At 46.3% G+C, this 71,450-nt stretch overlaps 3 protein-coding genes, 1 long non-coding RNA gene and 2 pseudogenes across 11 annotated transcripts; 3 read left to right on the top strand and 3 right to left on the bottom strand.

Moving 5' to 3' along the window:
* Positions 1-853, top strand: part of LOC136466333 (uncharacterized) — an 894-nt pseudogene extending 41 nt beyond the window's left edge.
* Positions 854-2,612: 1,759 nt separating this feature from the next.
* LOC136545663 (probable steroid-binding protein 3) lies at positions 2,613-12,952 on the top strand. Its single transcript, XM_066537662.1, has 2 exons — positions 2,613-3,036; positions 12,386-12,952. Exons 1-2 carry the CDS (start codon positions 2,702-2,704, stop codon positions 12,606-12,608), a joined length of 558 nt encoding a protein of 185 aa, XP_066393759.1. The 5' UTR covers positions 2,613-2,701; the 3' UTR covers positions 12,609-12,952.
* A 6,446-nt stretch (positions 12,953-19,398) lies between these two features.
* Positions 19,399-20,695, top strand: LOC136499881 (F-box protein At5g46170-like; annotated as a pseudogene).
* A 5,578-nt stretch (positions 20,696-26,273) lies between these two features.
* LOC136545653 (uncharacterized) lies at positions 26,274-33,597 on the bottom strand. The gene is made up of 13 exons (XM_066537654.1): positions 33,313-33,597; positions 32,406-32,479; positions 31,902-31,985; positions 31,703-31,783; positions 28,966-29,046; positions 28,695-28,787; positions 27,823-28,002; positions 27,650-27,717; positions 27,494-27,554; positions 27,313-27,366; positions 27,144-27,233; positions 26,785-26,851; positions 26,274-26,654 (listed from the first exon to the last, which is right to left on the bottom strand). Exons 1-13 carry the CDS (start codon positions 33,449-33,451, stop codon positions 26,563-26,565), a joined length of 1,164 nt encoding a protein of 387 aa, XP_066393751.1. The 5' UTR covers positions 33,452-33,597; the 3' UTR covers positions 26,274-26,562.
* Positions 33,598-36,064: 2,467 nt separating this feature from the next.
* Positions 36,065-56,337, bottom strand: LOC136545629 (uncharacterized). 8 transcript variants are annotated; one of them, XR_010781117.1, is made up of 7 exons: positions 55,810-56,336; positions 55,502-55,722; positions 55,247-55,372; positions 53,720-53,766; positions 51,593-53,070; positions 51,365-51,502; positions 36,065-36,266 (listed from the first exon to the last, which is right to left on the bottom strand). It is a non-coding gene; the product is annotated as an uncharacterized lncRNA (long non-coding RNA). The 8 variants fall into 8 exon arrangements; XR_010781116.1 differs by having other exon boundaries at positions 55,518-55,722; XR_010781109.1 differs by having other exon boundaries at positions 53,720-55,372; positions 55,810-56,337.
* A 2,135-nt stretch (positions 56,338-58,472) lies between these two features.
* Positions 58,473-65,888, bottom strand: LOC136545622 (protein ROLLING AND ERECT LEAF 2-like). The gene is made up of 6 exons (XM_066537628.1): positions 65,678-65,888; positions 62,976-64,423; positions 62,663-62,737; positions 61,921-62,135; positions 60,175-60,398; positions 58,473-59,387 (listed from the first exon to the last, which is right to left on the bottom strand). The coding sequence occupies exons 2-6, from the start codon at positions 64,285-64,287 to the stop codon at positions 58,718-58,720; spliced, it is 2,496 nt and encodes an 831-aa protein (XP_066393725.1). The 5' UTR covers positions 64,288-64,423; positions 65,678-65,888; the 3' UTR covers positions 58,473-58,717.
* Positions 65,889-71,450: the final 5,562 nt, after the last annotated feature.

Here is a 71,450-nt window from a genome sequence, read left to right as displayed (position 1 = left end):
GAGAATGTATCCTGCAGCTAGGACTTTCCAACCAAAATACCATGAATACTTGATGCAGAAGATGTATGAAGTAAATTAGAAGGTTGAGCCATGGTTGAAAGCCAATCACAAGTTGAAGTGGACGAGGAGCAAATTCTCAGAGGCAATAAAGTGTGATCATATCACAAATAATTTGGCAGAGGTTTAGGAACAATTGGGTGAAAGACATTAAGGACCTTCCCATAGCTGACCTTGCTAACACTCTGAGGTCCAAATTTATGGAACTAGTATGCAAGAAGGAGAAGAATAGGTGAGAAATTTGAAGGACATGTAATGTTACCAATTGTTGTCCGCCAACTATATGCAATGAATCGGTAGTTGGACCACTTGAACATAGCAGAAGGTGGAAGGGAGGAAGTAGAGGTGACAGAGGTCACTGCTTCACATAAGATCATAAGGCATGTGGTTAATATTAAAAACCATGTATGCACCTGCAGGGAGTGGCAAGTCTCAAGTAAACCATGTCCACATGCTTTGGCACTCATCACCACATGTAGAAATCCTAAGATGTAAGAGGACCTGGATCCTTATTATTCACTGTACCATTTTAGACTAGCATATGATGGTGTGATCAAACCACTTCCTAATAAGTCTCAATGGGTGAAAGTGGATCCTGGATTCAAAGTGCTACCACCACTCGGTAAGAGAGAGGTTGGAAGACAAAGGAAACTCAGAAAACCTAGCTGCATTGAGAACAAGGGAAGCAAGCCTAGGGGCAAAGGCGCGTGGCAAGGTGAAGTGTCCAAATTGCTTGGGTCTTGGCCATAGGTCTACATCCCCAAAGTGCCATCTCAATGGAACAAAGAAGAGGTAAATGCATATGTATTTTTTGAACTAACACATACTTCTTCATATTTTGTACTCATCTTAATTTTACATTTAAAAGAAAAGTTGTGCCAAGAAAGGGAAGGCAGGTAGGCCTGCTGGTTGTACCAAAGATGATGCAGCTCCTAGTCCATCCAAAAGGTAGAAGGTTCATGTGCCAGAAAATTCAGTGAATAATAGTCCCGATCCTATTATAAGAAGGTAACTGAACCTTAACTTGGAATTTCAAATACTAGTCTTTTTTTAGGCTAAATATTTGTCTCATTTTGTAGCCAATTGTAATTAACAATGGTAGGAACCTGGAGGGACAAATCAGCTCACTACAAGCCCGAGAGCAGTGACAAGAAGGTAAAAATGATTCACTGTGTACGTGCTTATCTTAGACCATGTACTGAACCATTCCATTTACCTATGATATTCAGTCAAACTGGAGAAGGACCAAGTAATACTATGACCACTCCAAGGAAGAATCCAAGAAAGAGGCTAGGTCTCAAGAAAAAAACTCACTTCAAGGAAGGAGAAGAACATAGGATGTTTGAATAATCTTACACCAATGTCATGAGACTTTTGTTTGTTTAGATTCCCGGTCATCTTTTGTGTATGTGAACTTGTAGTCTTAAATTGGCTGGATAATTCTACTCTCAGAATGTGATCTTACGTGAACTATGTGAACATGCACTCTTATCAAATTGGCTAGATGGTTGAACTGTCGACGTGCACGCAATATTTACTAAATTGTATAGCTGTTTTTATTGTTTATGCTCACATTTTATTATAATTTATCACATTTATTTTGACCAAAATATTAGAACTGTACAAAATTTTAGTCTTGGAAGCATGTGAACCGTTGGGAAGGAGAATGGAATGGCTGAGAACGATCTCGGAAAAAAAACGCGCGAACTAATGCAACCAAGGGGTTGGGTGTGTGTTTAGGCCACCTGAATAGAGAGGGGTATTATCGTCTTTTTCGGTGTCCTAATCAGTGCAAAAAGGGGGTTGGAATTAATAAAACAGAGAAATTCTTCGAAATCCTGAATTTTGAGGCCCTGTTCGGTTCCTGTGGTTTGAGCACCGAGAGATTCACTAATTTAAATAGTTTTGATAAACTGGAACTATTTCCGGCTTTAAACCAGGGTAACCGAACGCGCCCTAAAGGAATTCGCAGGCGTAGGGTTACATTTTAAAAGGCCTACGAATTTATTATCAAAGCGCGCGAATACAGGTTAAATATCAAAATTTCTCTCTGTTACGACAATAAAAAGTTAAATATGCCGCCGGCTCTCCGCGTGCGAAGTCACCCCGTCAACAGCAGCACCTACCCCTCCCAAAACCCAAGTGGGCTTTGCCCTCGCGGTCGCAGCCAGCGAACCCTACGGCCACATTCGTTTGAAGGGGACTACTCCAGGAATTATTCCCGATAAGGGCCCGTTCGGTTATGTTGTTCCCGGTCTTTGCTGAGTAGGAATAGTTCTCGTGCTATAGAAAAGATTGAAGAAACGAAAAGAGTAGGAATGGATCTGGCTAGGAATTATTGTAACCGAACGGAGCCTAAACGATCGCTGTATAAATCACCGAAGCAATCTTTGACCGGAATGATTTGAGAATTCCTTCTGGGTGAAACAGGCTTTCTAAACTTCAACCCCGTGACTTCGGGAGAAGGGGTGCTCTCCTATCTTTTGATTAAAGGTCCATGAAAGGAAAGAAGACCGTTTTCCCTTGCTTTTGTTTTTTTAGTTAGGAATTTCACAGGGGCCGAAGTGCAAAGCCCCGTAGCCTATCCGTGGTCGGGAAGGCAGGCGAAAAGCGCCACCAAACCCCAGGAACCGAACAGGCCCTAATGGAGATCGCGGAGGACCTGCAGGCCTACACGGGCCTCACGCCCGGGGCCGCCGCCACCATCCTCGCCCTCATGGTGGCCACCTACCTCCTCGTCTCCTCCCTCTTCGTCGCCCCCGCACCCGCGCCGCCCCCCAAGGACCCCCAGCAGCAGCGCGAGGGGGAGAAGGCACAGGAGGAGAAGGAGGAGGAGGAGCCGATGCCTTTCGTGTATCCGGACCCCGTGGAGGTGGGCGTGGTCACGCTCGAGCAGCTCAGTGCGTACGACGGCAAGGACCCCGCCAAGCAGATCCTCATCGCCATCCGCGGCCAGGTCTACGACGTCTCCCGCGGGAGGTGAGGATTGCACTCCGTTCTGCTCCCTCCGATTTGGTCGCCTGATACGCTGCCCATAGAACAGAATCTGCTACTGTAACATCATTTCTTTTCAAGCTGAAACTGTTTATAAGAATCCAATACGTAGTGCTAATTGCACAAACTAGTTAATAGTTATGAGGTGGCAATGGCTGATCTACGTTTGACGGTGAGATGGTCTGCATTAAGGTGAAGAGCTTGAGCTGCTGCGTGTAGTTAGTAGGTAGATTGTGATTTGCCAAACTAGTGATACGGATGGTCCATTTGATCCAGAAACTGTAAGGCATTAGTCTGATATAAAAAGAATCATGAGGCCTGAGCTTATTAATTCAAATGCGGACCAGGTGCAGACATATAACGATACTGGGTGCTACTTAGACCTGTGAGTTATGGTTTATTAGTACATCATGTGCCTGAGCACATGCTCAAATGGTTTGGTTTAACTAGAAAATGAGACGCAGATATTATGATATTATGTCAATGGTGAGTATTGTAGGCTGTAGCTCAATTTTTGTTATGGAATGACATACAAAGATGCACCAGTATCTAGGATTCTAGGTTAGATGTTTCATGTTTGATGATAAATATGCACCAGTATCTAGGTTAGAGCATCTCCACCAGACCTCTTATATTGCATCTCCTATAAATTGCTTCAAGAGAGTACCCTAAAATCAAATTAGGATATAGGAGATTATTGCTTCCGCAGATTACCTAAAATTTGTCTCGTATATTTCTTTTAGGGTTAGGGGAGAGGGGGTTGTCTCCTTTATTTAGGATAGAGGGTGCTTCTTTTAGGATATCTCTTAAAAATTATAGGGGTATAGGAGATGAAATAGGAGATTTGCTGGTGGAGATGCTCGATCTTTCATGTTTGATGTAAAATATTTTATCAGGTCCAGTATAGCTATATTCTAAAATTAGTCAAGTATTAAATCTAGTACATTAGTTTCCTTGATTGTAATACTCAGTGGATAGATATTTAGCATTCATCTTATGGAAGCTATCAGTTTAGAATTTAACCTATAATGCAATGTTATTTTTTTTTACGAGAAACTACGGAGGGGAGAGCTTCCCCGCCTGTATTGTATTAAGAACAATCGAAGGAGTTTTGGTTACAACACAAGGCGATGTCGATCGCCTGAGACAGAGATTACACAGGAGCGAAGCAAGAAGCGCCAACGGCGAAGACCAGATTTCATGAAGGCAGATCTAAACCTGCCTTCCTAAATGGATAAATCATCCCGAACACGATTAATTACATCACACGGTAGTTGCCTTTCATTCTGGAAGATAGCTCCGTTCCTTGCATCCCATAGCCGCCACAGAACGGTCAGCAAAACTGATGGCCAGGTCGCTGCATCCTGATCACAACTCGAAGGTAGCGCCCAAACATCACTGTCAGCAGTAGTGGAGAGGGAATGTAAACCCAACATGTTCCAGACTTCTTTACTCAGTTGGCAGTCGAAGAAGACGTGTTGCCGGTCTTCAGATTGATGAGCACACCGGCCACAGATAGCATCCTCCATCACGTGCTTGTCCAGTAAATTTGCTTTCGTGCTTAACCTGTTCTTGAAGTATAACCACGCAAAGATCTTCACTTTATTTGGCACTTTTGTGCCCCAAATCCATCGGCCATGGAAGTCCTGTGTTGAAGGTGGAGCCAAGATGATGTATGCGTCTCTGGACTTGAACAGCTTCCGGGTGGATGTCAGTCTCCTAACGTCCTGTCCTTCCTAAAGACGCACCCCCTGTAACACAGACATAAGAGAGGCGAGCTCGCTAGCAGCGGCTCTAGTTAGTCTAGGTCGCAAGCGCAAATCAAACCTGTCCTGGAAAACTTGCTGCACCGAAACGTTAGGCCTAAGGGAATGAGAAAACAAGGCAGGGTGAGAGAGGGCAAGGGGGATCATCCTCAATCCAGTGATCGTGCCAGAAGGAAGTGGAAGAACCATCCCGAACATCAACGAAGGTGATGTCACGGTAGGTGGAAAGCTCATCGCTAATAATTTTCCAAAGGTAGGAGGGGGAAGTGGATGGATTGTCAGAGAAAATGAGTTCATTGTGCATCATTGTGCAGAAGCCAGTCCTTCTAGGGAGCTTGGGCACCAGTAAACAGCTTGTCAACAAATTTCAGGAGCAGACATCTATTCTGGGTCTGCAGATCTTTCAGACCAAGCCCCCCGTCCTCCTTACTTGAACAAACATGCTCCCAGGCCACAAGGCATTTAGAGCTGTGGCAGGGATTCTTCCCCGGTCCAAAAGAAAGCACGCCTACGACGGTCAATAGCCTTGATCACAGTTTTGTGAAGTCCCATAGCAGCCATGTAATGGAGGGGGAGAGCACTGAGAACAGATGATGCAAGGGTAAGCCGGCCAGCTCTGTTGAGAAGAGAAGCACGCCAGCCCGCAAGGTAGCGGTCACAAGAAGTAATGATTGGCTGACAATCCAGCACAGATAACTTATTCGGAGAGAGGGGGAGGCCAAGGTAGGTTTGGGGAAAGGAGGAGACAGTGGCACCGAAGAGCAAGGCAAGGTCATTGGCATCACTAGAAGGAACACCAATAGGAAGAAAAGTTGTTTTGTGGAAATTAATCGAGAGTCCAGTGGCAAGCTCAAAGTCGTTTAAAGAATTCTTTACAGCAAGGATTCCATCAGAAGTAGCACGGAGGAAAATAAGAGTGTCGTCCGCATACTGTAAGATAGGGCAAGGAGCGTTGTTGAGAAGAGGGTGACAGACAGCCGGCAACAGAGAAGTTTGGTGGAGAAGACGCTTAAGAACATCAGCAACAATTATAAAGAGGTAGGGGGAGAGAGGGTCACCTTGCCGCAGGCCATTGCGGCAAGTGATCCACTTTCCAGGGATGCAATTAAGGAGGATGGAAGATTTTCCAGACTGCAGGAGGTCAAGGATCCAACCACACCAATTGGGGGAGAAGCCACGGCAACTCAAGATCTTGAGGAGGCTGTCCCAATTGACTGAGTCAAAAGCCTTATGAAAATCCAATTTAAGGACAATAGTGGGGGCATCTCTCCTGTAACAGCAGTTGAGCAGATCTGCTGCGTAAACAAAGTTGTCAGCAATGTTCCTCCCAAGAACAAACCAGTCTGGTCATTGCTTACTAGAGAAGGAATAAACGGTTGAAGACGCCTGGTAAGCACTTTAGAGAGGCCCTTAACAGGACAGTTTTGAAGACAAATTGGGCGGAAATCTGCCGGCATGCGGGCAGCTTCTTTCTTTGGGAGCAGAACGATATAGGATCTGTTGATGCGCTCAAGCTCAATGGAGTGGTTGTGGAAAGACTCAAAAATGGAGGAGATAGCAGGGGCGGTGATGCTCCAGGTCGACTTATAGAAGGCAGGCCCAAAGCCATCGGGGCCGGGGCTGGAAGACGCCTGCATGGAGAAAAATGCAGCCTTGATTTCGTCCTGAGAGAAAGGCCCATCGAGGGTGGAAAGGCCCAGGATAGGATTAGGATAGAGAGAATTTAAATTGAACCTCCAATTTGTTTGGCGGGAAGCTCCAAGAAGGGATTTGTAGAAATCGAAAAGAAGACGAGCTTTTTGCTCATGACCAAAAAGCTCCATACCATCATGATCCAGCACTTGGATTTTATTATGTCTAAGTTGTTGAGAAGCACAGGCGTGAAAATAGCGAGTGTTCTCATCGCCTTCAATAGTCGCTCTTATCTTGCTTCGTTGCTTCCAGAGCAATAATTTTTCCTTGACTGTCCGGCTAAGAAGGCGGACAATGATCTCGCGGAGTGCAAATTCGGGCGAGCGAGAGGTCTGCTCTCTTCAATGGTGTCTAAAATGGATATCACAATCTTGCAGTCCACTTCACATTGAGAGATGGAGCCCCGTTGCCTGCGCCAGTTCTTGGAAGCAGCCCTTGTCCTTTTAAGCCTGATAACCAGCGAGGCGGCAGGATCACGAGGGGAATGATGAAGGTTCCAAGCAGTGCCGACCATCTCATGGAAGCCAGGTTGGAGTGCCCAGGAGGATTCATATCTATATATAGCGGACTTTGGAACAGCAGAGGAAATTTGGATTTTTAGTGGAACATGATCAGAAGTGGTGCGGGTAAGAGAAGAAAGGATGGAGTTGGGGAGGACCGCGTCCCAAGCGAGGTTGATGAACGCCCGGTCAATATGTTCCAGGGTGGGATTGGCTCTCCGATTAGACCAGGTGAACTGACGATCAATAAGAGGTAGTTCAATAAGAGACAGGTTATTGATAGTATCATTGAAGGCATCAGCTTCCCTGGCCCTGAAGTTATCGTTATTTTTTTCATGAGCAAACCGGATCATATTAAAATCTCCACAGATAAGCCAGGGAACCCCATCCGCGGGGGCATTCTCATTGAGTTCCTCTAAAAAAGCAGGTCTGAGCTCCGGGGTGGAAGGGGCATAAACATTCGTTATGCAGACCGAAAGGTTAGAGGAGGTAGACAGAGAGAGTGGAAGGGGTGGAATTGTGGTGAGTGCAGGAGAAGAAGGAATTATTCCACGCAGTCAGGAGACCACCAGAAGAGCCAGTGGCAGGGAGAGAGCGATTGTCATTCAAGGTACGAGGCATGAACGAGGAGAGTTTAGAAGGAATAATATCGGACAGCTTAGTTTCCTGAAACAGCACCAAGTGAGGAGATGAAGAGAGTAATTCAGCAAGCACATCACTACATTTTTCAGGTTCTCCAAGACCACGTACATTCCAAAAACAAAGGGAAAATGTTCTACCCATGATCCATGTAGCACACCAAAAGGTTTGGGTAAAACAGCTTACAACGCTCCCAGTCGGGGCATCTCACAAACTTGCTACTAGAAAGGACCTGGTAACATCCAGACATCGGACGGACTGACACAAGAAACAAAAGGGAGATACTTGCACTAGCCCTGGTGCTACTAACAAAACTGAACCGAAGTTCAACACAAGCAGAAGGGCTAGCTAGGGGACTACGACACAAACACGCCCTATACTGCTCCATCCTCAGGGTGTCTGCCATCCTGCTGGAGGTGACAATCATTCAGCACCGGACAGCTCACCAAGCTCCTCCCGGAGAGCAGCAGTGTCCTCCTCAGAGGCACCACAGGCCACGGCCACATCAGCAAGAGCCTGTAATTCTGCAGTAGGAAGATAAGGTTCAGAGATGAGATGAGTTTTAGATAGAGCAGCGCGGAGCCTCCGAGACGCACCAGAGAAGTCGACCCGGCCCCGCTGGACACGGGATGCTTTGGAGCTGGGATCCTCATACGTCGGGCATTCCTTCTCTGCCAACCTTGTCCTCCTGCGCAGCTTCCTAGCGGAGTCCAGGGCGCGCTTGCGCCGGGCCCTCCTCTTGTGAGCGGTGCTCTCATGCTCCTCCTCAGTGCCAGCACTGAACGTGAACACCTGGGCCTCCATGGACTGGCTGTCCATCATGGTGAGCGCCCCGAGCTCCAAAGCGACATCAGCACCTTCTTCCTCCGGTGGTGGGGGGAGTGCGCCGATCACGTGCCCCACCTCAGCATGCCCTTCTTCTTGCTCTCCAAACACCGGCCCCACGTCTCCAGCATTGTCCAGCTGCTCGGGGACTGCAACAGCATCACCCTCACTTGACTCCTTCAAGGGAACTCCACCGACTCCATACCAAGGCAGAAGAATGACAGTGGGAAGGGTAGGAGCAGCAGCCTGTGGGTAGGGAGTAGCAGCACGGGTGCGCACAGGACGGAGGGGAGGTCGTGGAGAAGAAACCTCCCACTCAAGAATGGTGGTGACATAGTCAGCATTATTTGGAGGCTGGCTGAAGTCAGGCTGGGAGAAAGGAGGGTGGTATGGAGGAGGTGCTGGTATGGGGAACTGAGAGAAGCGGTAGTGAGCCCAATCAAGGATGGGCTCAGTTTCAGAGCAGACACGGATGGGTTTGACGTGAGCAATAGAGGCTGGTCCGCTGTGGTTGTGGACGAAGAGCTTTGTAGGGATCTCATGCCTATGGTTCAAACGAACCACAGCCCTCATGGCAGTGTAGTCCTCTCTGCGAACACACCTTGGATTAATACAGCACACATTGCCAGCCGCAGCCAACACAGGACGCGCCAGCGGCTCCTCCCAGTGCTCGAGCGGGAAGTCAGTGGAGGCGATCTTGGCGTAGACATAGTACTCAGCAATGGAGCGGTTTTCGCCTCCTCGTGACGCTCCACAGTGATGATGATGCCGTCGAAGTGGATGGGGGAGCGATGCACCACGCGCTCGCGATCATCCGGAGTGTCGAACTCCAAGACCCCCATACCACGGGAGTGGGCCTTGTGGCTGAACGGAGGAGCACCGCACACTTGCTCGATCGCACGCCTGATGAGCAGGAAAGGGCTGTGCACGGGCTCGTTCAGGTAGACAAAGGCGAAGACCTTGGAGCCCTCGTAGTCCCCGTTGGAGACATGCACCTCCACCATCTCGCGCCGAACAGCAGAGATGGTGGAAGTAGGCGAAGGTGGGGGCGCACGAGGGCTATGGTGGCGGGGGGAGGCAGGAGAGGGAACGTTGAACCGTGTCCTGTTGGCAGCCGCGGCCAGCATGGTGGAGGTGGTGGGGGACCTGAGACGGGATGGAGGCTGGTGTGGAGGGTGGAGGTGGAGTCAAACGAGGAGTTGATGGACATGATGGATGGTTGGCGAGAGTCCTTGCACTCGAAACCTTTGTGGCCGGAACGGTGACACCGTTTGCAAACTATGGGATCACGACAAGCTGCGGCTTTGTGGTCAGTAGCTAGGCACCGATAGCAAGCTTGTTTACCCTTGTGGTGGTTATTTATAGGGACGGTGGGATGCACAGCACGCTTCTTCTCAGTGTTGATCATGCTGTCCAGCTGCGCCCCTGCCATCTCATAGCCCCTATAGGCATGGTAACGTGGAGCTTCAAACTGAACCGGGGAGGTGAGGTGGAGGGCAGGGGGGCGATTCCAGTCATGAGCGGGTGGTGAGTCACCCTGGTCACCATCCGTCGTCAGGATTTTTACAGCAGTAGCAGCACCGACCGTAGTAGTAGAGAGCGGAGGAAGCGGGCAATGGGACGTCTCAGTGTTAATGCGAGGAAAATGAGGAATTGGGATATCCTCGATCAGAGAATGCATGGGGGAGGGCCCGTCAGGCTGGTGACACGAGTCAAACCTGCCGCTGACAGGGGCAGAGAAGATAGACTGGGCGAAGGCACCCAAGTTGCCGACTTCTTGACCGGGCTTTAAAGTAGCGTTGGGCTGTTCGGGCCCCAAAGTACTGTTGCCTAGACTGGGCTGAGGTGCCGGAATGGGCCTTGGCGACTGTCCGTTGTCAGAAAAGGCAACAGTGCTACTTTCAAATTTTGAAATGGGCACACCGTTGCCGAGCCGCCGGAGAAACGAGCGAGCGGCGGCGGCGGCCGGATGGAGGTGGAAGATGATGCCCTGAATGGCAAAGACACCAATTCTACAGAGGTGATTTTTGACAGATTCCGTAGCGACACTAGTGGAGAAGAGGAAAGCAGAGCAGGGTGTGACCCGAAAAGCTTCCAGAGGACCACAGAAGTGGTAGCTCAGGGCGTTGCTAACCAAGGCAGGGGGAACCGAAGAACCCCCATTGGATTGAAAAATCCACAGATCGACAGGAGGAACAAGGGGGAAGCAAAGAGGCCTAACAACCGGGCAGCGATAGTTTAACAGAACAAAGGTTTGAAAGCGCGTACCCAGACTGTCAAAGTCGTCGCTGCGAGCCTGCCTCGTCGTTGCCGTTGCGCGTTCCAGCTCCGCGGTGTCCTCAACAGCTGGCGCATTAGAGGACTCGCCGGGGTTGGAAGAGGCGCGGCCCGCGGCCATCAATTTTAGGTGTCTTCGTGGGCATTCCGCCGAACAGCTGCGGGGATGCACTTCCCGGATGACCCGTGACGACCACCGTCGCAGTCGCCGCACCAGGCGCCTTCGAGACGTCGTGGGGCAGCTTCCATGGCGGCGACGCAGCAGGTCGTTTTCTGCTCGGGGCAGATGGCAAGGAGGGGGGGGGGGGGGGGGGGGGGGGGGGGGGGGGGGGGGAGGTGGCTGTGTGGTTGCAGGAGAAGGGGAGACAGGGAGCCGAAGCAGAGAAGGTGGAGGGGGGGCGAGGGAGGCAGGGCGCGGGCTGGTAGTGCCGGAGCCGAGGTGGCTGGCGGCGGGGCGCCGGAGCCGGCGGTGGAGGAGGCGGGAGGGAGGGGGAGAGGGGAGGAGCGGACATCGCTCGTCGGTCAATCATACATCCATTTCATATCAAAATTTCTCAATCCTATAATGCAATGTTAGGGAGGACAACACCTTGTTTAGTTTCATTATAGAGAAATCGGAATTGTAAAACAAAAACAAGTTTTATGCTTACCTTGTCTGGCTGAACTACTTCTGGCAGCTCTGAAGCTAAACTCCCTTGTTTACTTAAGGGCTATCTGGTTTCTGTACCTTATAATATTTTGATGAAGTTTTCATTTGGACTCCAATTGATGCTTTCTTCTGAAATTACTGGGTCCAAACACCATCATATTTAGTTTACACTGCATTTTAGTTTTGTGTCCGTTACTATGGTATCCTGGTGTACCAAACTACCTTTACTGGTTTTCCCCTTATCTTCTGCAATACCGATATTTACATATCTGACTGCTTTATGCATCTTGTTTCTTCAGTTCCATTTGTTTGCTCGTTGCTGTCTGGGTGATATAGTTTATCATGTGCCATCTCACCCCTTTCAGCCCCACATTTTTCTAGAGTGTAGTACTGTATTAGTGTGTGGAATCATATACTACTGTAGTTTGGTGATTGGTCACTATTGTTTATCCTGTAGCCTGCAATCAGTAGTGTATATAGCTACTGTCGGGTACCCTTGATTCCTTGCTTTGTTTAACTAGGCTGCTGTTTCAACAGGCAACAAGCATATTTGTATTTGTTGAGACTGTCTAGATTCTAGAACTGATACTGTGGTTTTCTAGTGGGCTGTTCTTTTGGCCCATATACTGCCAAGGAATTAGGTATATAGGACTATGTCCTTCAAATAATTTTCCACAAAATGCTTCTGTTTGGATTCCAATTCTCAGGTTTGAGCTTGACACTTGTGCAATGTGTTCTGAACATGCTTCCTACTGGCAGATGACATTTGAACTAAGATTTGTTTATCACTTTATGCACAAGCAGAATGTATGCATCTTACCAGATTTTGCAATTTTCTCTGATAATTATCATACATAGTATATGCTGTGCCCTTGGGCTAGGCTCTGTTGCAATAAGATCATTCGTCATTACCAGATATATATAAAACGTGGTTTTCCCCCCTTGTTACAGAGTCATGATTGTGTTCCCTGATATTTTTCCCTCAGGCTCTTTTATGGCCCTCAGGGACCATATTCCTTGTTTGCTGGGAGGGATGCAACCCGGGCCCTGGCATTGATGTCATTTGACCCAAATGACCTCACCGGGGATTTGGACGGCCTAAGCCCCGATGAGCTGGAGGTGTTGCAAGATTGGGAGGAAAAATTCAAGGAGAGGTATCCGAGGGTGGGTCACCTTGCCTGTCAAGACGCAGCAGGCAGCGGTCAGTAACACTGCTGGGCTTCATCACGAGGAATGGGACGCCTAACTCTACTGGTTTGTCTCATCCTCTGTTTTTACTTGCTGCTGGATATCACCCTGTAGATCTGATGCGTTCACTTGTGGTTGACGCTGCTGTCGTCATCGTTTGCTGTATATGTATATGTCCCATTTCTTTTGGGTCTGTTCTGTAGCGGCTAAGGAAATTTTGAGTGTCAAAAAAACTGGAGACTTGAGGCAACAGCCCATGTTCAGCGCTTGGTTGTATATGCGTGATTTGTGTCATGATTCGTGGCTTTGTTGTTCATATATACAACAACGATCCAGCTGTCAGCTAAAGCACCATAATTTGTCGCCTATGCATAGCCTGATTACTTTTTTTTAGCGTTGTCGGAAAACCGCATCAGCATGGCGTCCATTCTTTTGCCAGATTCCCTCACTTTTCCACACATGATGCGTCTACGGTTGTAGCATGGCGTCCATTCTTCCGCCCCCAGCTAGCGGCATTGCACACCAAAATGTCAGGCCCGTTTCTTTTGTAGCTGGAGCCTTGGGGGTTCATTTCGTTCGTTCGTTTATTTCCATCTTGCTTGCAATCTTGAGCCCTGTAGGGTGTAAATGCAGTGTGATGATGACCAGCACGACGCAGTGTGATGACCGGCTAGCTACACCGTGTCCACGGTCTCCCGCCGTGGCTAATAATTGTCTCCTCCCTCCGGGCTCCGGCGGGTCCGGGGCGGAGCAGAGCGGAGGCAGGGGAGCGCACGTCTGCTCACATGGCGTGTCTCGGGCAGCACGGGCCCCGTCGCTCCCTTCTCTTGGCATCTACTTCTACGTGCCACAGGCGTTGTGCAGCAGGCAGGCAGGCAGCGCTATCCATCTATCCGTCGCCGAGTCGCGTCATGTGGCGGCAGGGCTCGGTCCAAAACAATCTGGAGCCCTCTCGCGCCATAATCCACGCTACGTTGCCGATGGATGGCACGGGCGCCAGCGCCACCACTCGCTCGGCCGGCTCAACCACCCCTCGTCCTCTTCTCCCCTCTGTTGTGCCCTCGCGCCATAATCCAAGCGGACGGAGACGAAGGCAGTCGCGAGCCAGCCAGAGAGGACTGATTACTGAACAGGAGGGCCAATCCGGAGATTTTCCACACCATCTGCCCGTGCCTTTCAGTGGCCGACGTACCAGACGTACGTTCTAGGCATCCCTCGCCCTCCGGACCCGCGAATTTTCTCGAAAACTTGAGGACCGCGCGTAGCGCGAGTGGCAGGAGCCTGTGGCTTGCTCCGTGCCGATCAGCGTTCGAGTCTCAGAATTGGCGCTCGTCTCTCTCCCCTCTTGAAGATTTATTCTCCCTTAATAATTTTAGTTGCTTTTCGCGTAGATGTGCCACAATGGTTAAGTGACGTGCCCATGACGTTCGGAGTCTGGTGATCTTCGAGTATCTCTCAGCTGCGTTCATTGTCTAGGTATAGTTGTAGGTTTGTTCGTATACCGTGTGTGTGGTGGTGTGTGTTTGTATCCGAACAGATACTACGCTTTACTTAGATGAGAGGGAAAAAAATTCTCGAAAACTTGTTTGCATTTGGTCCTCCCAGCGACCCAGCGCCAGCTTGGTACGGTAGGATCTCGCTCCTTTGGTAGATCGACCAGAACACGTTGAATTAGGAGGGTCCAGGTTGCCACTGTTGCTACAAAATATCGTGGCAGGCGTCGGATGGATGACATCAATGCCGCTGCCCTACCCTGCCCTGCGTCTACTTTCGCCTTTGGGGTATCAACAAGATCGGACGGTACGGCTCTGACTATTGACGTCTTATACTACATTGATATACGCAGGTGATTCCTCCGAATTTCTCCTAGCAAATCCTGTCGCTTTACACGAGGTGACGAGGCTCTGCTGGTCCATGCCGCTCCATGCATGTCGCCGCGGTGCATCGTACGATTCACGGACAAGAGCTCACTTTCACCGTATGATGATTCACGGAAGTAGTATCAGTGCTCTTATGTTGTTATTATTATATATATTCATTCAGATAGCAGAAAAGAAAAGAAAAACAATTGCGGCCTTCTGCTCGTCACTTATTATTAGGAGAGATCCTCAACGCCATTTCCTCATTTGGTATCCATAGATTTCAATTCAATGCTTGGCTGGCCATCTTGCACGGACAGGCTGATTGCCTGACTAGTAGTTTTCGACATAATGCATCAAAGTGCACTCTGGACAGCCCTCGAAACGCTATACCCATATCTGGTGCCACCGCCGCCAGCGGATGAAAGCAACGCAGGACCCCTCAACAATCCTAATTGAAAACACGTTCCACGTTCTCAAGAACTCGGGGGCAAAAAAAAAACACATTCCTAGGCAAGAACACAAAATACTCCAGCGCTCCAGCTCCGTCAATGAATGAGTGATCTATTGCAGGAGTACGCTACAGGAGAGGACGTCGTGATTGGCTTGGATTCCCGTCCGTCCGTCCATGATGGACTCGATCGACACGCGCCTTTTGGGTGGTCGGTCTTTAGGTGCGGGAGCCCATCACCCTCCGCGCTGCCTTCCTTCATTGATGCCGGCTTTGGCCTTTGGGAGACCAAAGTACCGGACACACATCGTTTACGCGATGCATAAGGGCCTCGCTCCTCCTCGTCGGCAACATGGCATCATCAGATCCATGCATGCGATTCTTTTTAAAAAAAAATATATGTATAAGCCAAGCACTGTTCAGATCAGTTGTTGCATTGGCTGGTATTAGCACGAGTACGGACAGTTCACGGCTAATCATACAGCCCATATCATGAATCATACATGCATATATGATATATATTGCAAGTGTTGTGTTGTAGTAGTATACATGCATGATGATATGCATCGTCTAGCTCCCAATCATACGGGAGTCAGTGGACCGTGCATATGATGGTCGATGTACATGTACAACTCGCCGAGCTACCGCATTATTGGCGGTTGGAGTTGTTCTGCGTGCAAAGCTGGCCACGGGAGGACGAGCACGGGCACGACGACCTGGCTCGTGCGCAGTTGCACGCACAACGCAACGCAATGCCAGGATATTATTTTCACGGGTCGGTAGGTTTTTCGTTTGTTTTATACCCCGTATATGTTGAAATGTATGCACGAAAGAGTGGGTTGGCCATGGCCTAGAAATTTTCTGGTTTGTAGCATTGTTTTCACTTCACCAAAGAATTGGATTGTGCAATCCCAATTCGCTTTTTTCTAAATTGAATGTACCTCTCAATTAAAGTGTGCTCTGTTAAACTGCATGCACGGCTGCACCGATCAATTTATCAAAAAAGAGAAACCTAATCTAACGAGAAAGATTTCTAGGTGGAGTTCTAGTCTTCTCTGTCTTCTGAGAGAGTGATAGTTTTCGGCTGTAGTTTTGTTTTGCTCGTTTGGTGGTTTATTCCTCCTCTGGACTGGACCGCGATCCGGCCGGCGGCCGCCCTTCCTTTCACACAGAGCGAATTGAAACGCAAAGGACGACGAAGCAGGAAGCGCTATGCAACCGCAAAGTGAACGTGTCCTGGCGACCTAGATTTCGCTGATGGTCTCGTCGGTTTGGTAGGTTGGTTGGGTTACTTTATTTGTACGGGCTGCTGCTGCTGCTGCTGCGGCGGTGGAGTCGTTGGGATTGAGACGCGCCTGCAGTCGTTCAGGGCAGGTCAGCCACCACAGTCCGTCCATGGCCATGCACGGTACCTGCTCAGCTCGACTCCAAGGCTCCAACGTACGGCGTTCGTATCTGCCGATGGAACCAACTGATTCGCGACACGGGTGGATGGGGAAAACGGTGCGCGCGATGGTTCGGTTCTCTGTACCTGCGGGTTGCGCGGCGTGCGTTGATGGTTTCCGTTCGGCCGGTGGTTTCTGCCGTTGACAATCGGCTGAAGCTGATTTGTTACAGAGAAAAATATTATATCATAACGGATTAGATCCATATACGCTAACTAAAAAGAATACTCGTCCGTGAGAAATTGTCCCTAATAATGTTCATTATTATGACAATTGTCTAGTTCGCTTCTCTTATAATCCATACTTGTTAACTTAAATCAGTCGGAACAATGTTTTAGCTTGTTTTTTTCAGCGAAGCGAACGAGACCCATGTGTTGAGCCGAATACCTCGGGAATATGTCGATGACAGCCGCACGGTTTTGCTGCACACTGCGTGACAATGATTTCCTAACAAAACACGGCAATTTATATATCGCAAAGGGCAAAGGCCAGCTGTTCTTAGGACGCCTTAATTTGCTTGCTAGCTAGGGATATTAAAGGGCCTCTTCCTTCCGTTCAAATAGAATATGGTTAAAGGACCTGTAGGCGTCCATCATCCTGTTCAGTGCAGCGTGAACAACAACTCGACTGGTTTTGGTTACTAGGCATGATTAGTAGTGGGAGGGCCGGCTTATCTCGGGAAAAAAAGGACTGTACATTCGATCTCATAGATCTCGTTGTCGCTCTACCCCGGCCCCTCTCTAGTTTGCAACTGAAAGCATCTCGTATTGTTGCGCTTTTTGGTTGCTCACTGCTCTGCTGCTCTAAATTAGAAACGCTTTGTCCGTAACGGCTGGGAGGCGTCGTGTACCCGAATGCTGATTCTCGTGCGCGTGTATAAATTTGATTAATTGCCGTTCAAATTTTGTAAAAATTGACTCTTTATTAGATTACAACTATGTCTTCCATCCGTCATTAACAATTACTTCTAAGTTAAGTCACAAGAATTGGCAATGGCGTTATTGTGGGGTAGTCGTTGTCTTTTTATTGTGGCAATGGCGGTGTTGTGGCGTGTCATGTGCTGTGTTGCCAGGATAGATGTGTCCTTGGTGACCGATGGAGCTAGTGGTGGTTTTCAAGCCAAAGCTAGGCCAAGCTTGTGGACCGGGCCAACAATGATGATGTTTTGGAGCACTGCATTCCCCTTGGAGCATTGTTGAGTCACCGTCATCTCTTGGCGGGATATGCTTGGTGACAAACATGTCTAAAGTCTCTTGGCGGCGGTGGTATCTTTTGGTGTCACATTTCCTCCATAGAACATCACTTTAGGGGTTCAAGTTTTCTATCTTTCCACTTTGGTGGTGGCGCATTCATAATGGCGGTTGTGCTCTCGGCTGTCACAGCGATTGCAAGTTCTGTACGAGGGACAAGTGGATCCTTCTCTCCGTCTCTCTCCATTCGCACTCCTAGCCCGTGCACGCTTCTGGTAGTCCATGCACTTAGTGATGTGAGATATGGCTTTGCCGTTTTTGTACATTGTGCTTGTGGCTCAATCTTGTCCAAGGGATGGCTGGTTTGGTGCTTTGTTGCCTGCCTCAACTAGGTGTGTGTTGTGTTGATGGCACACGATCGTTTAGTTCTTAACCTAATAGATCATGGAAGTATTGGTTAGAGCGAATTCAACGGAAGCTAATATAAATGTCATCATTTCCGAATGTGCAATGCAAGCAGTAATCCAATTTTAACCGACCGGTTAGGAAATATGGTTGTGCACCTAACCATTTAGTTTCAAATTCCTCTCTCAGCTTAAATTTAAATGCCTATTTTTTTAACAGATTTACTCATACGCAGTCGCCTGCTATCATGTTTATCTGTTAGTCGATGGGTCAGTCACCCGTGCCCACGCGTCCGACTACGCTCGCACTCGACCGGTGCCCACGCCCACGCCTAGGGTTCCGGCGAGACCTCGCGCGGCGTCAGGTAAGTTCATCGCCTTCTTTCTCTCTTTGACTCTCCTCTCTTCTTCCTCAACTCCAGTGGGAATAGAAGGGGGTTCAGGGGGAGGAAGGTCGGCCAGGCGGTGGGATGATGACAGGGCGGTTTATGGGCACTGGTGGCGGTGGAGGTAGCTGGGCCAGGTCGTGGTGGGGGTGTCACGACGAGCTTGTCGGTGCCCTGCCCTAGGGTTAGGTGGGCAGGGTCGAGGGGCGTGGACGGGACGTGGGTGGTGCGGCTAGGCAGTGGGAGCCGTCGGCCGCTAGTGGTGGGGGCGCGGGCAAGTGGGACGATGACAGGGTGGTTTATGGCACTGGACGGGCGGTGGAAGGTAGCTGGGCCAGGTCGTGGCAAGGGGCGTCCGCGACGAGCTTGTCGATGCCCTGCCCTAGGGTTAGGGTGGGCAGGATCGAGGGGCGGGGACGGGACGTGGGGGGCGCGGCTAGGCAGTGGGAGCCGTCGGCCGTAGTGGGGGGCGCGGGCGCGGGCAAGGCGAGGACAAGGACGACACCGATGACCTTGCTTGTCTTTAGGGGAGGGCGGGGTTGTTGGGCAGCGGCCGCCTGTGGTGGTGGAGGGGCGCGGGGAGGAAGACGGCTGAGGGGGCTAGCGGAGGTGGAGGCAAAAGATGACAGATGAATTTGCAAAATTTCAAAGGCCTGCCCTCGAGACGAGCCTTTTTTTTTTTGAATTAAACGTCGTTTTTTTTTCCTCTTATTATGTTGGTCATAGTCTTTTCGCGAACGAATGACAAGGTACTTACTGCTAATTAATGCCGGCGGCTGCTGACTACGGACCGAGAGTACCGTTGCACAGATTCTGCAGGCATAGGATCGGGCGAGACGAGGAGGAATGCAAGATTAAACTAATCTCCTACTAGGACCAGCAGGGCCAGAGAGGCAGGCAGGGAACGGTAGAAAATACGTAGCTGATCCGTGTATGTAACGGTATGATTAGGGGGCGTCCCGACCCCGACAGCGAGCCATGGATGGACTTAAACAAACGGTCGCTCTCCTCCCCCGCCTTTATAAGCGCCTCCGCCGCGCCTTCACTCGCCACCACCATCCTCTTCCGACCCTCACCTACTCCGCCTCCTCCTCATCCGCGGGCTGTCCAAGGAAGCCACAGGCGGACAGGATGCAGTCCAAGCACCGGATCTTCGCGGAGGACCTGCTCCTCGCGGCGGAGGGCGAGGACCACTTCGACCGGGTGCCCGACTCCCTGGTGCTCCTCATCTTCAACAAGCTCGCCGACGCGCGCTCCCTGGGGCGCTGCTCCGCAGTGTCGCGCCGCTTCAACGCGCTCGTCCCGCTCGTGGACGACGCCTGCCTGCGCATCGACCGCGTCATCCCCGCCGACGGCGGCGACGCGCTGGGCGGCCTCGCGGGCGGGCCGCGCCCGCGCGCCGTGCTGTCGCACCTCCTCAAGGCCATGCTGCAGGCCGTGCTCAAGCCCTTCGCGCACTGCGACGCCAAGTCCGCGCACAAGCACGGTCAGCAGCAGCACCACCACTCGCCGGCGCAGGTGCTCAAGAACTTCAGCAGCATTCGCAACCTCCGCATGGAGCTCCCCGTCTCCGACGTCGGCACCGACGACGGCGTCGTTCTCAAGTGGAAGGCCGTGTTCGGCAGCACGCTGCAGAGCTGCGTCATCCTCGGCGGCACCAAGGTGGACCGGGCTTCTGCTGCCGCGGGCGCGGGACCCCACGCCTCCTCCGCTCCCCCCGCCGACGCTGGCGACGCCGCGGGCGACGACAGCGGCAGCATCCCGGAGTCCTTCTACACCAACGGCGGGGCTCAAGCTGCGCGTGGTGTGGACCATCAGCTCCCTCATCGCCGCGGCCACCAGGCATTACCTCCTCCGCGAGATCGTCAAGGAGCACCCCACCCTGGAGCAGGTCGCGCTGACGGACGCCAACGGGCAGGGCACGCTCAGCATGGGGCGCGACCAGCTCAGGGAGTTCAGGGACAAGCCGCTCGCCGCGGCCGCCGCCGCCAACGCACGCAGGTGCCCGCCTGCAACATGAAGCTCCGCTACGCGCCGCTGCTCGAGCTCTCGGACGGCACCAGGATCCACGGCGCCACGCTCGTGGTCATCAAGCCCGTCGGCGACGGCCGCGGGCGGCGGCGGCAGGAAGGAGCTCGACGAGTTCGTCGCCGGCGCCTTCGACGGGCCCTTCAGGGAGGCCGTCGCCGCGCTCAGCAAGCGCCGCACCTACCTGCTCGAGATGAACGGCTTCTAGTCTGCGCCACCCTCCTGCGCACGCGCGTCGTCTGCAACAACAAGACCTGTCCCCACCACCTCCATGGCATGGTGGCAATGGCCAATGGGCAACTAGATTGCTCCGCTCGCTTCAGCTCAGCTCGGTCCTGAATCCTGATCGGGGAATACTGAGGTGTTCCTTCCTCCTCGCATCGCATGTCGCAACAACCAACGCTAGCTGTAGCTGATGCCTCCTCGTCCTCGGATTTCGTTACTCTGCCTTGGTATCCTTGTGAAAATAGTATAATACTGTAGAATGGGGTGGGCAGTCGCCAGCAGCCAGCTTCATTACATTTTGGTGCTATCATCATGAACGGAACGAAGCAGTCAGTCACATTTTCAATCACATGTTGTCTGTAAAGGTTCTGAGATGAAATCATAGTTTCAATCAATGAAATTAATGGGATGAAGCAATCACATTTTCAATCAGGTGTTGTCTTGAGAGTGCTGTGAAAAATCTTGAACGGAATTGCAGCCTGGCAATTCGAAACATGCCTTTTTGCCAAATTGAAACGAGAAAATCCCACGAGATTTGCATATAACAAGGACTGTTTTTCCCCCTGCGGGTAAAACACATGATGAGGAATTGCAGGACTGACGAATAATATGTTGTGCTAGCAGCATTCGTGTAACTTTCTGTCTGGGTAGCGATGATCCGGATTGAATCTCTCTCCGTATTTGGTTCAAACGAGCTAAATAAATCCTGGAAAATCCTTTTTTTTGTGAACAATCCTAAAGACATTACCCTTATCCAATTGATGGATAAACTGTGAAGTGATAGCCTCCACTCCTGCTCGCAATCGTAGTCACACAAAACAGAAAATGGAGTCGAAGGCAGTGACCCTGGAGCGATCATTTTCGACCCTATATCCTTAAAAAAAACCTCAAACCCGTTTCTTGACACTGGGAACTTCGTGACTATGCTCGGAATGCTTTTTCGGAGGTTTGCTTATTGCTTCACCTATAGACGGTGAACCAAGCAGTGAGTAGTAGTTCTGTGCCCTTTGCTACAATTCAGGGACTGCGAACTGGCCGTTTTTGCTCCCTTCGCCACACTTGCATTGCTGAATTCAGGTTATCTGAATGAAGGTCACTACTAACCTTTAACAATATGCGCTGTTGTTCCTATTGCATTGCCAAGAGTGGTAACCCATGCAGTCTGTGGAACGCTTCTTTCTTGCACGCTTGCATCTAGTATTAAGAATTAGGATAAGCTTTCTTAATCCATACTCGAATACAATAAGCCGCAATTACGACATCATATGGGTCAGCTTTCTTAATCTATACAGCACATTCTGTGCTGCATGTACATGCCGGACTTAAATTTATTCCGGGGCGCATACATACATGCTGTATAATCCATTCGACTCTATTATTGATCGATGATCCGCCTCAAGAAGACGGAAGGCGATGTCAAAATGCGGGGAAGGCGGTTGAGATGCCCTTCTCTCTAGCTAATGCTGGAAACATGTGGAGTTCTCACTCCAATTCCTGTCAATTCGCTGCCCTACCAACGGCTACCGGCAGCACGCATTGTGATTGACTTCCCCACTCGTTTAAGGTATGGATAACAACAGATTATGAAACATGCCCTGAATGCTGAGTTTGCATGGATCATTCTGAGCTAGATTGCATGTGTGTGCAGCAATTAGAGAGGGGATTAACGACACGAACACATGCCTCCAGCTATTTGATTCCGTAGCTTATTGGCTTGTGTACGACTGTACTCTTCTCATCCACGGTTACCAACTACTGCTATTGATCGAGACTCCGTCGTCCCAATTCGCGTTAGGTGAAGGGTGAACTGTTAATCATAGATACAAGAAATTGTTTCTTCAGTCGCCATTTCGATTTTTCTTGGTGCAGTGGGGCAGCTACGACCTTGGACTTGAATATTCCAGTGTGTTCAGTAGGAGCTGGTAAAGGACGGCGACAAGAAGAGAGATCATAAAAGGTAGGGTAATAGAGATGGTGCACTCTTTCTTTTTTTTAATTAAAAAATATGTTTAATATACTACACTACTAGAACATTTCGCATTGCCATTAATTAATTATAATGCACTAATAGCTGTGCTGTTTCTTGGCTGGTAGGGATTAGTTTTGCTCAAGTGCGGGGGCAGGCAGACGAAAAGAAAAAAGAGATGGCTCTTGCCTCTTGGACGGTGGTTGGGTTAACGGCCAGTCGCCCCGTCCCTTTGCTGATGTCTGTGCATCACGTCGCGTCCCTTGATGTGATCGCTGATGGCGTCCATTTCATGGGCGATGACAAAACAGCCGCTCCGAGATCAGGATCGGAATCAGACGGCGCACCATCTCGGATGAGCAAAAGTGGTGGAATCGAAATCGACTGATGAGATTTCAGAGACGAGCGCTAGCATATCAGTTTCAGAACTCCATATTATCGCCATAAAAACAGCCGATGCTTTTGTTCAGAACAGAAACACACTGCTCGCCGTAGTAGAGAATGTAAATGTCTGTTTGGAATTGGGTAATTCAGTGGAAAATGGCCATGCGGCTAGCCGAATCTCCTCTGGCATTCTGGATGACTGGATCCAAGATGGCCGAGCACTCAACGGTCGTGTCTCTTCTCATGTGACGACGATCCGAGCGTTATCCGGACATGTTCGTTCATCAGGTCATCTCATCGCCTCTCTGTCTAGAGTCAACGCTGCATTTTTTTTAAAAGAAAAAAAAAAAAGAGTACGCCCGCATCGGCAGGGAGGACGAGGGAATATCCGTCCAAATGGCTATTAGGATATATTACTGGCCCGTATGGCTGGCTGTAAACAACTGCGTCCGTATCTTCAGAGAGCAAAAGAAAAGAGAAACTATTGCGTCCAGTCCACCGCACACGGCCGTCTGCTGCTGATGCGGTGTCAGCGCTCTCTTGTTACCGTTGGCGTCACGCACGGCACGGCTGTTGCCGTTGTGCTTCTGGCTCTGGGTCTGCTGCTGCTTCGTTGAAAGAAAGGGCTGAGCCTGCCTTGGTGACGAATCAAAGATTTTGGTTGGGGGTCTTGTTTTCGTTGGTTGCAAGAGTACGTACGTGCCTTTCCGAGGGCACAACTGCACAGAAAAAGTTTCGCTCGCTGAAGAGTGAAGACATGAGCAAGAGCAACGCAGCGCAGAAAAGGAGCCAGCGGGTCAGCAGCAGCAGGCAGATTGCTTTGCTTGTGGTCACAGACTCACATCACAGGAAGTGCGTCGCTGTGGAAAAAGGTTTACGGATGATCCAGGGGAAACGCCAACTGATTTCGTCCCCGTTTCCCAATGTTCTGTTGCGATTCTTTTCCTCTCCCGTCGGGTCTTGATTCCTTTCTCAAAGTTCCATCATCCAGAAGAAAAAAAAGGTGAGATCTTGAAATGCCTTGGAAAAGAGCAAGGAATGCCTTGAGAATGGACTTGATCCAAAAATTCTAAAAAATGGACTTGATCCATGATCCATCCATGTGCATTTCTCGTCCACTAATAGCAGCACCAGTATTCTCTGGAAAGAATACCTTGAAATCCAGCAATACCGAACTACTGGTAGTTTCCTAGTCTAAGAGAAAATGGATAAACCCTACTCTACATATAGTAGTGGTTGTCTGTTAACCTGTCCTGATATCAACTTCACAACTTGTCCTGTATTTGTATTAAAGGGGCAACATTAGCACGGGCAGAGAGTATCAATGGAACCATCTTGTTCTTGTCCGACAAGGTCATGGTCCACAAGCGCAATTCCGGGGCCTTGTTGCGCTCCTTTATTTTTCTCAAGCTTTTATTTACAGATAAAAGGGACCCCCGGCCGTTCCTAATGTACTACAACTGCTACTACCACCAAAGATGCTATTTATGTAAACACCAGATGTTGCTGCCAAGGAAAATTAAAGGGACTTTTCCATGGAATCGCTTTAGTCCTTTGGGGGCAAACCGCAAAGGAGCCAATTTGTATATTGTAGAGGGAGGATTAACAAACCCATCATACCCATACCATATGTGATACGAAATGGTCTTAAGATAGATCACGGAATCATGAAATGGGCTGTTGTCAATTCAGAAATACAGTACCTGCCGACTTTACAAGAAGATTAGAACTAATACCAGTAGGTACTATTTGTGGTTGCACTTGCACACGCGAATCAGCTCACCCAGAGTTTTCGACCAACACTTCCCTCACGCCAAGGTTGCACTGCGCTGCATTTCTGACACGCACCGTAGACAGTTGATATACCAAATGAGTTGCAGGGACCAAATCTAACGAGCTGAGCTGAGCTGTGTGTACCGTGTACCCACCGGTGTAGTGTATCCAAATGCTCAAGCTGACGATCGAGAAAACGTGGACACACGAAACATCTCCGAGGCACTCTACTCCATGCTTCGTCTCTGTTTGGCCACGTACCCGGCCCAAAAAACAAAGACGACCTCAGCCGAAAGAAAGAGTCAAACGGCACCGGACCATAGATAGATAAACCCTATCCCTGACGACTAGAACTACTCCATCTCATTTAGTAGTGCATCAGAGTCACTGCCGACGGATGATGGAAACCGGAAGTAAGGCCTGTCTCGCAGGACGGACGGACGTAGCGGTACGCGTACCACAAGCGCCGGCGCTCTCGATCTGCGAAGCTTATCGCCGTTTCGATGTTTCCCCATCGCTGAATCTATCGTTTACAACTTCACAAGGATGAAGCGGCCGACACGTCCCCCGGAGAACGTTGTTGCGACATCCTCGCCCGACGAACAATTAATATACACTTGATGCCCCCTTTGCCTTTCTCATTTAATAAAACTCTTGCACTGGACGTTCAGCAACCAATCCGCGCAAGCATACATTGAACTGAATGGCCCGTCCGTCGAGGTAGGCTTTGAGTGATGTCCTGAAGAAACATCCGTTTGCACTGTCCATCCCATCTAGTGGGCAGTCCGTTCGGTGCTGGCTGGTTGCTCTGCCGTCTGCCGTTCTGCTGTCCGGCCCCGACAGATCACTTGGACTGGCATCAATGATTGACGGGCAGACCGGCGTTTGGAGGTATATTCCTTGTGTCCGGGCCTTCCTCGGCAGGGCACGTCAGCACATTCATTCCGCACTCACTCGCTGCGACGGAGGACAGGGGAATATCATCGCGAGCTCCAGCGGACCCTCCCTACCTGCCTGTCTGTCCACGCACGGCAGCCACGGCATCTCCTTTTGTGTTGGCCGATCGCCCATCATCTGATGGATGGAGAGGAGAAAAGACCAACGGGGTCGGGGACGAGACGACGACGACGGGGTGGCCGGGTGGGCGGGCCCATCCTGCCCTCCTCCTCTCCTCTCCTCTGCCGGTAAGGTAACGTTGCCATCGACCACGTGAAAAGGCCACCTCCTTTTCGGCGCTTCGCGGAGCCGGCCCCTGGGCGCCTATCGCGATCGCGAGTGGCGACGGGCGGACGACGACGCGCCGGGGCCAGCCGGCCGGGCGAGGAGCGCCCGTCCCCGCCGCGCGCTTGCCTTGCCTCCCGCTGGTTCGCGCGCGGCAGCCGGGACGGCAACGTGGGCAGCCGCACGGCCGCTGGCGCGCGTGTACTTGCGTGCCGGGAAAATAGTTCCGGCCTCATCCAAATCCATGGAGTAAATGCTGGAGACAGCGACCAAAGCAAAAGTGATACGCGGCACGGAGCAGAATCACAAATTTTAACAGCGTTTTGAGCAGCACATTGCAATATACTTGGCCAATAACACAAACGTTGGCTGGCAGTGATGCTTCTGCTCGGAGAGTTTTCCCATAATGGAGCTGCATATCCACGACTACAGTCTTACAGGCCTCTGCAGTCTGCAGCAAGGAAACCAATTAAAAATGTGGAGCTCTAGGCTCTAGACAAGCTAACAAGTCTGAATGACTACAGATGCATCACAGCGGATCAAAATCCCTCTTGAATTATCTTCGTCAACCTTTTGAGGCAGTGCAGCACAAGTTAAACCCGTTTTCACTATGGTCCTAATTGCTATATGCCAACAATTGTAGTTATCCAAGCTTTCCAAGCTCCATCTTTTTCTTGATGGCGCGATGACCATGGTACACGAAAGAATCGATGATGCCAGCAACAGTGAAAATACCTGCCAGAAGCCCACAGCCATGGGTTAGAAATTTAAGACTCTTGCTTATTATCCATTTTAGATAGCACCAAAAGGTTTTCCTTTTTTGGAGGAAGCTCAAAATAGTTGCAGGTAGAAGTTTGTTACAGACCTCCAACAATAGCACATATGTTTGTCAGGAAGTGAAGAAGCGATGTATTTTCTTCAGTAAAATCAACCTGTCAAGGAACAGTCAGACAAACTAGTGAATTTATCATAGAGGATGACCAATACCTGTGCAGAAGGAGATTTTCGCATGTTAACGAAAAGAGACCAACATGATAAGAAAACTCAGTGTCAATTCCAAGTAATAAAGGCAGTGCCTGCTTTACGCTTTTAGAGGAACAGGTTGATTGAATATCAAAAGTTGCATGCTATCAAATGGTCAATGGATGACTCAGGCTGGATAGAAAAGAAATGTTTGCCAACACTTCTGACTATACAAATGATCACAGGGATATCGTTCATAACCTTAATTGGTGAAAATTCGTAGAAGAAGTATACACCAGGTGGAGGCCTAGGATAGCCAACTGCCTCTCTAAAGTGCTCTGTCACGGAAAACTGCAAAAGGAAACAGAGAATTATTCACAAACTTAGGCTTCAGAAGTACAACTAGGCAAGAAGATCTGTGGCTATTTACCTGATTTGAGTGAATCTTGCGCCCCCTGATATCTGTGTAGATTGTTGGAACAACCTGTACAAAAGATATAATTAGCAAGTTGAAGCCATGGAAATCTGTATTGATATATTTTCATGTTCGCAGAAGCTTAAACATAAGGAATCATATTAAAGAATATGACTAGTAATTACCAAAAATTTACCTTCACAAAATACTGGTACATCCCCGTTAACCCATTGGAGTTATCCTGTATCCACTCAACTCTGGAACGCTTGGGGAAATTAGACCATGCAAAAGTTGTAGAGCAAAGTGAAATGCAAATTACAATCTGAAGTTTAGTCTAAGTTCCAAAGAATACCCATCAAGAGGATTGACAACACCTGGGAACTCTTCCCCAAAGGACAGCTTGTTTATCTTGTGACTTATCTGTTTCCAGTAAAGTGGGGAATGGACAAATATCAGTTTACGGTTATGAGCAATATGATAAGTGCTCCGACAAGGATAAAGAGAATTTAATTTAGCTCTACTTGCATTGTAAGTTTCTGGTTGGATGTTCAACAGATCTTGCAGGAAGTTGAATGACTGGTCCAAGCTTTTCCCAGGGGCAAAGTGAAAATTGCCAGCTACTTTATTCACATTTACAAATCCATGGATGGTACAACCTTCCCCTTTTTCATCTTTTAACCTTTGTACATAGCCCTCTCTCTTGCACTGGAATTTTGAGTATATTTGATTAAGCAAAACATAAGAACAAAGCAAAACATAAGAACCAAAACCTTCTACATGAATTAGTTGCATGAAGCACAAAACATTAGTGGAGTAATAGGAGGCAAGATGCAGTCATGCACAAACAAATTAAGGTGGCTTACACATTGTTTGTAGCTTTGAAGTTTAAAGAAATGGACATCAAGTACATGTTAAAAAAAAAGTGTCCGGTCATTAGCCAATACGGATACGAATCATAATTCCTATTATTCAGTATCCTTGCCCATAGTACAAACATATAATGACTATGTCACCAGGAGGTGGTTGCCTCACAATAATTTGTTAGATGATATGGAAACACTCCTCTTAATGAAACACGTGCCCAGACACATTCTCGGGAAAAAAATGATAAAGAAACACAAACCTATATAGCATAAATTAGTGTAAGCATAAGTCAGCTCAAGCTCTAACACACAAGACCTATTGAATATTTCTAATCATGGTAGAAACTATCTATTTAGCAAAAAATAACGCTCCCTATGTACAAGATAACCCGACTAAGGACCTGAGGACAAATCATGCATCACAAACTCATGATAGATGCTACACATATGGGTTATGTTAAGAGTTGACCCATTTCAATGAACATGATTGTGCTACACTCATAGACTAGCCAAAATTAATAGAGCACACAATACCTGATCAATTAATTCTACGTTGTTGATAGACCACCCTTTCTTCCGGTACGCATCACGAACTTCTTCACAGGAGTTGCAACACTGATCATCCGTCTGGTGATGTTGCAGGCACAAATATTAGGGCTTATTAGATAATGCAATAAAATTCTTAAGGAGAAATCTAGTGGTGTTTACTGACTGGAGTAACAGAGAAACCATGGGACAAATATGATCAGTGTGAAAACATTGCATGTACAAGTAACATCAATGTAACAATGTCAGAGATGTATACCTCCTCAGCACCATAACAAGATCCGCAGTAAACCTCGTTGTGGTCAAGCCTACCGCCATGCTTCTGTAACGGTCTTTCAATCTATACAAGAGAAACCAGGATGCAGAGAGGGAATTAGTTCAAGGGAAAACAACTTCCTGCAATAGAAATACGTCGTTATTCCACATTTGACAATTAGTCAAGGAAGATGGCTGCCTCTTAATGCCACCACCAAGCTTGAAATCGCTATTATACAAATCGGTCCATGTCATCTTTACAGTGGTCTCCAACATGTAATATGAAATTATGACCACAGTTTAAGGCTTTAAGCAGGTCAGTCCACGAGTCAGATCAATATTTCTTTATTAAATATAATAGTTTAATGTATTTACATTATTGTTAGCTCTATTTCTTATATAAAGAAGACTGTCATCGGGACATACCAAAAAAAAATTCAGAAGGTAAAAGAAAATATCAAAATAACAATAACTAACATGGTATCTCTAGGTACCTCTACTGGTTGAGGTCGAGTTTTTGTGTTCCAGGGAGGACTGCAAGTGTGTGAGGTGGGTGTGAGTTGTATGGGTTTCTTCACCCTTTTCCTTCTTAATATAATGATACAAGCGGAAGGTCCCGGGTTCGAGTCGCGGTCTCCTCGCATTGCACAGGCGAGGGTAAGGTTTGCCACTGACACCCTTCCCTAGACCCCGCATAGAGCGGGAGCTCTCTGCACTGGGTACGCCCTTTTTTTCCTTCTTAATATAATGATACACGACTCCCTTGTGTATTCAAGAAAAAAAAAATCTCTAGGTACCTCTACTCAGTCATAAAAAAGCTTATTCGAAAAAAAAAAGTCATATAAAAGCTCACTGAAGAGATATTGAAATATATGGACATTGCTAACATTATTAATAAACAAAACAAGTATAAATAAAAACACTTCTATGCATCATACCAGCAATCAAAAGGTACTGGTAAAAGAGAGTAATTCTGCGCAAATAAAAATCCATGTATGCTGCTACAAAGAGGGAACAAAAATCTGTACACAGTCACTTCATCTTTGTTTCATCTGCTGCATATTGGGACAACAGCGGCACAGCCGACAACACAGATGATTGAATTAGTGAGGGAGAGGGGGGGGGGGGGGGGGGGGGGGGGGGGGGGGGCTGGAGCATGGTGTACCCTGGGCTAACAGGGAAGTTGTTGATGGCACCAAGTTTGCATGTTCGTGCTAGAAACATGGTTTTCTTTCAGTTTTCACTGCAAAAAACGGATCGCCTCACTTAACCCATACCGCTCAATGGTATCTAAAAGACAAAAAACCAGCTCATCTGATTTTCCAGATCATTAAGCAGTCTCTGAGATAAACTAGATAAAGTGATAAGTTCTGGATTTTTTACAATTGAAATAACCAGTCTGGCCCCATTTTTTAGACCATGATATGATCAACCTATGCAGGGTCAAACCAGGGAAACTCCAGCCTATGCAGCCGTCTCAGTGCTAGCTGCCCATGTTCTACACTTCTACTTCTGTGAGACTGTCACTAGTCACTACAAGCCCCCCATGGTGCATCAACTTTGATCCAGGCTGGGCCTCGGTGAGGTGCAGCCCTTAGGCAGTCTGTTGTGCTGTGTTGTGTACCAGAACAAAGCGGATATTGCGCTCAGGGGGGCTGGCGCCCTCCTTATCTGGACCATTCATTTTGGTTGCTGCATCGGAGATGGAGACCAACGACAACTGATGTTTCAGCTGCCCAGTAAAAACTTCAGACAGGCAGCTCAATACTTTCTAGGGATGCAGAATAAACTGTCTACTCAATGGTCTATACTATTGCAGCATAAGTTTTCAGTTTCATATACAGCATGACTTCCATTTTTATCTGGTGAATGTTCCATCTTCTATAAGTTGCAAACCTCAATGGCCTATACTATTGCAGCATAAGTTTTCAGTTTTATATACACAAAGGCTTCCATTTTTATCTGATGAATGTTCCATCTTCTATAAGTTGCAAACATAAACGAACACCCAAACTAATGCAGGCACGTTTGAAGAACGTTTGAAGAGTCCGATATGGATATGGAAGTTTCAGAGCTAAATGTCATCACCGGTTTCCCATAAATTTGTGAGATACATGTCCATAAAATGGGAACCATGAAGAATAGAATTGCCGTAAAACCATCGCAGGTACTGTCGTACTGAACATAAGGAAAGCTCTGGTTCCCATCAGAAATTGCATTCCAATAAAGAACGCTATCATGAAACCTTAGCAAATCTGTGGAATCCATCTGAGGCGGCTTTCCCACAAAATCAGGTATGCATTCTAGTGGGTGGTAGGAGATTTAACCTTTCACCTTAGCACTGTGAAGCCAACTTCCGTTAGACAATCACAGGAAATGGTCCAGATAAGGAGGGCGCCAGCCCCCCTGGACGCCATATTATTTTTGTGTGCCAGAATTATGGTTCAGGCACTCTGTTCATGCATGCAAACAGTAGCTATCATCTTCTAATGGCTCCAATGTGAAATTTCTGTGAAGCTGTAAGCTCTATGCGCAATGCGCTGTGCATAAGTTCAGCACTTCAGCATGAACAGACCCTGATAGTCTAAAACATGACCAATAAAATACGCCCAAATGGCTATATTCCAGAGTAAGAAAAACCATGGCATTTGCTAAAACCAAGTCCAATTTAGTAAAAATCATGGCAAAACCAGGACAACTTCGCTCATATGCCAGTTTAAGTTAGAAGTGGAACGATATACCTTAGGGGCACCAACTCTGTCTTTTCTTGATTCAATTACATTACCAAGATGATCAATTCTTTTCTTTGTTATGTCATGTCGCTGCAAAATGGATACTTAGCCGGTCAGGAAACCTTTTATGCAGTAGAGCTTGGGAAACAACTTACAAGACGTAAAACAAAGAACAAAAGAGAAAAGTGGCGGAAATTGTTGCACATACTATATCATAATGTTGCTCTCCACTGACATCCATCGTATCAACAGCAACTAGAGAACAAGGAAGGGCCGGGAACGTAACATCAAACTGCAAAAGCAACTATGTATATTAACGATCCAAAAGAAAAGCAGCATCTTCACATACAGAAAAAATGACATATTCTGGACCTGGGCCTCGCCAAATTAGTAATTTCTGAATATTCTCAGCTAGCTGCTTGCTAATTGTTCTTTCATATTTGACTGTATAAACACTAGAAATAGCTTGTTCACTACCTGCCAAGTTCTAATGTGCCAAGAACATAACATGAAGACAATCTGAGGTCAAATCTTTAAGCAAAAAAAAAAATCCAAATTTTACACAGCTAATAGACCATAGACTAAGTTGAAGTGGATGAAACATGGCAAAGAACATAAGTTTCGATAGCCTGCTTTCTAAATATGGTAAGAGCTGCTAGAAGTTACAAGTCATTTACAAGGTTTGCAATGGGGAAATAGCATTGGGACTAACATTGATATGTAGTCTTTCCCCTCTTGAGGTATCAACAGTGAGCTTACTTTCCGTAGCAGAATATAGATAAAGCCCTACAGGAAAGTTATCAGAATATTAAGTTGACATACAGTTAATAAACTATTATTATCTAGATAAAGAGGCATGGAGCAAGCTACATTGTGAGAAGAGGTACTTGCAGCATCTAACAAGTTAAACTGTTCTTTGTGATTTTAGCATGAAAAAAAATAGCAAGTATCAGTTATAGCCCATAGTATGGGTAAAGGTTATCACACGTAGCACCATATAGCAACCATACTTGCAAAAATAAAGAGAACATAAATTTAGCATCAAACACAAACACCAAAATGATGGAGCAATTCCAAAAACTAGATGAAACCTAGTTGGGGAAGTTACACAGAAAACTAACTCATTGCAAGTGGTCACACAAGTCACAAAAAAAAGGGTACAAAACCAATTCCTATCCAGTCTTCTGATGACACCAACTAGGATACAACATCAACAAAACCATCACGAGATAACACACGACGCTGCAAATTAATATATGTACTGCAATTTTACACTGCTTATCAGCTATGGTACGGTATTTTTCTCTCACGACAAAACAGCATCCGCCGGCTTATCAGCGGCAGATACCATCAGCCAAACAGGGATTAACCAGGCCTGGTTAACTGCCCTACTCGAATTCTGGTGCACGTTAACCAGGCCGCGAGTTTTAACAAACTATTACTTCCAATTCACACCATAGTATGAAAACACGCACAATTCATTCCACCACAATCTACTCTCGTTCCACACCGAACCAAAAAAAAAAGGCACCAGATGGTACGGCCAGATCAAGCTCTGCCGCAGCTAGGCAAGCGAAATCGAGGGGGAAATCCAAGATGAAGAGGGGGATGATACATACGGATCTCGGAGAAGAAGAGGAGGAGGATGGCGAGGGAGGAGAGGATGGTGATGAGGCCGCCGGAGAGGGTGCGGCTGTAGAAGTCCTCGTTCACTTTCGGGTAGGCATCCAGGTTCCGCAGCTTGCTCCAGAGCTCCATCACTTCAGCTCACCGCCGGCGAGACCGCCGGAGCCCTGGGACGAGGAGGAGATCTACGGCGTGGCCGCGGGCCGTGGCCGCCGCGAGAAATGGGAAGGGTATATCTGGACTTTGTCGGAGCGAAGGGGACTAATCGGCGATTTTGTTTGGGTCCGCCATCCGTGTTGGGCTGTATGGCCCACTAGAAGGTGTAATGGACAAGAGGGGTGAAATTGCTCCCATCTTAGGGCCTGTTTGGAATGCAGGAATGCAAAACGAAGGAATAGAAAAAAACGCAGGAATAGAGTAGAGAAAAAGTCGAAAACTATAGGATTTGAAAACACAGGAATAAAAACTTTGGGGTGTTTGGATCCCAGGAAAACAAAAATGTCACATGTGCCCAAGAAACAAAGCTTTCATGGTTGAAAGCTTGAGAAAATATTGTAGGAATTTTTCCCTTGTGTTTCCTTGGATGCTTTTTTTCCTATGTTTTGTGAAGCAAGGTTAGCCTTTCCTTTGAAAAGGAATGTAACATTCCTTTGTTCCAAACACCAAGTGGAGGAAACTTTCCTATAGAATTCAATCATTTGTTTTTCCTTTGAAAATCCTCCATTCCAAACAAGCCCTTATAGTATCTCCAAGAGTTCAAAAAAAAAGTCTTCCAATTTAGGTTTTTTTTTGCAAGAATAGAAAAAATCCATCTCCAAGAGTTCTCAATCCCATCTTCCAATCTCTTGACACTTGAAAAAAATTATCAAACGCACGGATATATCTGCGCGTCTTCCACTCGCGTATCGATCTGCCAATCTAAAGTGGAAGGGTGTGGAAAGAATAGAGTATGAAAGAGTTTTGCAAGGGTTTCAGAGGTATGTTGCAAGGGTTTTGTATGGATGTTACAAAAGTAAAACGTTTTGTTGCATATGTTGCAATGGTTGTACACTTATGTTGCAAACGTTTGTTCCTAATGTTTTATCTGTTTTTTCATACGTATGTTGTAAGTGTGTTTATCTAGAGCTTACATATGTTGCACACATATGTTGAAATAGTTTTATCTGGACGTTGCATATGTGTTGCAATGGTTTTCAATTGTTTCATGTGTTTTTTGTAAGTGTTTCATATGCATGTTTTAAATGTTTCATCTGTCTGCAGACGTATGTTCTAGATGTTTCAAAAGTAAATTGGGTGTTGCATCTCCCTCCTCGCCTCGGTGTCTCCTCCTCACCTTCTGCTACCTTGCATCCTTTTTAGACTGGGGAGGGGCCATGCCGGGGGCCAGCGGAGGGGCGCACCGTGGGATGGCGGCAGGACGCGAGCGCACGCTCTCCCCTTTCGCTACGCGGGCAGGTAGAGTTTCGGTTTACTTTTTCCGTTACGCGGGGATGCTTAGATAGGATGCTCCCATTGAGGCTTGGGATTGGGAGCTGGGCCATGGTTCGGTTGGCTGGAACTGGGAGCTGCGTCCGGACGCGCTTTTGGCACTAGATGTCCGGGCGCTAGTGCCTCCGATTAGCTATCTTCAAACGTCTGTTTTTTTCTTTTCTCGGACGACAAACATGAGCCACTGGATGATGATCTGACGGCTAAAGATCATGGTGCACTGTTTATCTTCCGCAGCTCGCCACTTCATAGCCTGACCCACTACCAACCTCTCCCGCCGCTCTGGCCAGCGGCTCCCGCGCCGTCGGCCGTGCCGCCCACCAACCATCGCCGTTGCGCTCGACCCCGCCCTCGCCTAATCCCAATCCTGTGACCACGCCATCGAGCCCTCGCCCCGCCGCAGGCACTTACCATCCGGATGTCCTATCCCACCCTCTCACAGCTCCCTGCCGCCTCGCTCGCCGCTAGCCAACCCACCACCGCTGCCTGTCCACCCGGCCACCCCAGGACCCCTCCCTTTTTCTAAGGTCACTGGAGATCCTAGAAAATAGAAGCCCTAACCCCGCCATCGCCGCCTCGTTCATCCACTGCCGCGCTGGAGAGGAGGAAGACGCACGCAGGAAGGAGGGAACGAGTCACCTGAACGTCACCTATAATTTCAGGCAACTAAAATGTAGGACGTGTGAGGAAATATCGCCTATAATTTCAGGCAACTGAAATGTAGGACGTGAGGAAATATCCATCCGCCGGATTTGAGGCATATTAAAACCAAGGCTAGGATGAACTAATGAAAGGAAATATCTTCGTTCAAATGAGATGTTTTTTTATAGGATTGGAGTGTAGAATGAATGTAGTGGGTTCCAAAATTATACTTGATTGTGTTTTACCATCGGGCCAGTGACTCGGTGTGCTGGGGCTGTGGGCTGAACCGAGCCCAGCAGCAGGGGGTCGTTGCTACTTATTATGAGGAGCTTATATATATGCATACAGAAGGATCAAAAACACAATCCACCTTTTCGGAAGGATTAAGACACCTTTGCGGTTAGGCTTCAAACAGACTCCATTAATCCATTCTAACTTAAAATCCAAAAGCATCCATAGCAGCAGCACCACCATGAGAGCCAGCGCTCCACTCTCCCAACTCTACAGCTTCCACAAACCAAAGACGCATGTCTACTTATTACTAGTCTGCCACCCGCGCGTTGCTGCAGGTGAGGACAGCAATAGTAGGTAATTGTATATTAGTACATGCCTCTCTGTCTCAATTGTTGATTAAGATTCGAGGATCATGAGAGCTCAATTACATCATAGGATCATGGCACGTCAATCTAGTAGGTCTGCCTCTCTAAGCATACATAGAGGAGAAGATGAGAGTCGGGCAACTTTCTGATAAACCCAGTGTTTCGCGGCTGCAAACTGCTGAACAAATCGGTGGGTATCTGCACACGGAAGACCGCACCTGTAGCCATGGAACAAATGAAAGCATGAGAGGACCCAAAAAAAAAGTATTTACTGAAGGCATTCCCAAGACAGCCATCATTTTTAGAATAGGAAGTTAGGAAAGCAATAGGCCATATCCAATCCGCAAAACAGAACAGGCAGCAGCACACTAAACCAAAATGGATGCATCCATACATTTCAAAACGATGTGAAGACTAAGGGTATATGTCTCATATTGAGTGTGGGAACTGATGTGTAAATCAGGTATAGTATCTTGAATAAACCATTCACACTGATTAAGACGGTGCGTGGACTCACCAACGCGAAATGATTGAGGTCCTAAACAAAAGCAGTGCCATCTTTATAGTATAGACTTGAATGGGAAAAAAAGGTGCAAACATTTGACGAAGTTTTAGCCCAATGTGGAGCATACGAATTGCTAACTGTTCAATGTAGAAGCTGACGACCATGGTACACATACAATAGATCATATTTACATTTCAGATTGTTTTGACCTTTATGCTAGTACTCTGTCAAAGAGCAGCATATTATTAGTAACGATGAGGGCTGTGAAACGGATTATATACTATCAAATAACAAATCTTCTAGAGAAAATAAGAGGAGTTGTCAAAAGTATCAGAATCCATGCTTCTAGGTTTCTGATTCCTAGGATCATCTATCTGCAGTACTCAGGAAGCCTATAACTGAAATAACCATGTTATTATCTACAAATACATATAGTGGCATAACTATTGAAAATTAGTTTCAGGATCAAAATATGATCAGATGCAAAATAGAATGAGCAATATGGACAACTCCTGTCCTGTTGAAGTTTCATATAGCAATACTCCCTAATCTTAAAATGACGCATTCCAAAAAAGCATCTGATAGGCATAATGAGTGGACCAAATGTTGGTCAGCAGCAACCATAAATTGTAGATCGGACTGTAAAGCAATTTTTTTCGTTAGCATGGACCATCTAGCCAAACTCTGAGCCTTGAGGCTCTGATAAGAAATAAATTTACTGGCTGGACCATGGGAAAAAAACGCTGATAAAATTCTCTTGATTGGAATCTAAGATAAAAGCACGCATACGTTATTACGTTAAAAGCATAGGTACTGATCTGATCACCTCAGCACATTAGCACAAAAACGATATAATTTTATAGCCCGAACACTGATCTTAACGTTTGGTACACTGAAAAACTTGGAGAGTATTAGCTTCATAAATCAACCATAAATATAAACTGGCAAATGAGTTAACAATAAGGCATGGATACAATATATTTCTATTTTCTAATTTGCACGCATTATATATGTACTTGAAACCTAATGACACACGTAATTAGTTGGAACAATTGAGAATCCGGCAGATCAGAACAACCTGGGTCGTAAAGAAAACATCATATTCATTTACGAATTCTGCATGTTGTTGACAAAGCTGAAAATAAAACTGAACCCAAGAAATTCGGTCCAGAACCAACGTCTGGTATTGCAGAGGAAGCAAAATGGAATTGTAAACTGAATGGCTAATAATTCAAAGCTTGCAGATCCATCTTTGGCATATTTTGTAACATGATGGAAATATTTGGTCGTTGCATATTTTGTATAGCTGTATATTTTTTTTGAATTAAAACTAGTAACATGCAAATAGTAAGACGTATAACAGCAAAAACGTGAGAAGACGAAGCTGTAAATATATTTATGAGATAAATGCACCGTAGGTCCATCAACTTTCGGTCTGTTCGCTGGTTGGTTTCTGGGCTGGTTTGGGCTGGCTGGTGCTGGTTTGCTGTGAGAGGAAAATACTGTTGGCTGGCTGGTTTGGGCTGGCTGAAACCAACCAGCGAACAGGGTGTTTTTGTGCTGTGTCATTCAGGTCCATTAACTCTGAAAGTGCAGATTTGAGTACATAAACTTTTTAAGTTGTGCCATTTAGGTCAATATCCCTCCGTTTGGGGAATAGATCCTACATGGCAATACATGTCAGCAGCCACCGTGTCCATAGGTCATGTGAGCAGCACGTGAGGGCCCTTTGCCAATCGTTTTTTTTTGCCGATAGCCCCCTATCCTTTCCATTCCCTCACTCTTCACCCCTTCCTCCCCCTTCCCTTCGAAGCAATCGTCCCTGGATTTCAGACGACGCCGGGGCGCTAGGTGGGACGACGGAGGCGGTGGGTGGTACCAACGACGACGTAGCCGGTGGAGGCGGTGAAGATTGTGCGGGGTGGTGGTGCCGAGCGCTAACTGCCGCGCCGATCGCGGCCAGTCGGCGCGATGGTGGCCTCTTTGCGAGCACTGGGGGCACAGGCGCCACAGTATGGTGAGTTCTTCTATGTCATGAACTCTGAAATTGGTTGGTTTAGGAGGCATTTCTTGTGTCAATTAGCTCGCTTGTTGCAGAAAATATCTTCTTTTGTTGCAGAAAACGATTGGCAAAGGGCCCTCACGTGCTGCTCACATGACCTATGGACACGGTGGCTGCTGACATGTATTGCCACGTAGGATCTATTCCCCAAACGGAGGGATATGGACCTAAATGGCACAACTGTTGATGCAAAAGTGGATCTGCAAACACAAAGGGCTAATACCCGAATCGATATCCAAAGCGTGCCAGTCGATTTGACCTGCTAATCGACAAGGATGAAGAAACGAACACTTTGGTCCTGACAACAGCGATACGCCCGGAAGTCACGGCCAAGAGGTGCTCACGCGGAACTCGAGAATCGCCGAAGATCGCACTGAAGCGATGCAGCTCGCCGAATCAATGAGAACTCGTAAAAAGAAAAAGTATGCAAATTGACGAAGTCGCCGAAAAGTAGATGCAAATAGGAGTAAAAGTTGGTTTTGATATTGATTGATATATATTTTTACATTGCTCCTCACTCCATATTTATACCCTGATCTAAAGAGACACAACCGAACACAACTAGGACACCAATCCCATATCTAAGGAAACACGTGACTCTTACACGAATCATACTCTAACTAATATAGAAAAAGAAATCAACTCCTATCTATTTCCCTGTCCGCCTCAATTACGATGGAAAACTCACCGTCCTCCTTCCCATCGGCATACTCCCTGTTTCATCGGCAGTAGTCTTCAAGCCTCCCTTCATCGGCATATTCCATGTTCCATCGGCAGTAGTCTTCAAGCCTCCCTTTATCGGCATCGACAAAAACACCTCCAACCTCATCGGCAACGCCCGAGTCCAAGTCAACCTTTCCATCGACCACCACCAGCTATCGGCAACCATCTATACAAGCTGGCTTTCATCGGCTATCAAAGTATTCAATAACTTTCCCCTTACCGATTAGTCCACTCCGATTATTTTGACATGTGCAAAAAACGGTGTCAACACATGCCCCCCAATTTCGGAGTATAAAACCATTAATGCTCCGAAATTTACTCCAGATAACGCTTGCCTTCGCCCGATTACCGTAACTCACTCTCCAAGCCAAAACTTGATCTGTTATCAAATCCAATCAAATCTAATCTTGATTCACGCATTTCAGTAAATATCGCGCAATCGCCAACCACTCTTGCCTTGATTATGGTTAAGATACCGAAACAATAACCCATCGGCAAGATCTTAACATGATAATGCTGCCATTTTCAGAAAAATATCCTGTATCGATATCCCCTCTAAGTCATGATTACTTGTCATCAACTCATCTGTACAATCCCCTGATTATCGTGCGAACAGTTACCATATCCTTCTGAACCGTCTCGACCTATATGCGCGCGACATAGAAATAAGTCCAAAATACCCTTACTCCGGGCGGCTTATAAATAGATTCCTCCGGAACCCTCATTTTCTACCTTCAGCCTCCAATCCTTGGCATTTCTCTCTCCGGCGGCGACTCCGACGAACAACCACGCGACCCCAACCAAGAAGAACCCTTCTCCGGTGCTAACTTCAAGTTTCCTCAAGACCATGGCCATCAACTTCGACGTCCCCGCGGTTTGCTCCACTTCCATTACCCTTTACTTTGATCTTTTCGTAAATTCATTCAGTTGGTGATTTTCCCTTTCTTCTATTCTCTGGATTTTATAACCTTAGGAACTGCGCAACAAATTAATTATCCCAACCGATCAGCCGCACGTCCAATGCCTCGGACCAATGGGCAACCCAGATCCAACCGATCTGATCAATGCAGAGGTTAACAGAATCCCCTTTAGAGCCCAAAATTTCTCTCTGAATTTGTGGAAAGACACATTCCGATCTTGGCCCAAAACTACCAAGGGGTGGAAAGACTGGTACTTGAGAGTTAATAACTCGATGCAAGTATACTGGGCAGAACGAAGATTAGACCAATGTATCAGGCTCTCTATTGCCGATATGCAGAAAAATGAATCAATGATAATTGCAGCTGCTTATTTCTGGTCAGATACAACCAATACTTTTATGTTTGGACATGGCCCAGCTACTCCTACCCTTGCCGATGTCCACATGCTTACTGGCTTGGACATCTCAACTGCCGACGAAGGCTCCATCTATGGTAGAAAGCCTGAATATAGAGTGAATACCCGTAACATCGGCGGTTGGACAGGATATATTCAAGAATACCAGAAAACCGGGACACCTAGCCAGAGGGAACATGCCACATTCCTGAATATGTGGTTAGAAAAATTTATCTTCTGTGGTCGATCAGTAGGACCAACCAACGCCTTCCTCCCTGCAGCTGAACTTCTAGCTAATGGCGCAAGGTTTCCTCTTGGCCGATACCTTCTGAGCTCCACTTATCATCTTCTTCACCAAGTGTCTCAGAAGCTTCTGCTTGGCGAACCCATCGGCAACCTGGGAGGCCCGTGGTGGTTCATCAACATGTGGCTGAATGCCCATATGCACAAACGTTTGCAATGGGACTTTTTTGCTCAACAATTCCCACGAGAAATTCCTGAAGATTATGTGCTCGGGGATGATGAATCGGCAACACGCTCACCCCTCAACTTTGGTGAAGCCATAATCGTCCTCCCTGGAACAGAAGCCAACGAAGACCAAATCGGCAGATTCTTTCAAAGCTTCTATAATGGTCTTTCTCGTGATCATAGGGCCTGGGTACCTTATATCGACGAAGAAAACAGATTCCCCCTTCTTTTCAACTTTGCCGATGACACTCTGAATCAAGATAATGAGCTTATGATGGCTATTATCACTCCCAGGGCAATTCCAGTAAACACATTCGGCAGCGGGAAAAACACCAACATTACATATGAATTTTACAACCCATCGGCAGTATCCCGCCAATTGGCTTTTGGGCAACTGCCAATCAAACTCTGCTTTGCCGATGTGATCAAACCCAGGGAAACAATCACCTGCGGAACAGACTGGAACAAGGTAGTACAACTTTCTCCTGATGCCGATACCACAGATGTCGATATATCCAGCTGGACACCAATATCTTTCATCACCGAGTCATACAAGCAATGGTGGCGAGAGTGGAAAGAGCAACTGTTCGCGACTTCTGTTCACACATATCGGCACATGATCGATTCTGAATATGCAATCCCTGACGACGCGGTAAGTTTCCTTGAACTCCCTTCTGCTTTTCCTTTCATTTATCAGTAACTGATTCCCTTGTAACAGGTTAACAACCCAGCACCATCGGTGAGTAAAAGTGGGAAACCCTTCAACCTTCGGCCTGTTTCCCCAACATCGCCGATCGGCTACAACGCTCCTACCTTAGCCGCTTTGACCCGCCAGAAGATTCTTACTAAGACCACCACTTCTAAGTCCAAATTGGCTACATCCAGGGCTACCCCATCGGCCGCTGCTACAACCTTGGTCAAAGCCTTTAAGGTAACAACCTTGTTTATTTTCACTTATGCCGATCACAAACTATATTTAACCTTAATCATCAGGGGGTAAGAGCTGCTACGGGATCGTCATCGGCAATTCCGCCGACATCAAGCACCACTCCTTCAGAGGTAGCTTCTTGACTTTACATTTTACCTGTTAAATATCATATCTTACACTTGTTTTGCAGCAACAATTGGGTACATCGGCAAACGTACCAGATGCCCAAGCTTCACAATCAAGTGTCGATGCCCCCCAGCCAATCGTTGCCGATGTCCAAGCAAAGCGCAAAGCTTCAACAGATACTGAAGCACAGCCAAAACGACAAAGGTCTATGCCGATCCCTACATCTGCCCCAATGCCATCGGTCATCATACCTCAAGAGCCCACCACCGATGAAGTCACAGAGGATATCCCATCGGCAAGCTCAGCCGATCCACACGACATACTCCAAGTTGCTTCCTCCAGTCAAGCACAAGAAATTGCCTTGAAACAGGTAGACCGATTAACCTATCTGATTTTACAATACTCATACCTACCCCTGACTGATCTCCTTGTCTTTCTTTCAGGAACAAGATTCTCCGAACAGCCTATTTTCCTTTGCCATTGACATTTCTGACGACGATGGAGAGGAAACAAGTTCTTCCCTTGCACTGGGAACAATATCGGCAGAGACTAAATCCAAGTTGGAAACCTTCCTGAACTTGCTACAGCAAAGTACCGCCCAACTGGTAGATGACTCGGACCCCGCAAAGGCAATTTTCAAAACAATTCGTGGCCAGGTCCCTGCCGATATTGAAGAAATACTCTTCTCAGCAGCTCATTTAGAAAGCCGTCAACTGCAATATCAACGGGCTGCTCAGCGCATTGCCGATAGAGCAGCTCAAGCTCAACTTAAAGGAGAGATGCTACAACTGAAACAAATCGCTGATGAGAAGCACAAGGGCATCGTCAACTTGCAGACTTCGGGTGCTGCACTTAAGCAGAAAATCTTGGATCTATCGGCAAGGAAGGCAGCTCTATTGGCTGAATTGAAAGAAATCGATGCAGCCTTAACTCATGCTCAACAAGAAGAAAGCCAGCTACCCAATGCCGTCAAAGCCCTTCAGCAAGAAAGAGATATCCAAGCTCGCAAAGCTTTAGTCATGAAGAAGAAACTCAAGCCTGTGGAGGGTGCTGCCGATGACGATATCAAGGAAATGGAAGAAGCCGACCAGATTCGCCTGCGTGCGATATTAGCTATCCAATCCTTGCTGAACGTGTAATCTTATTTATTGTATCGGTACTTTATAAGACATTGATACTCTAGCATAATTCCAGCCGATAGTACTGTTATCGGCACTTATACTCTTATGCATCTGTCCAGATACTAGGGTAATATTTCTTTAAATATTTTCCATTTAACGCTCTGGGAAACACAACCCCTTCGAGGGTTTCTAAAATATATGCATTACCAGGAATAGACTGATTTATCCGATATGGACCTTCCCAATTAGGAGACCACTTTCCAAACTTCGAACTTTTAGTCCCAATCGGTAAAATCAATTTCCAGACCAGATCTCCATCGGCAAACTCTTTTACTTTCACCTTCTTGTCATACCATCTAGCTACTCTTTTCTTATTTTCTTCAATACTAACTAAAGCCTTTAACCGATGACCCGCCACATCTTCCAACTCATCTTTCATAAGAGTATTATACTCATCGGCTGTCAGCTGATTTTGAGAACGTATTCGTCTAGAGCCAACCTTAATTTCCCAAGGCAACACTGCATCGTGTCCATATACTAACTGATAAGGCGTTACTTTGGTTGCACCATGGCATGACATCCGATATGACCACAAGGCTTCATTTAATACTGTATGCCACCTCCTAGGATTTTCTTCAATTTTGCGCTTAATGAGTTTGATGATCCCTTTGTTAGAAGCCTCAGCTTGACCATTAGCTTGAGCATAATATGGAGAAGAATTTAAAATTTTAATTCCCATACCCACAGCAAACTCATCAAATTCTCCTGATGTAAACATAGTGCCCTGATCGGTAGTGATAGTCTGAGGAATACCAAATCGGTAAACAATATGCTCTTTCACAAAATCAATCATATTGACCGATGTCACCTTTTTTAAAGGAATTGCCTCAACCCACTTTGTAAAATAATCGGTAGCAACCAGGATAAATTTATGTCCCTTACTCGATGGCGGATAAATCTGACCAATGAGATCAATAGCCCATCCCCGGAACGGCCATGGTTTGATTATAGGATTCATAGCCGATGCAGGCGCTCTTTGAATATTACCAAACTTTTGACACCCCTGGCATCCTTTAAAATACTTAAAACAATCTTCAAGAATAGTCGGCCAATAGTACCCATTCCTTCTGATCATCCATTTCATCTTGAAAGCCGATTGATGTGCCCCACATACTCCTTCATGAATTTCGCCCATCAAGCTTTTCGATTCATCATTGTTAACACATCTGAGTAAAACTCCATCTATAGTTCGATAATATAATTCATCATCGAGGAGCACATATTTGGTAGCTTGGAACCTTATACGTCTCTCAACTTTTCTACCTGGATCCTTTAAATAATCGACAATCTCTTTCCTCCAGTCATCGGTATCAACTGCCGATGTTAGCACTTCCTGAATAGGCTGATACCCTGAAGCATGCTGAGCTAGTCGATTAGCTTCCTCATTATGCAATCGAGAGATATGTTCCAGACGAAAATCTCTAAATCCTTTCAATAATTGCAAACACCTTTCATAATACGAAATCAAAGCTTCACTTCGGCATTCATAACTTCCAGCCAATTGATTTATAACTAGCATAGAATCACCAAAGATTTCAATAACATCGGCACGTATCTCCTTCAGCAATTCTAACCCTTTTATCAAGGCTTGATATTCAGCTTGATTGTTTGTTGCTGTAGCAACAATCGGCAATGAAAACTCATACTTCTTCCCTTGAGGTGAAATTAACACAATGCCGATACCTGCTCCTTCACCACATGTGGACCCATCGAAGAAAAGTGTCCAGGGAGCAATCCCCAGAGAATCCACCGTGTTACAATGCTGAGTAACAAAATCAGCCATCACTTGCCCTTTAACTGCCTTAGTTGATTTATAGCGTAGTTCAAATTCTGATAATGCTAAAATCCACTTGCCGATTCTACCACTTAATATCGGCATCGACAACATATACTTGACCACATCGTCTTTGCATATGACCGTACATTCGGCAGATAACAAATAATGCCTTAATTTGATACAAGAAAAGTATAGGCACAGACACAATTTCTCGATAGCCGAATACCTTGTCTCAGCATCCACTAATCTTCTGCTCAAATAATAAATAACACGTTCTTTCCCTTCAAATTCTTGAATAAGAGCTGAACCGATAACTGCATCATCAGCTGACAAATATAACCTGAAAGGCTTCCCATGTTGAGGTGGAACTAGCACTGGAGGATTTGATAAATATTTCTTAATTTCATCAAGGGCTAATTGCTGTTCAACTCCCCATACAAATTCCTGATCAGCTTTCAATCTAAGTAATGGGCTGAAAGCTTTGATCTTACCCGACAGATTAGATATGAATCTTCTAATGAAATTAATCTTACCGATCAAAGATTGTAATTCAGTCTTATTGGCAGGAGCAATCACCTTGTTAATTGCATCAATAGACTTCCTACTGATTTCAATGCCCCGCTGATGCACCATAAAACCCAAGAATTGTCCTGCCGATACACCAAATGCACATTTATTAGGATTCATCTTCAATCCATGCTTCCTTGTGCACTCCAGTATCTTTCGCAGATCGGCTAAATGCGCTGTGATATCTCCAGACTTAATCACTACATCATCAATGTAGATCTCCACTAATGTACCGATGTATTCATGAAAAATAAAGTTCATAGCTCTTTGATAAGTAGCACCGGCATTTTTCAAACCAAACGTCATGACTATCCACTCGAACAACCCCACATGACCTGGACATCTGAAAGCAGTCTTGGGAATATCTTCCTCAGCCATGAATATTTGATTGTAACCTGCATTACCATCCATGAAGCTAATAATTTGATGTCCAGCCGCAGCATCAATCAATAAATCAGCAATCGGCATTGGATAACCATCCATTGGTGTGGCTTTGTTGAGATTCCTGAAATCAATACAAACACGAAGTTTTCTATTTTTCTTATAAACAGGAACCACATTAGAGATCCACTCTGCGTATCGACATTGCCGAATAAACTTTGCTTCAATTAATTTAGTTATTTCGGCCTTAATGTCAGGAAGTACATTAGGGTTGCATCGGCGCGCTGGCTGCTGATGTGGCCGAAATCCAGATTTGATAGGTAACCGATGTTCAACTATCGACCGGTCTAATCCAGGCATCTCAGTATAATCCCAAGCAAAACAATCTTTATATTCTTTTAATAAATCTGTTACTCGCTGCTTACACTTGGAATCTAACTTAGCACTAATAAAAGTAGGTCTTGACCTATTACCATCACCAATATCTACTTCTACTAAATCATCTGCCGATGTGAACCCTTGACCTAATTTCCCATCATCGGCAAACCTATCCATTAAAACTCCTCTTCAGAACCGACTGCTTGGATCGGTGGAATTTCATAATCAGCAACTCTAAGGAACTCTTTTTCCCAAGCTTCTCCTGATATGCATTTAGTTCGCTCATAAGTATCTGATTCTGCCGATGCGATGATATAAGAAGAATCACCAGGGACGATCTCAATCTTATCCCCAATCCACTGTACGAGGCATTGATGCATTGTAGAAGGAACACAACAATTAGCATGAATCCAATCCCTCCCTAGAAGCAGATTATATGCACCCTTGCCGTTGATAACAAAGAACGTCGTTGGCAAGGTTTTGCTGCCGATGGTCAATTCCACGCACACTGCTCCTTTAGCCGGTGACACATTGCCTTCAAAATCTTTCAACATCATATCGGTTTTGGTCAAGTCTTGATCCCCCTTACCAAGTTTCCGATACATCACATAAGGCATAATATTAATCGCAGCTCCTCCATCAATAAGTACCTTAGACACAGGCTGCCCATCAACTCTGCCCTTCACAAATAAAGCCTTAAGATGCTGTCTCTCGTCATCGGTAGGTTTCTCAAAAACGGCCATCATTGGATCTAGTGTTAACTGAGCTACTTGATCAGAGAGAACAACTTCTTCCTCATTATCAGATAGTGCCAAAAACTCCATCGGCAACATGAATACCATATTAACATCTGCCGATGGACCCTTATTTTTGTGTTTTACCTGCCACTGCTGATGACCAGGCTTTTCATTGGAGGAATTTTCCTCCTGGTATAAATCCTCCTGACGCTCACGTTGCATCCTCCTCCTCTACGTCTTTGTCAGACCCTCTGGGCACCATCGAGGAAACTTGGTTTTCCAAACCGGCTGATAACAAGTCCTAGTTGATTCTACACGACGTATATTAGGGTCCCTGTAGAATATCTCCTCATCGGGAACTCTTGCGTTTGCCATCTCCTCAAGCTCCTCTTGATTCCTTGGAAAATATCCAGCGCGTTTACCAAGCCTCTCATGTACACTAAGTCTGCCCCCCAGCCGATCATGCACTGATGCTCTGCCTCTGATCGGTTCGTTGATAGACAAACCCTGATTACCACGTTGAAACATCCTTTCTGAACGATAGACTCCGTAATAACCGTTACACTCAGGGCAATTTTCAACAGTCGGCAATTTTATACCTTCTTCCCAGCAATGGATGAAGAACGGACATCTCCAATGATCTTTATGTCGATTCCACTCTTCCTGACGTCTCATTTCTTGCTGTTGCCGATATCGGTCATTACGTTGACGCCAACCCTCCTGCTGCCTTCGATGAGTAATCACAATGCCAGGTCGAGGAGGTTTTTTGGAACTACTGCTTTCCCCTAGCAAACCCTTACTCTTTGCATCATCGGTAGTTATCCGATGTTGGGGGTCTACTGACGCGTTTTTCTCAGCAGCTTCTGATGTCAATACCTTGGTCTTTCCTTTGGCATCCAACATATTTGCTGGAAAAGGGTGTTGATCAATTTTCATCGGCTTCTGGGTCTTGGAAGTACCAAACTTAATTCTCCCAGATTCAATAGCCGATTGTAACTGTTGCCTGAATACCTTGCACTCATTTGTACTGTGTGAAGTTGCATTGTGCCATTTGCAGTACAAAATCTTCTTCAACTCTTCTGCCGATGGAATCACGTGATTAGGTGACAGCTTAATTTGGCCCTCTTGAAGCAGAAGATCAAATATTTTATCGGCCTTGGTGATATCAAAGGTAAACTTTTCTGGCTCTTTTTGACCAAAGGGACATGATATCGGCTTTTTATTCTTAACCCACTCAGCTAAGCCGATAACTGGTTCTTCATCAGAGTCAGAATCTCCTACCTCTTCAACAAATGATACCTTTTTACTCCAGTTCTTTTTAGGTTCAAAAACCCTAGTGTCCTGATCAGAGATCCTTTGCACAAGATGACTGAGGCTTTCAAACTCCTGAGAAGCATATCTGTCCTTAAGATGTGGCAATAACCCCTGGAAAGCCAAATCGGCAAGCTGCCGATCATCCAGCACCAGGCTGTAGCACTTATTTTTTACATCTCGTAGCCTTTGTACAAAGCTTTCTACCGATTCATCATTACGCTGTCTCAATTTTACTAAATCGGTAAGCTTCTTTTCATGGATTCCAGCAAAGAAGTACTTATGGAATTGTTTTTCTAGATCAACCCAAGTAATAATAGAATTTGGTGGTAATGAAATGAACCATGTAAATGCTGATCCAGACAGAGATGATGAAAATAATCGAACTCTTAACTCATCTCTGTTAGCTGCCTCTCCACATTGAATAATGAAGCGATTGACATGTTCCATTGTTGATGTATCATCTTGCCCAGAGAACTTAGTGAAATCCGGTACCTTGTACCGATTTGGGAGAGGAATTAAATCGTATGCAGGAGGATACGGAGTCCGATAAGAATACGTATTGACCTTGGGCTTTATCCCAAACTGATCCTTCATAATTTCTGCTATCTTATCGGCCCAAAAAGCATCAGCCTCCTGCTGACGAACTGGTTGAACTTCTACCGGAGGTACCTGCTGACATCCCTCCACATATCTTTGTGGCCCACGATCTCCAGCAATCGGCATATTTGCCGTTACTTGTGGTCCATTAACCTGTTGGAAAGGATTCATCGGCTGAGCTGCCGATGCTTGATTCTGGAAACCAGCTTGCATATGACCTTGTTGAATCCCTGCGACCTGCTGATTTCGCTGAACTGTATGCTGAACAGGTAATTGTCCTGACCAATCATTATTAGAACTCATCGGTACAAAACTTACCGATGGCTGGTAATTTGCTGATATTGTTGGATAATTATAACCGGTTTGAGGCATGAACTGAACCCCAGTTTGACTTGTAGCAGGGGCTTTCTGCTGCATCGGCAGTAAGCTCGCCGATAGACTTGAATTGAATGTTTGAACCATAGGCATCTGTAAACCTCCTGGAGTTGGTTGCACAGAAGTAGCTGCGGCATATTGAGGCATTTGAGCCATCGGCGAAACGGCCGATGGTATAGGAGCTCTCCCTACTGCATCAAACACTTGAGGTGATCTAGGATTGAAAACAGATGACTCCGGAGGCATACCATATCCCCACCAATTAGTAGGAATCTGGCTATTCTGAGACACAGGGCCTGACATAGCTGATGCCGATAGATCTGTATTAAGCTGAATTCGCCCTCCTGGTAGTACCTGATCTGATCGTATCGGTGTAGATTGAATATTAGGTGAACCTGCCGATACTGGAGGGGAAGACACTTCTGTACCCACAACAGCCGAAGGAGCCGATAGAGTTTTGACAGATGTCGGCTCTGGTTGATGATAGGCAGGCCCGACGTAATGTGGTGCCACTTGTCCCTCTTTGAGAGTTCGAACCACAGCATTATGAACAGTATTGGACAGCACATTGGAATGATTAATCAAAGCATGATTTACTGCAGAATTAACCATCTCTTGAAGTTTACCAGGATTGGAGTCAAAGGTAACCTGCCGAGGTAACGGCAAATCTTGCTTCTGGATGACTTGTCCACTCTTGTTCAAGCTAAACGATCTCAGACAAAGCTGCTTGTATTCTTCTACAGCCTTTTCCATAGCTTGCCTCTGTTCTTCCTTGAGATCTTCTTCTGATACTGCGATGATGTTCCCTGGATCGATCTCGGAATTGAACATATTGATTGATTGGTCCCACCGAGCGTGCCAAAAGATGTGTTGATGCAAAAGTGGATCTGCAAACACAAAGGGCTAATACCCGAATCGATATCCAAAGCGTGCCAGTCGATTTGACCTGCTAATCGACAAGGATGAAGAAACGAACACTTTGGTCCTGACAACAGCGATACGCCCGGAAGTCACGGCCAAGAGGTGCTCACGCGGAACTCGAGAATCGCCGAAGATCGCACTGAAGCGATGCAGCTCGCCGAATCAATGAGAACTCGTAAAAAGAAAAAGTATGCAAATTGACGAAGTCGCCGAAAAGTAGATGCAAATAGGAGTAAAAGTTGGTTTTGATATTGATTGATATATATTTTTACATTGCTCCTCACTCCATATTTATACCCTGATCTAAAGAGACACAACCGAACACAACTAGGACACCAATCCCATATCTAAGGAAACACGTGACTCTTACACGAATCATACTCTAACTAATATAGAAAAAGAAATCAACTCCTATCTATTTCCCTGTCCGCCTCAATTACGATGGAAAACTCACCGTCCTCCTTCCCATCGGCATACTCCCTGTTTCATCGGCAGTAGTCTTCAAGCCTCCCTTCATCGGCATATTCCATGTTCCATCGGCAGTAGTCTTCAAGCCTCCCTTTATCGGCATCGACAAAAACACCTCCAACCTCATCGGCAACGCCCGAGTCCAAGTCAACCTTTCCATCGACCACCACCAGCTATCGGCAACCATCTATACAAGCTGGCTTTCATCGGCTATCAAAGTATTCAATAACTTTCCCCTTACCGATTAGTCCACTCCGATTATTTTGACATGTGCAAAAAACGGTGTCAACAACAACTTAAAAAGTTTATGTACTCAAATCTGCACTTTCAGAGTTAATGATCCTAAATGACACAGCACAAAAAGTTGATGGACCTACGGTGCATTTATCTCTATATTTATTCAGTCATACCCAACATCAATTAGAAAATGAATAAATAGCATGCATCTACTAAACCAAAAATTAAGCAGTAACTAAATCAGGAAAAGTAATTACAATTGCCAATTAGGCTTCACGTATCAGAGATCCATGCAGTCACAAACGCAGCATCCTTAGAGGCGTCGAGTCAAACACCATAGCCGCATGGAACAACACCTAGGTAGTGTCAAGATCCAGACGACCGGAGCACGATACCTAATGGGAAAAAAAATCCGCAGTAAGGCAGTAACCATGTAGATTGGTAAGAGGAAAGTAGGAGAATAATAGATGTACAGCCAAACTGACCTTGGCCTGTGGGTTTGCATCCAAATTGCAGAGCAAGGCAGATTCAGTGCATAGGGTAAGGAGAGAGAGAGCAACTTATGGAAGAAAAGCGGAGCCGCGCTGACGGCCGGAGAGCGGGGGACGGTCGGCGGCCACGGCCACCGGCGTTACCCGCCGGCGCCGCACCGTGCCGGCGTGCGGCCTGCGCCGGTTGCGCCGCGTCGCCGTGCCGGGAGGCAGGCCCGGCTGGCACGCCGGGGCTGGCCGCGCCGCTGCGTCGGTCCGGGGGCCGCCTAGGCCGTGGAGCGTGATCGGCGGCGTGGGAGGGACGACGGCGTGGAAGGTGAGGAGAGTCCGGTTTTTTTTTTTTTTTTGCCTGGCCTTACGGAAGCGCGTAGAAAGGATCGGGAGATGGCCAGAGGAAGGATCGAGAGAGGGACCGACGTTTTTTTAGGGGCCCCTTCTTTTTTACTGGAGGATAAGGACGCACAGGGGAGGGGAAACGCCGTGTCCTCGCGTCCGTACATCGTGTCCTCGCGTCCGTACATCTACAAACGCGTAAGGTTCTTTGCAGCCTTCTCTCAGCCTACTCATATAATAGTTAGCTCTTTATAGTTAATATATGGCCCACTTGTCGCTCTCACAGACTTTTTTGTTCTTGTGCCTAAGCTGGCTGTAAGCTTACAGCCCGCTTTTTCTCTCTCTCCTCCTTTTTCTCCTCCACCTCAGCATTTAGTCAGCTTACAGCCTGCTATTATACTTGCTCTAAGACTGGATTCATACTCTTGCGTTGTCACGGGTTGCTAATATTTTGTAATACATGCATCACACGATAAGATAATAATATTATAAAATTAAATATCAACATTAAAGTAACATTTAATCTAAAAAATAATGTTTGTGAAATTAACAGTCACGGTGAGCGTGGCATCGCAGGCTCACAAACCATATTGTATAGACCTTTCCGTAATACGGCTAAGATAATATTTTATATCGGCAGGAAGAAATCTAAAGGCTATGCGCGGGATCCAGCTAAAGCGCAAAATGCCCGTGCGTTGCGACGGAAACAACAAACAAAAATTCATAAGATGTCAGATAGTCAAGCCAAAATTGTGATCATGATAATACCTTTGATAATAACTCTGCTCATATGGTGTACCATGACAATGGGAAAATATGACTGCAGATGAACTAACTGATGAAGTCCTAAAAAGCAAGTATGGATGTTCAAACAAGTTCTACGGAGCAACAATCATAGATCTTGGAAACACAATGTATAAAAGCATAGATAACCGGATGAGGCCAACTATATCGCAAAAGACATACTTGGAAAGATAAGACAAAGTCAAATTACAAATGTATGTGAGAAAAAAAACAAAGAAATTAGCTGCACTAATCACGTAGGTCTAAGATCTACGCCTTCGTTGCCCTATGAACTACGAAACGCCCCAACCTATGCAGTACATTTCATTCAGCCCGCTTCATGTCTGAACGGGTTCCTATGAAAGTCAAACATTCATTTGTGAGTTCAAATTTCACATTATAGACATATTATAAGTGCAAAGATCATTTCAAGAGAACTACCAGACCCTTTGCGTGAAAAAATCATCATCACAGAAACACCATATTTTTTGTATTAAGAGCAGAGCAAATAATAGCATCAAAGCACATGACACATGTTTGTTGATGGCTTACATCACCCATTTGATGTTGCTTAATATTGGGTGGTTCTCAACTTATGTTATCCAAACTAAGATGCCAGATGACTATAGTGACAATGTATAAACTGGATTCTTTTTAGAATACCTATCCCAAACTTATGTTGCTTAATATTGGCCCTGTTCGCTTCTCTTATAATCTGTCTTTTTCAGCTTGTTTTTTCAGCCGGAACAATATTTTTCTCTCACAACAAATCAGCCAGAACAGTATTTCAGCTTGTTTTTTCAGCGACGCAAACAGGGCCATTGGGTGGTTCTCAACTTATGTTATCCAAACTAACACCTGTAATGTTTGCATTTAAGTAAAGTGTAGCACCTCAACGCATTCATCCTTGATCAGAAAAGGTTGCAAGCATCGAGAGGTACAACTATGGAAGAACGCAGGATAATGGAAACAAACAAAATCAGAGATACCGAAATAGGGAATTACCTGCAAGACAATTCCATGGTTCCCCATGTGTTTATCCAAAAGATCCTCTGAAAAAAATTGTCTTAGGAAAATATGGCCTTAAGAATAGCATGCAGGTCCATCTCAATCCACTACCTACTATGTTTACCACTGAAGCAATTAAACGCACAAGCAATGCGTAAAGTGCTAAATCGTGAGCTTTGAGAATAAACATGCATGCACCTACTTGCTTGGCTTGACCAGCAATGTGAAGAACATGCAGAAAAGCCACACTTTTGCCCTTCCCCAGCAAAGAATATAAGCGCCCAGATAATTCTTCTCAGCATATACTAATGAACCCATTCCATCAAGTTAGACCTAGATTTGTTTTTTTATAAAAAAATAGGAACCTAAGCAGCACAAGATGGATAGAAAAAATCTCTCTATCTTTTATTAATCAGCATTTGAACTAGGTCACAGACTTCAGCTGAAATTCATGTCTCATCTTGTAATTGCACAAAATAATGCAGACTCAGAACCTCTAAACTAAACAGAGGTTTCTTTGACATGTAAGGCTCCTCACATCTGTATATGTATTCAACAAATTTACTGCCCAATAATATTTCAGTCAGATCAAGGATCAATAAAAAAATCAGCAATCATCATGCATAATAAAAAAAAGAAAATCGGCAACCATCACGCAGAAGTCACAATCAAGCATCACACTACGACAGTGCACACCATGAGACAAAATTGAAGAAGCAGACCAAACCATCACCTAGAAGTCACAATCAAGCATCACACATAATATGAGAAGCAGTGTTCTGTGCAGCAGCAAACTAAAGAAACAATCGAGTCTAACCTGCTCGGCTGTGCCCTCTACAAACTACAGTAACCAGACCAAACCGGGCACTGCCGGTCTATAGAGAAATTAACTGTCTCATCATACAACAAAACTATGATTGATTTTGCAGATTCCAATTATCAGGGACCAATGAATCATAGATAGCATACATGAACGAAGTGGTCAATATCATTTTAGACATGCAAATATTGCTCAAGCTATAGAGTGTAAGTTAAATAAACAAGAAAAGGGTTTCTTTGCCTCTTCATGTAAATCTTTATTTTATTCAATTCTAATGCAATTAATGCAACCAGACCAACAACAAGTTTCAAGTTCATCGGCTGCTGTCTCCTCTCATTCTCAGTGGCCAACCACACAAATCACTTGACAATTTGAGCAGTCTAGAAGTCTAACATAACTAAATTCAAGAGATATCTATGTAACTAAATATCACCCATAAGACCATAATCTGTATAAAAGTGAATGTAGTCACAACATAAAAAGGCATACCTGACAGAGGAAAAACAAAGGCAAGCATAACAGAATCCTCATCAATATGATTTTTTTTACTACTGACCAAACAAGTTACCATACATTAGTAGCAACAAAGTTACTGTAAGCTATCATTTAACAAATCAAGAGCAGTGAAACATACTATATCCTTGTGTCCATGGTTAATTGTTAATAACCAGCCAAGCCATGCTACCATCAGTTCCACTGCTCACCTCAAACTGACGAGGTCCTGCGACTGAATTTTTGTTGCTATATGCCTTAACAAGTTAGTAGTAATAGTTCCAGTTGAAGTAGTTGTTGCCTACAGATAGATGTGACAAAGAGTTGGTTTCCTGCTCCTGAAAAATAAAAATAAAAACTAAACTAAACAATTGAACATGCACTGGAATAGAGAGCTAACAGAGTAACAGGTCTTGTCTAGCACAAAGAGTAAAGCTAATCACGGAGATAAGGGGAAGGTCTGGTACAAGAAAGTCCAATCACCAATGCTTCAGCTATGTGTGGCACCTACTCCGGTTCCCAGGCCATGGCTACGGAGGCATTCAAGTCACACCAACGACCTCCATGGAACTCCATCCTCCGCGTCTCCTTCATATTCCCCAAAATCAAGCAGCCAATAAAAGAGGAAAAAAATCCAGATCAGACCTCCGTGTCTCCTTCATGCTCCCCAAAATCAAGCAGCCTTGAACTGGCGAAAATCCAGATTAGAACTCAGATCTGAGGCAGGAAAGAAACATGAGATGCACCTTGTCACGGTCATGGGCGAAATCATTACCTGCTTGAAGGCCGGGGAGGGATGTGGAATCGACGGGCGGGGGAGGAGCCGGCGGAGCGGAAGGGAATCCCGCCGTGGCACACGGATGGAGACTTGACGGGTTGAGATCGAGAGGAGGCTCTCCGGTACGGCAATTGCGCCAGCGCTGAGCAGAAGGCGGCGGTGCTAGAGGCGCTGACGGTGGCGATGGCTGGCCAGGGCATCGCGAGGGCGGGGACACCGGGCGGCGGACGAATCACGGGGGAACGAGGCGAATTGCGAGGACTCGGGGTGAGAGGGATTGATCTTTCCTGCCGCGACGACGACGGCGACGGTGACGGCACGGGTGCGACGTCCAGCGAGGCCGGCGTGCGAGGGCGAGGGTGGTGCTGGCGGCGCCGATGGTGGGTGGCGCGCGACGCCGGGTGCGACGGATCTGCGACGGCGGTGCGAGGACGCGGGCTGGTGGCGGCGGCGCGGCCTGATGGCTACCGCGGGGGTAGGAAGGAAGGAGCGCGCGTCGGGGGCGGGGGAGTAGAGAAAATTGGAAATTTGCCCCGATGGCAGGCGGGTTTCGCCAAAATGCCATCAAGTGTGTGGGTTTCGCTGAAATGCCTTTATGAAACGAGTCCAACACGTTATAATATTATTTTAAGATTTAAATTCACTTTTAATATTTTTCACCCAAAACTTTAGCCTGAACTGACCATTTTACCCCTGAGCTCGTTCACTCGTCGTCTACGGTAGCGATAAAAATATCTCCTCCTCTCTCTATCCCCTCACTTCTCTTCCCCTCTTCCTCTCTCCCATTCTCTCTCCGTCTCGACCGGTGTCCCCGGCTGGCCGCGTCTCCGGCTGGCAGCGCGCCCCGGCGGCCGCACCTCCGGCGGGCTACGCCCGGTGGGTACGCGCTCCAGTGGCCGCACCCCGGCGGCTGCACCTCGTCTCTACCCCGGCGAATCGTGTCCCCGGCAGCCGTGCTCCTGGCAACCGCGCCCCCCCCCCCCCGGCGAGCCGCGCTCCCATCGGCCGCGACCCCGATGTCCGTGGCAGGATTCAAGAGATTTGTGATTTTATTTTCACAGCTTTGCGTTCTTGTGTTTTCTGTGTTTTTCTCCTCTCCTGTTCGTTCTTCAATTGGCCGATTTAAGGGCGTTTTTGTTCGTTCTTTTTTAGTCGATTCGAGCAAGGATATGTGCTGATCAAATCCCCCAAGTGATTCAACTAATTTGGTACGAGCTCGTAGATTGATCCAATTTTCGGTTTAGGGTTAAAACCCCCGTTCTTGCCCCAAATCTTGCATTTCCTAGAGTTTAAGCTAAAATTAGGCGATGATCTCTTAGAGTATGCTCCCTTGTGATGGTCTGTGCAATGTTTGGGAGCGATTCGTTTTGATTTCGATCGGTTTCGTCGATTTTTGTGCTCGCCCCTTCTCTGTTCGTGCGCTCGTGTTCGTTCTGTTCTTGCGTTCGAGCTCCAGATGGCCGCATCGGTGTGGGCTTCGTTGGTCACCGATGCAGTTAGGCTCGGCGCCTAGCAGTGCCCCGCCGAAGCCTCTATAGCTGCTTTGAGCGCCCCTCCGCCGTGCCCCTGCAGCCGCGTCAGGCAGAGTGCCGACCGGTGGCTTCTTTGCGTTCGTCGGTCTCCTATGCTCCGGCCCCGAGCAAACCAACACAGGAGCATGCTCGCCCTTGGTGAGTTGGTGCGCTGCTCGCCGAGCCGGAGCCTAGCACTGAGTGCATCAGCACCGTGCGTGCTCGCTCCTGGGCTCCTGGGCATGCGTGGCCTTCTTGGTTCCTGTGCTTGTGTTCGTTCAATAGCAGGTTGGAGAGCAGCCCCTCCGTTGCTGTGCATAAATTTCTGACGGGCGGCGGCGGCCGGCATCGGGCTCCCACCCGAACACCGATCGAGACGGAGAAGTTGCCGTGACCGTGAGAAGCAGAGCGGATAACATAGAAGGAGACAGGAGTAAAACGGTCACGTCTGGTCGGAAAGATGGGGTTAGAAATTTATAAAGTTGGAAAAAACACGAAATGGCAAAATAGCGTGAAACACAGCTTTTATAAGAGCATTCTGGCGAAGCCCACAAATTCAAGGACATTCTAGCGAAACCCACTTCCTATAAGGGCAAAATTCCGATTTTCTCGGGGAGGAAGGAGCCAGGTTTCTTTCCTTCTTTTGAATTTTGACGCAAGGCACGGACGTAGGAGTGATGGGTGCGGTAGTCTTTTTAGTTAGGGGAGATAGATTACAATACAAGTTTTGATGTTGCTTTATATCGTTTCTCTATTTATAATCACGGCTCATCATCTCCCTATTTATGTAATTATAATTATAGCAGTCAAAGACACATTATAATAGTTTTGTTTGGATGCACTTGTATCTAACTCACGTCGTGTTCGCTTGGCTTATAAGCCATACTTTTTCAACCAATGAACACAACAAATCAGTCAACCGTACTTTCAGCCATGGCTTATCAGCCAAACGAACAGGAAATTCAATTCATGTGGATTAAAGTGGATTGTGGTAGAAATTATACTAAATTCCACACTAATCAACTGTAACACATATATATTAAGATGGATACAAGTGTATCCAAACAAGACCTAGAGCGGTGAAAGACACAAGAACGCATCGCCTTGTACACAAATACTCTCGTTGCAAGCTCTGCATAGATAAGAATAGTGAAGAAGAAAAAACTCATGTATTGATATAGCCCCAGGATGAATGTACATCTTATATCCCCGCAACTTCGACTTCAATTATCACCACCTCACTTTACAACCGCAATTGAGCGGTATATTTTAGCATGTACTCTACACTCTACATTTTTGTTCCTAGGCTTATCTTGCAACTTAAAAAATTGTAAAAGTAATTTATGCCTATTAGACGGCATCTCTACATGACTAGTTATGTTCTGTGCCAGAAATTAAATCCGCTGGTCTGCCTGTGCCTTCTCATACCTCTCCTTCGCCTTATTAATATCCTCTTTGAGCTCCATGTATTTCTGCAATGAAATATTAGTGAACATTTCAAGCTTCCCTAGAAATATCTCCAAACTTGATTGTAAATCCATAGGGGGGTCACTCCTTTGTACTTCCCCCATCTCCCCGTTTGATCTTCCACTACGGGACAACGATAAGGTTCGCTTTGAAGCACCCCGTTGCTTCTCCTGATGTGGCACATAACGGTTTATATGAGCAGCAAGGTCTTTAACAGCATCCTCCAAATCCGTTGGTAAATCATCCAACAAATTTATCCAGCTCTCACAGGTTTTAAATATGGGCGCAACAGCATACTTTGTTATTGGATCAGCTTCGACCTTCTTTTTCCTGGAACTCTTCCTCATCTTCTTTTGTAGTGACTTCACACACTTGAGTAGCCATGAATTTAGGCTCTGCAAATATGCTTTGTGGGATGCTATCCATTTCTGAAAGTTTGAACATAATGTGTTCAGCTCAACCTGAAGGAGTAGAGTTGCTTGGAACTGTGATTCTGAGCGAATTGAAGCCTTCATGTTGCCAGTGTTGGACACTAGTTTAATGATATCATGTTGATGCCGGTGACACTCGAGCATTGTTGCCCACATGCGAGTCAAACTGCAAATACAACAAATATTGTATTTGTTCAATACAGATATCACAAAAAAGATTATGAAAAGTGCATTGCCAGAGTGCACAGCAAATAACCAGAGTTCTGTTACATCCTACGACAGAGTTTTTTTTTAAAAAAAAACAAATGGCAGGAGCTCTGCCTTTCAATTAAAACGAAAAAGAAGTTACATGTACAAGAAAGGGTAGCCAAACCGTGATGCCTACCACAGGACACCTGAAAGGCTAACCCACCCTCGCGACGGGGCAAAGCACAAAACTACCATGAGTCATCCTTGCCGAGCATGGTTGCATAGCATCCAGCAGCTCCGACTTCCCATGGCAGACCCAGATGACCCACCCTAACGATGCCAGGCAGACGGGCCAGAAGCAAGAGGCCGCTACATCCTATGACAGAGTTCATAAGCTAAAAGAAATTTTGGCATTGCTGCTGCATCATAAACAGTAAGTAATTAACAATCAACCATGTAATTCCATAACTAGTAAAGATAGGACTAAATGACATCAGGACCTAGCCAGAGACTGGCAAAGTTCATCCAGGCCTTAGTTACTTATATCATTTATTATGGTAAGACCTGAAAAACACCAGGACCAGGCCAGAGCTGGGCCCAGTTTCATTCAGGCTACCTAATGAGACTTCCCATTTATTTGATGGTCCCATGTTAACCTAAGTGCCTTAATCAGTTTGAAACAAGCCACAATCCTGCCTGGGACAAAAACATATTCAGGACTACATTAAAATGCCAATTGGATTGAACTGAAGGGATAAATATACCTTCCAATTAACTCCTCTAGCTGTGGTTGAAGCTCTTTGTCCCTTAGATCCTCTATGTTCTTTGAAATCATGTCGATTCTCTGAATGGCCACTAAAATTCTGGAGTGCAAATCCTTCACAACAGCACGGGTTTTGTCGATACTCATTTGGCTTTCTCCTCTTGCTTCCTGGTGTCTTAGCTGCCTACATTTCTCATCATATTGCCTGCAAACTGCACTGCTTGCCTGAAGGAATAGGAATGGAGGAAAAAACAGTGAAATCAACATATTTTTCCCATGTACAGCAAAAGGTATATGGTTCCACAAGGTACATCAATTATATTATTGTAACAGGATAAAATTAAGTTAAACGTTTGTTTAAGCATTTCACTATAGGATAAATGGGTAATACCCACTATATAGCCATGTGAAGTTACAGCGCAGCCGCAGCCCTCTACGCAACCATATCATAGTGTGGCAGAACCTCAGTACAAATACATTTTGGGTTTTAGTATGATCTATTCGTTCCATCTTCTAGTCATCTTCGATATGGAATTTTTACAAGAACTGATATCAGAGCAGAAAAAAAAAATCCTTTGCAAGATAAGCTAATATTCTTCAGAGTTGAATAACTTCATAAATGAAGCAAGCCAATCCTGCTATATATCCTCACACAGGATACAACAACAACAAAGCCTTTAAGTCCCAAACAAGTTGGGATAGGCTAAAGTTGAAATCCAGCAGAAGCAATCAAGGTTCAGGCACGTGAATAGCTGTTTTCCAAGCACTCCTATCTAAGGCTAAGTCTTTGGGTATATTCCATCCTTTCAAGTCTACTTTTATTGCCTCTACCCAAGTCAACTTCGGTCTTCCTCTGCCTCTCTTCACGTTACTATCCTGGCTTAGGATTCCACTACGCACCGGTGCCTCTGAAGGTCTCCGTCGGACATGTCCAAACCATCTCAACCGGTGTTGGACAAGCTTTTCTTCAATTAGTGCTACCCCTAATCTATCACGTATATCATCGTTCCGAACTCGATCCCTTCTTGTATGACCGCAAATCCAACGCAACATACGCATTTCTGCGACACTTATCTGTTGAATATGTCGTCTTTTCGTAGGCCAACATTCTGCACCATACAACATAGCAGGTCTAATCGCCGTCCTATAAAACTTGTCTTTTAGCTTCTGTGGTACCCTTTTGTCACATAGGACACCAGATGCTTGGCGCCACTTCATCCGCCCTGCTTTGATTCTATAGCTAACATCTTCATCAATATCCCCGTCTCTCTGTAGCATTGATCCTAAATATCGAAAGGTATCCCTCCTAGGTATTACTTGACCTTCCAAACTAATATCTTCCTCCTCCCGAGTAGCAGTGCCGAAGTCACATCTCATATACTCAGTTTTAGTTCTACTGAATCTAAAACCTTTGGACTCCAAAGTCTCCCGCCATAACTCCAATTTTTTATTGACTCATGTCCGACTTTCATCAACTAGCACTACATCGTCCGCGAAAAGCATACACCAAGGGATGTCCCCTTGTATGTCCCTTGTGACCTCATCCATCACTAAGGCAAACAGATAAGGGCTCAAAGCTGACCCTTGATGTAGTCCTATCCTAATCGGGAAGTCATCCATGCCTCCATCACTTGTTCGAACACTAGTCACAACATTGTTGTACATGTCCTTAATGAGCCCGACATACTTCGTTGGTCACACAGGATAGAAGTCATAAAACAGGTAACAGAAAAAAAGAGAATTTTACCTTGACTTCATCATAAAGCTTTCTCTCCCATGCATACAGCCTGTCCAGTGTGGAGGCATGACTGCCAGAATTCATGTATACACCACCAAAGATATTTCCAGTGAAACCATCAGTGTCTTCCTTTGATGTCGTCCCAAGAGGATTTCTAGATGATGAAGAAAGTGAAGACATTGATCTATGCCAGGTAAGGTACTGCACTTCAGCCTGAGGAGGAGCTGTACCATAGCATGAGATATTTCTAAGTCATGGTGGACGATAATAAAAGCACTACTAAGCCTGATTGGTACCTATTGCTGTGGCTACAGATGCCGCAAGTCTCTGCTACAGTGACACAGCAGCTGCAGCCGCAGCAATGACTACCAAGCACGTCAACTACTCACGGCGAAAGGTATAGGCTAACACACTACCTCCAAATTTGCATTAGCTACTTAGCTATTTCAACTTCAACCATACTATACTACAGTACAAAAAGTGACCACACAGCAATGAGAATACTAGTGTCATTTCCAAAACTGCCTCCAACATCTAATTGTATGATACTACTACACAACTAACATATTATTACAATCCATGGCCAAAGTTATATTCTCCATAAGTACCAAAAATAAGTGGAACTAAACAAAAAATAGCATAGGGTCAGACTAACAATACATTGTGCTACAATCATTTATAGGAACTTTGTGTCTCTGAGGGGAAAAGGAACAAAATGTAGTAGTTACAAGTTAAGAGTAAAATAACTTACGTTGAGGAACAGGGACTTCCTTTCTGCAACAAGCAAATAATGTTGCAAAAAAACCTGATGCTGTTGATCCTGGTGCTGAACCAAAGTATAAAGATAACTCCAGTAGTAAGTACAATAAAATAGATCTATAGATGGAGTGACAAAAAATAATGGTCGCTAGATGAAGCTACAGCAATGCTAACAAATAAACAGGGAAATTTCATATCATGATGTGTACGCAGCCCAAAACCTTTCTACTTTCCATCTTTCTTTTTGAAGAAAAACTCCAATGTGTGAGTTATGGAACAGTAATGTAAATCTACTAAAATATAACCTTTTTCTTCTGGTAGTGAAGGCTGGAAATTGACTTTGTCTGCTTCAAGCATCCTTGGGACTTCTTTTCCAGAATCAGATGCCTTGATAAATAAGATCTCAATCTCCTTCATGCATGAGTTTAAGTCTCTCACCACATTCCTTACGTCACGTAAAGGTTCCTTGAATTTCCCGTTCACTGGAAACGCAGCAGTTGAAGTTGAGGTTTCTTTCAGAGGACTTGTAACAGGAGTTTCGTCACTTTCATACATGCTAATGTCCAGTACCCTCGTGTCATCTTTTGGTTTTTCTGCATGAGAATCAGCTCCTGTGTGATCTTTTGTTTTTTCAGTCTGAGCATCGATTGCCAAGTTATTTTTTGGTCTTTCAGTCTGAGGATCAACTGCTGGGTCATCTTTTGGTCTTTCAGCCTGAGAATCAATTGTCTCTGAAGCTAAGTCATCTGTAGGAAGCGGTGTGGGTGACTGACCTGTTGCAATATGTGCAACAGGCGTATCATTGCGATTCTTGAACATCCGCACTAAAGATTCAGATGTTGGATTGTCAAAATCATCTTCTGACAATGCAAGATCATCCTCTCCACCATTCATAGGAGATTTCTCAACATCTTTGAGATCTTGAGGTTTCTCCTCTCCTAGGCGCCGCTTTAGATAATCAGGATAAGCAGGAGACTTCTCCAGTTCCTCCTCAAGCTCTGGGATTCCCTCTTTCTCCCGAAGACGCCTGATATCATCATCATTCTCAAAGTCATGACCAAGTTCCTTGTCATCATGGAATGAAATCTGACTCTCAACAGGTTGGAAAAGGCCAAAGTAGTCCCATGGTGGTGTTCCAGGAGGAGCTTCAAATGTTGAACTATCATCCAGGTCATGGATAGCTTGTCCACGCACAGGGGATGATGTTTGCAGAGTTGCAGTTACAGGTTCAAGCACCTTCTCCTTAACAGTTGTCACTGAATTACCCCCAGCTTTCATATGATTGACATGGAAACGTCCTGAAGATAATGGTGAGGGAACTGGAGAGAAAGAGTCACTAGCATGATGTGAAAGGGATGGAGATAGGTTCGTAGATTTCTGCATGATGGTAGGAGGCTCTAGAGTGGCAGATGTTGATGTGAACAGTGAGGAATCTGTTGGTACTTCAGGCTCTACGAATTTTCTGAGAGCAAATCCTGTGTGCCTGAGTGACTGAATATAAGCGAAATGAGCAGCTGCAAAAGCACATCTTCCGTCAAGAGCTTCTCTAACAAATCGCTTTCTTTCCTGGCACAAGACAAGAGCCTTGTCATCTTCGTTTTTTGATCGTGAACCCATTATAAAAATGCACCAGCCTCAATGACGAACAAAAGCCAAAGGTGCATGCAAAGTCATGCTATGCACTGCAGATCAATGCTAGTGTTGAGGGAAGCTGTTCCGTAGGGAAGACGCCAAAGTGGTATCAACTTTGTGCCTACAATCAAGTATTCAAGAATTTTGCTATCAGATAATATCCCAGAGTTCAGTGAAGCAGGCATGAAAGAAAATTAAGTCGATGTTTCATCAGCAACTCTGTATACCCACTGGAGTCCATTTAGCATGTGGTAAAACTTAGCTTCCATGTGTAGTGCACAAACTGATCGCATCATTTTTTTTAAAAGAAAACACTATAATCTGCAGCAGAAAAAAGGAAATGCAATGGCAAAGAGTGGACGAGCCATTACCATATCAAAAGTATCCTGCACAGCTCAGATCATAAATTCTAGGTTCCACAATGGCTACTGGCTTATAATGCACCCATGCTTAAAAAGAAATTTTGGAAGGTGAAACCAAAGTAACAGAAAACCGCTTTTCAGACCATACCATATGTAACGGAAAATTGGCTAAATAGGCACCTACTGAAAACAAATCAAATCAAACAACTAGATGTTCCATTTATGGAAATTTCTTTTTTTTCCCCCACTAGAATCCTCAAGGACAATTATATCGGCACATGGACAGAAAAACTTCCTTCAGTTATCGCAAACTTGAAACGCAATCCACGGAGAACCGAAAGCTCATATACGACAATAATCCAATCCACCACACAAATCTATGGTACAACAAGTGTACACACTCCAACCTCGGCATGCCACTAATAGCACCGTGTTTTGTCGTACTCGGGAATCTATGTGTCATCTGAATCCTTCGGTAGTAACGGCCCAATCTGAAGTGAGATAATTCTAGGCACCGCCAATTCTCCGACAAGCGTTGCAGAAACCAACTGTCAGAGATTCGGACAGCACAAGCTGGAACCAGACCAAGGTCGGCGCCGGTGATTGGGTACATGCCTAGAACCATAGCACGGGAGCTTTATCAGCCATCGATATGGTCAGTACAAGTAAAACTGATTCAGTGACTGCAGTGCCCACCACACAATTACGCAAATTCCTCGCACACGGAACGAATCATCCACCCCACCCTCCACTGATACCCTAACAGAACGTCCGGCTGGTACCCTGAGCGGACTCCTCAGCACTGACCAGTACCAAAACCAGAAAACGAAGAACTAAGCCATCAATGCATACTACCAGCACAAACGGAAAGCTGAAAGATCCGACCAACATGAACCCAACTCGTGCCCCCCAAATCGCCCGCCTCCGCGCACCCCAATTCGCCTAAAAACGCAGAGCAACGGCCAACGACATCAATCCTTGGAGTGTTGGAGAGTCCGAGAGAGAATAATCACCTCGCTGGACCCGCGGCGCTAGGGCTTGACGCGGGAGTCCGAGTCTCCACGGCGCTGGGCTCCGGCGTCTGGGCGGGTGAGGATCGCCGCCGGCTGTCCGTCTCGTGGAGGAGGGGTGGCGACCGGCGAGGGAAGGAGAGAAGAGTAGCCGGTCGAGAGGAGAAGCTTCGAAGACGGTGGGCACTGGGGACGCAGGGTGCGGTGACTGCCGACTGATGATGATGATGATGTGCTGCGAACACCAGCGGAAGGATGCAGATAGATGGACTGGAACGGATGCCGGATGCGTGTGGGCGTGTGGGCGTGTGAGCGTGGGGATTCGTGTCGCTACAGTGCAGCCGAGCCAGGTTGGGGATATGATGGTCACTGCCCCGCGGGTCCCCCGCGTCCAGTCCACAGGGTGTGGTCGGGTTGGCTCTTGGCTGGGCAGCGGCGCCGGCGCGGCGGTGTGCGTGGTAGCCGTAGCCAGCTAGCCACCCGCGCCCACGTGGCCGCCCGGTGGGCCCCTCAGGGCGGGGAGGAACGAGCCGAAAGGCGTCCTGTCGTCTCTTCGGCTCTTCCCCGTTCTTTTCGCGTGTTTTCTTCTGGGTGTGGGCTGCCATTTGCGCCCCACTAGCACTTGGGGGGACTATGGGGCTCGCGTGATCTCTCTGGATCGTCACGTTTCAGGTTTGTTCGGGTCTGCGCCTGTGCCGAGAAAAGCAGAAGTCGCCTTTGAGTTTGAGATCTCGGTGGTGACGGTGCGCCGTGCGCGGTTCACGTACCGTTGCCGGGTCGACGGATTCATCCCACTTGTGTACGTACGGCGGGTACGCGTCACTCGGTTAAACAAAGTGCACCGATCTTCGTCGGGTTACGGGATCCACATCCACCGATCTTCGTAGTGTAACAGTGAGCGCACTGACTCACATGGGGATGGGCTGCGTCACGTGTGCGCGCTCGTGGTAAAGCGGACAAATATATGGCGGTTGGTGTGTTCGCCTACGTGGATTCTACAAAATTGACAGGCCCGCTCGGATGAATATCGAAGCTTTGGCGACCGTTCCCGTCTGACCGCGATAGTTGTTTACATCGTCTTGATGGCTAATCCACAATTATGGATTTGGAACTTGGAAGACGTCCCTGCTGCTGATTCTGACACGGCACGATGATCATGGTGTGGCTTGTGAGTGTGACCCTCGTAGGTTACAGAATTCGTAGTCAGCGCGGCAGCTTAGACTTTTGCCACCCTGTGTCCTTTTCAGCTGTTCTAGACCTACGCATGGCACGATCTTCCACGAGCAGCAAACGCAATTCTGAAAATGTTTTCCCCCGTGGCTTCAGTTGGCTGTAAACAAATCAAATCAAACTGTAATTTGTCCCTTTGACGAGTCCTTCTTGACCTCCAAAGTCGTGTGCGATGTTACGTATCCAAACAATCTCGCCTTGCATCATGGCACCCACGAACAGGTTCGTCTCAACAACCAAACAGTCGCCTAGTCGCGGTGAGGGAAGAGGCTAGCTACAAGGGACCAAAACCAACCGAGGCGCGATCACCACCAATTGACCGTGCGCGCGCGTGCGATCGCCGATCGCGCTACAACAACCGACGGGCGGCGGCGCGTTCGCTCGTCGCGTACCGGGACGGGCGATCCATTGGTGGAGCGACCCGTTTTGTCTTGTCGCGGCCGCCGACCGTAGCACACTAGCACCGATGGCGACGGCGCACCTGAAAGCTACGCATGGTGGCTACAGGAAGGATATCGGTAGTTGTCCTATTAGCTTCGTATGATAAGCTATGACTGAAAGTATTGTCGGCTGAGTATTATTATTGACCGATTGGCGCGAGACCGGTCGAGAATCGAGATGCATGGCTCCACCGATCGACCTGTGTGTGTCACGGAGCAAAAGCAACCTAGCCACGCAAGATTCTCCCAAGCTGGACGCGGAAAGGGACGGCGTAGTATTATTTCAGCCGCTTTTCGTCTCCAAAAGCTCCTTTTTCTCTCATACGTACGGGGGTCGGTGCGAAGTTGGCGTCGCTGCTGCGGATGCGTTTACCTGCAGATGCTTTCCTTCCCCTGCGTGCCTTGCGTTCGTGGTTCGTTCTGGGCAGTGGCGGATGTGGGATGCGGGATAAGGGAGGGCTAAAACAACAGAGATGTTGATTTGCACGAAGATTTAACGGTGAAATCAAACTTTTGCTACAGTAATTAGCATTGAAATCAAGAAATTAGGGGGGGCTGGAGCCCCCCCAGCCCCCCCTTTGGATCCGCCACTGGTTCTGGGTGGCGTCCGGTGCACGCGGAGCTGAGCTGCGTGCACGTGACGGGGGACGGAGAAGCTAGCCTATAGGCGGCGGTGATGGAGGGAGAATGACTCCTGATTTTCTTTGGCTGATGAGTGATGGCAGGTGCAGTGCTGCGTATAAAAAAACTTTCTCTAATGCGGAATTGAGTGCGTGTTTGGTTCATGAATTTTGGGAATTTAGCTATCGTAGCACTTTCGTTTTTATTTGGCAATTAATGTTCAATTATAGACTAATTAGGCTCAAAACGTTCATCTCACAATTTCCAACCAAACTGTGTAATTAATTTTTTTTCGTCTACATTTAATACTACATGCACGTATCGCAAGATTCGATGTGATGGCTACTGTAACACTTTTTAGAAAAGTTTTTAGAACTAAACAAGCACTTATACGCCCGGCTGATTTTAGATTTCTCCTCACCGCGATCAGAGCACTAGCTCCCATCACCGCACCACGACCAGATCGTCGGCGCACCGTTAAGATACAGCCATCTCTCTGTTCATCGCACGTTGCTCTTATGTCACTTATAGTTCAAAAAAAAATGAAATAACTGTTAAAAAATGCTGCCCTTTTGTGCCTGTGTTTCCGTTAGGACTTAGGACACGTCGATCGTATAGATGGAATCATACTAGTGTTCTTTTACCCTTCAGGTCCAGGACCAGCGCCAATGCTACTACGTACGTATACGCACAGAAGTGTTTGCAGTCAGCGGAACCACGTGGAGCTGTGTCGCGGTCTCTTCGACTGATATTAAAGTCGACTGTCGACTAGAGCTAACTTTTTATAAAAAAAAATATTATAGATTCTAACTGATAAGCCAGCTGATAAGTTCAAGCGATAGTTCGGCAAAATGGCAATGCATCCTTCGGGCTTGGGCCACCGATCGGAATCGGAAAAGGTTTGGCCTGCATTTTAAATGCGAGGAACCACGTCACACTCCCGTTGGAAAAAGGCAAGGGCGTGTATTCTCCTCTCTTCTCTGGAGCCTACTGTAGCACGCACGTACGGTTGGCTGGGGCCTGGGGGAGAAAACAAAGGTCATGTGGTCGCCACTTGAGAAGTGTACCGGCAGCTGTGTCGAGATCTTGCCCGGCAACAAGAAAACCGCACCTGGGATGGACGCCCACTCCAGGGTCTGTATCTAAGGATGGCAACGGGGATGTACCCGTCAGGTATCGCCGGAACGTTCTCTTCCTCGCTATGGAGAATTCATCCCGTCCCTATCCCCGTTAACTGTCTCGGCTATAGATTCTTGCCCATCCCCATACCCGTCGGACATCGGTCGGGTAACAGATACCCGACGGGTACTGCATACCCGATAAACAAGGACACTTGGGGTCGCAGCTTTGCAATCGGAGACGTTTCTTCTTTACCTGGGTATAAGTGTCGGAGTTTCGGAGATGACGAGGAGAAAGAGCAAGGTTACGAGGAGGACGAGCAAAGGTGGCAGAGAGACCGAACTGAGGAAGCGAGGGGCACGAGCGCTCTGAGGCAGGCGTGCTTGTGCTGCTGGCGGAGATGGTGAGGAAAAATTGAACTAGGGTTTCTAGAACACACAAACTATATATATGATTGTTCAGATTTGGGTCAAAATACCTATGTTGAGCTTCTTTGGGCCTAATACTCGCATGACAGCTCAAATAGCCGGGTTCTCCAACGGGTAACGGGGACGAGTAAACAGGGAACGTTCCCGTACCCGCTATACCCGTCGGGAATGAATTCTTGCCCATTTAGATGCCCGCGGGTAAAGATATGATCACATCCCCGTCCCCTAATGGATCAAATACCCATCGGGTATCGGGGCCCGTTGCCATCTTTATCTGTACCCAGTACCCCTGTAGAAGCCAGCGAAAGAAAAGTCTTTTTAGCCCACGTGACTACGTGGACAAAGACCCCGCGAGAATGGGCGTTTAGGGCTTCTCCGACGCGCCAACGTGGCGTACTGACCCAACTCCACCTTGGCCCTGGATATCATGTCATCTGGGCTAGTGGTTTTGCAGAGCAGAGACACCTGGTAGCATGAGAGTAGTTTCTTGGTGATATATGTACGCTGCAGCAAGGCTAAAGCGAAGATGCAAAATGGGCATATGGTCCCAATGTAACATAATATATCAATATACAGTTGAAGTTTGCGGCTACTTTTTTACTACTCGCGTTGCAAGATGAATTTCATCAGTATGCTACTCCATCGATGTGGCGTTTATTTTGCCTAAAACCACTATAGAACGTCCGCCATTCACCCTGTCCTTATCCTGCTAATGAAAACTCGTGGCGGAACACTCGTGATTAGACTGGGAGGTGTTTGTTGGACGAACTGATCAGTTTTAGATGAAGCAGCACACCGTGAGTTCATTCTTTGATATTTGGTAGAATAATTCCATTTGTCGTCACTATTCTAGTTATTATTTACCAAGAATAAATCAATCAATTCCATTGTACAAACCAAACAAAAAGATAACAAATGAGTAGGAAGATGATAAACTTATCACATTTAAACTTGGACATTAAGGTTTCTATAAAGGCACCAAGCCGCTAACCAGCCTTGAGATTGCATCTTTGGTAAGATTGAGAACATTCTAGTACATTGTATCAATTGGTGGATCATTGTGTCGCTAGAGATATTTCAAGCAAGTGTCATTTCCCGTTGATCTTGAAGGTTGCCTCCTCTTAGACGGCTTGGAGTTCATCAAAGCACAACAACAAAAAAAGATAGTGTTGATGCTCCGGAAAATTGATTGTGAGAGGTTTTGTGCTCGCCCCACTGGAGAAAGCGTGGAGCAACTACAGTGGAAAGGAGGTATGGAGTGGTTCATTTGTTTTATTCGTCCCGAAGGTCAAGTGAAGACTTGATAGAGAAGCGATGAGCATTGAATCAACCTCAACGTAGATTAGAGGCGATTGGCAAGTTATTAATACCATGGGAAAAAAGTTTTGTGTCTCCGTTGTGGTTATCTCTTGCACTCAAGTTTCATTCAAGTTCTTACTTTGTGTTGTTTATTTTCTTAGATTTGAATTGTTGCTTGTCATCCTAGCTTGCAAAAATCCACCTAGCTTAGTGAAAGTAATATACTAGAACTCTTCTGTGTTACTAATTAAAGTTGTCTAATATTATGACTTCTAGTAGTCATCGTCAACTCAATCTCTCTCTAGTCAAAACCTTTGATCCTACGACTTACTTGGGTTAGAAATGCATGTTACATTCATATTTACATGAGTCTGATGCTTGTCTTTGACCATTGCTTATTTTCGTAATATTTTTAAAATTCTTCAAATTAATATATGAATTTTTGCAAGTACCTTTTTAATATCTACACATGTGACTTGCATGTTTCCAAACTCAACGGTTCAAAAGTTATTAATATTTGTACTTTTTAAGATTTGACTAGTTTTTTTTCCTAAACAACATACTTTTGCGAGGGAATCCTGAGGTCGTACTATTCATGGGTTGTTCACAAACTAATCATTGTGTTAATGGTGACTAGAT

This window comes from Miscanthus floridulus, chromosome 1, assembly GCF_019320115.1.
Source record: "Miscanthus floridulus cultivar M001 chromosome 1, ASM1932011v1, whole genome shotgun sequence".
NCBI classification, from domain to species: domain Eukaryota; kingdom Viridiplantae; phylum Streptophyta; class Magnoliopsida; order Poales; family Poaceae; genus Miscanthus; species Miscanthus floridulus.
The sequence above is the reverse complement of the archived record's forward strand: the minus strand, read 5'-3'. Positions and strand labels throughout refer to the sequence as shown.

Coding starts and splice junctions, on each gene's coding strand:
- LOC136545653 (XM_066537654.1), bottom strand. CDS start 33,451: ATGGAGCTCTGGAGCAAGCTGCGGAACCTGGATGCCTACCCGAAAGTG. Junction 28,788..28,965: donor CTTGTTATGGTGCTGAGGAG/GTATACATCTCT, acceptor CAACATCACCAG/ACGGATGATCAGTGTTGCAA. Junction 26,852..27,143: donor ACGAATTTTCACCAATTAAG/GTTATGAACGAT, acceptor GTTCCTTGACAG/GTTGATTTTACTGAAGAAAA.
- LOC136545663 (XM_066537662.1), top strand. CDS start 2,702: ATGGAGATCGCGGAGGACCTGCAGGCCTACACGGGCCTCACGCCCGGG. Junction 3,037..12,385: donor TACGACGTCTCCCGCGGGAG/GTGAGGATTGCA, acceptor TTTTTCCCTCAG/GCTCTTTTATGGCCCTCAGG.
- LOC136545622 (XM_066537628.1), bottom strand. CDS start 64,287: ATGGGTTCACGATCAAAAAACGAAGATGACAAGGCTCTTGTCTTGTGC. Junction 62,136..62,662: donor GGAAGTCCCTGTTCCTCAAC/GTAAGTTATTTT, acceptor GCTATGGTACAG/CTCCTCCTCAGGCTGAAGTG. Junction 60,399..61,920: donor AGCTTTATGATGAAGTCAAG/GTAAAATTCTCT, acceptor CTATTCCTTCAG/GCAAGCAGTGCAGTTTGCAG.